General features: G+C 45.1%; 1 protein-coding gene across 4 annotated transcripts; it reads right to left on the reverse strand.

The window, feature by feature from the left end:
- Window positions 1–28,340: 28,340 nt before the first annotated feature.
- On the reverse strand, window positions 28,341–41,650 carry LOC100281116 (ATP-dependent Clp protease ATP-binding subunit clpX). 4 transcript variants are annotated; one of them, XM_020553317.2, is made up of 16 exons: window positions 41,080–41,628; window positions 40,441–40,502; window positions 40,261–40,361; window positions 39,800–39,806; window positions 39,619–39,721; window positions 38,000–38,050; window positions 37,192–37,266; window positions 37,031–37,108; window positions 35,833–35,889; window positions 34,615–34,685; window positions 34,428–34,527; window positions 34,163–34,267; window positions 33,708–33,770; window positions 33,511–33,633; window positions 30,255–30,413; window positions 28,341–28,629 (listed from the first exon to the last, which is right to left on the reverse strand). In XM_020553317.2, the coding sequence occupies exons 1-16, from the start codon at window positions 41,557–41,559 to the stop codon at window positions 28,555–28,557; spliced, it is 1,710 nt and encodes a 569-aa protein (XP_020408906.1). In that variant the 5' UTR covers window positions 41,560–41,628; the 3' UTR covers window positions 28,341–28,554.
- Window positions 41,651–72,089: the final 30,439 nt, after the last annotated feature.

The following is a 72,089-nucleotide window of genomic DNA, read 5'->3' on the forward strand; positions in this document are numbered from 1 at the left end:
CCGAAGTCTTATACTCATCAAGCATGGTTCTTGCCATGTCCAATAGAGTTCTATTCTTCCTCTCCACTACACCATTTTGTTGTGGGGTGTAGGGAGAAGAGAACTCATGCTTGATGCCCTCCTCCTTAAGGAAGCCTTCAATTTATGAGTTCTTGAACTCCGTCCCGTTGTCGCTTCTTATTTTCTTGATCCTTAAGCCGAACTCGTTTTGAGCCCGTCTCAAGAACCCCTTTAAGGTCTCTTGGGTATAAGATTTTTCCTGCAAAAAGAACACCCAAGTGAAGCGAGAATAATCATCCACAATAACTAGACAGTACTTACTCTCGCCGATGCTTATATAAGCTATCGGGCCGAATAGGTCCATGTGTAGGAGCTCTAGTGGCCTGTCAGTCGTCATGATGTTCTTATGTGGATGATGAACACCAACTTGCTTCCCTGCTTGGCATGCGCTATAAATCCTATCTTTCTCAAAATAAACATTTGTTAATCCTAAAATGTGTTCTCCCTTTAGAAGTTTGTGAAGATTCTTCATCCCAACATGTGCTAGTCGGCGATGCCAGAGCCAGCCATGTTAGTCTTAGCAATTAAGCAAGTGTCGAGTTCAGCTCTATCAAAATCTACTAAGTATAGCTGACCCTCTAACACTCCCTTAAATGCTATTGAATCATCACTCCTTCTAAAGACAGTAACACCTACATCTGTGAAAAGACAGTTGTAGCCCATTTTGCATAATTGAGATACAGAAAGCAAATTGTAATCTAAAGAATCTACAAGAAAAACATTGAAAATGGAATGGTCAGGTGAAATAGCAATTTTACCCAAACCTTTGACCAAACCTTGGTTTCCATCCCCGAATGTGATAGCTCGTTGGGGATCTTGGTTTTTCTCGTAGGAGGAGAACATTTTCTTCTCCCCTGTCATGTGGTTTGTGCACCCGCTATCGATGATCCAACTTGAGCCCCGGATGCATAAACCTACAAAACAAGTTTAGTTCTTGGTTTTAGGTACCCAAACGGTTTTGGGTCCTTTGGCATTAGATACAAGAACTTTGGGCACCCAAACACAAGTCTTTGACCCCTTGTGTTTGCCCCCAACAAACTTGGCAACTATCTTGCCGGATTTGTTAGTCAAAACATAGGATGCATCAAAAGTTTTAAATGAAAGGTTGGAATCATTTGATGCACTAGGAGTTTTCTTCTTAGGCAATTTTGCACGGGTTGATTGGCTAGTGTTAGATGTCTCACCCTTATACATAAAAGCATGATTAGGGCCAAAGTGAGACTTTCTAGAGTGAATTCTCCTAATTTTGCTTTCGGGTTAACCGGCAGGGTACAAAATGTAACCCTCATTATCCTGAGGCATGGGAGCCTTGCCCTTTACAAAATTAGACAATCTTTTAGGAGGGGCATTTAGTTTGACATTGTCTCCCTTTTGGAAGCCAATGCCATCCTTTATGCCCGGGCGTCTCCCACTATAGAGCATGCTTCTAGCAAATTTAAATTTTTCGTTTTCTAAGTCATGCTCATTAATCTTAGCATTAAGTTGAGCTATGTGATCATTTTGTTTTTTAATTAAAGCTAGGTGATCATGGATAGCATCAATATTAATGTCTCTACATCTAGCACAAATGGAAGTATGCTCAACGGTAGATGTAGAGGGTTTGCAAGATTTTAATTCTACAACCTTAGCATGCAATATATCATTTTTACTTCTAAGGTCGGAAATGGAAGCATTGCAAACATCTAATTCTTTAGCCTTAGCAAGCAATTTTTTATTTTCATCCCTAAGGCTAGCAAGAGAAATATTCAATTCTTCAATCTTAGCAAGCAAATCAACATTATCATTTCTAGGATTGGGAATTGAAACATTACAAGCATTTGAATCAACCTTAGCAATAAGTTTAGCATTGTCATTTCTAAGGTTGTCAATAGTCTCATGGCAAGTGCTTAGCTCACTAGATAGTTTTTCACATTTTTCTACTTCTAGAGCGTAAGCATTTTTAACCTTAACATGCTTCTTATTTTCTTTAATAAGGAAGTCCTCTTGGGTGTCCAAGAGATCATCCTTCTCATGAATAGTACTAATCAATTCATTTAATTTTTCTTTTCGTTGCATGTTTAGGTTGGCAAAAAGAATGCGTAAGTTATCCTCCTCATTACTAGCATTATCCTCATCGCTAGAGGTTTCATATTTGGTGGAGGATCTTGATTTTACCTTCTTCTTTTTGCCGTCCTTTGCCATGAGGCACTTGTGGCCGACGTTAGGGAAGAGGAGTCCCTTGGTGACGGCGATGTTGGCGGCGTCCTCGTCGGAGGAGGAGTCGGTGGAGCTCTCGTCGGAGTCCCACTCCCGGCAAACATGGGCATCGCCGCCCTTCTTCTTGTAGTATCTTTTCTTCTCCTTTCTTCTCCCCTTCTTGTCGTTGCCCCTGTCACTATCACTAGATAATGGACATTTTGCAATAAAATGACCGGGCTTACCACATTTGTAGCATACTTTCTTGGAGCGGGGCTTGTAATCCTTCCCCCTCCTTTGTTTGAGGATTTGGCGGAAGCTCTTGATAATGAGCGCCATTTCCTCGTTGTCGAGCTTTGAGGCGTCGATGGGTGTTCTACATGATGTAGACTCCTCTTTCTTCTCCTCCGTCGTCTTAAATGCGACCGGTTGTGCTTCGGACGTGGAGGGGCCATCAAGCTCGTTGATCTTCTTTGAGCCTTTGATCATCAATTCAAAGCTCACAAAATTCTCGATTACTTCCTCGGGAGTCATTAGTGTATATCTAGGATTGCCACGAATTAATTGAACTTGAGTAGGGTTAAGGAAAACAAGTGATCTTAGAATAACCTTAACCATTTCGTGGTCATCCTATTTTTTGCTCCCGAGGTTGCGCACTTGATTCACCAAGGTTTTGAGCCGGTTGTACATGTCTTGCGGCTCCTCCCCTTGGCGAAGTCGGAAGCGACCGAGCTCCCCCTCGATCGTCTCCCGCTTGGTAATTTTGGTCACCTCATCTCCTTCGTGTGCGGTCTTTAGCGTGTCCCAAATCTCCTTAGCACTTTTCAACCCTTGCACCTTATTATACTCCTCTCGACTTAGAGAGGCGAGGAGTATAGTTGTGGCTTGGGAGTTGAAGTGTTGAATTTGGGCCACTTCGTACTCATCATAATCTTCATCCCCTATGGATGGTACCTTTACACCAAACTCAATAACATCCCATATACTTTTGTGGAGTGAGGTTAGGTGATATCGCATCAAATCACTCCACCTAGCATAATCTTCACCATCAAAAGTTGGTGGTTTGCCTAATGGGACGGAAAGTAAAGGCGTATGTTTAGGAATGCGAGGATAGCGTAGGGGGATCTTACTGAACTTCTTGCGCTCATGGCGCTTAGAAGTTACGGACGGCTTTTCGGAGCCGGAGGTGGATGGCGATGAGGTGTCGGTCTCGTAGTAGACCACCATCCTCATCTTCTTCTTCTTGTCGCCGCTCCGACGCGACTTATGTGAAGGGGATTCCCTCTCCTTCCCCTTCCCTTTGTTGTAGGACTCTCCCGATGGAGCTTTCTCGTGGCTTGTAGCGGGCTTCTCGCCGGTCACCATCTCCTTCTTGGCGTGATCTCCCGACATCACTTCGAGCGGTTAGGCTCTAATGAAGCACCGTGCTTTGATACCAATTGAAAGTCACCTAGAGGGGGGTGAATAGGGCGAATCTGAAATTCACAAACTTAATCACAACTACAAGCCGGGTTAGCGTTAGAAATATAATCGAGTCCGAGAGAGAGGGTGCAAAACAAATCGCAAGCGAATAAAGAGTGTGACACGCGAATTTGTTTTACCGAGGTTCGGTTCTTGCAAACCTACTCCCCGTTGAGGTGGTCACAAAGACCGGGTCTCTTTCAACCCTTTCCCTCTCTCAAACGGTCCCTCGGACCGAGTGAGCTTCTCTTCTCAATCAAACGGGAACAAAACTTCCCCACAAGGACCACCACACAATTGGTGTCTCTTTCCTTGGTTACAATTGAGTTGTTCACAAGAAAGAATGAAAGAAGAAAGCAATCCAAGCGCAAGAGCTCAAAAGAACACAACAAATCTCTCTCACTAATCACTAAAGCCTTGTGTGGAATTGGGAGAGGATTTGATCACTTTGGTGTGTCTTGTATTGAATGCTTAGCTCTTGTAAGTAGTTGGAAGGTGGAAAACTCGGATAACTTGAATGTGGGGGTGGTTGGGGTATTTATAGCCCCAACCACCAAACTTGGCCGTTGGTGGAGGCTGCTGTCGTATGGCACACCGGACAGTCCGGTGCGCCACCGGACACTGTTCGGTGCGCCAGCCACGTCACCAGGTCGTTGGGTTCCGACCGTTGGGGCTCTGACATGTGGGCCCGCCTGGCTGTCCGGTGGTGCACCGGACAGGCCCTGTAGGCTGTCCGGTGTGCCACCCGCGCGTGCTCTGCTCCTCTGCGCGCGCAGGCGCGCATTTAATGCGTTGCAGTCGACTGTTGCGCGTGAACTAGTCGTTGCTCCGCTGTTACACCGGACAGTCCGGTGTGCACCGGACACTGTCTGGTGACTCACCGGACAGTCCGATGAATTATAGCGGAGCGCCTCTGAGAATTCCCGAAGGTGTTGAGTTTAGCTTGGAGTTCCCTGGTGCACCGGACACTGTCCGGTGGCACACCGGACAGTCCGGTGCGCCAGACCAGGGAGCACTTCGGTTATCCCTTGCTCTCTTTGTTTGAACCCTTTTCTTGGTCTTTTTATTGGCTTATTGTGAACCTTTGGCACTTGTAGAACTTATAGACTAGAGCAAACTAGTTAGTCCAATTATTTGTGTTGGGCAATTCAACCACCAAAATCATTTAGTAAATAGGTGTAAGTCTAATTCCCTTTCACCGGCATTCACCCGAACAGGCGCCCCCGCTACCAAAACCGAACTACGATGAGTTCTACACGAAACTAGGATGAAATAGGATATGGTCGATGGCCTTACCGGTGGTGGGGAGAAGCAAAGCACGCTGGCCACGATAGAAGGAGGATCTGCGGCGGAGCGGGCCCCCCGACGAGCAATTGCTCGATTCCTAGCCCGAATTCCTAGCAAAGGCTCGTGTACCACACACCCGGACAAAGCTCCCCCAGGTCAATAATTGAACTCCGGGCGACAACACGGACGAGACTCCCGTGGCGGACCTATGGTGGCGGCGACCCGTTTGCCTCTGCCTACAGCGACGTGGTGGCCCTAGGCACAACGACCCTAGAGGACAAGGAAGGGGGTTTCGGCCGGCCTTTTAATAGGGCAGGGGAGCGCTAAGTTTGTTGCGAGACGCACGTGCCCCCCGCGAAATCCGCGTGGCAGGTCCATGCCCGTAGGTTGAAGTGAGTGCTGATGCGACGGGCCCACATGGAAGCGTCTAGTGAAGTGGAGACCGCGCGCGACGGGAAAGGAGGCGTCTGATGGAGCGGGCTCCACCGGTCAGCGACCCAACTCGTTATCAGAGCGCGCTCTAGAGGTGGAAGGCTGACGATTGGACCCCCGGTGTCGGTGTCGAGCTGGCAGTTGGCGGCGTGGAAGGAGATGGGCCGAGAGAGGGAAAAGTGTAGCTAGGCCGAGAACTTGGAATTCGGCCCATGTCGAGATCTGGTGTTCTTCTCTTTCTCTTTTTGTTTTTAATTTCCATTTTCTTTTCTATTCTATTTTCAAATCCAATTTTGATTCAAGACTTAAACTTCAAATTTTGAATATACCTCAGACTAGGGTTTCAACATGTTTTTGGCACAAGTTTATATATTTTTTATTTGTACTATTTTTAATATTATTTACTTTCCCCCATTTTTCTCATTTTAGAAGTAACAATTTACTATTACAATTTCTGTTCATACTTTCTATTTTTCTCATTTATAAATTGAGGTCAAATTCATGTTTTCAGTAAAAAGCATCATAACCACATCATCAACAAGAGATGTGTCATTCTCTATTTGTTTATTGGTTTCTTAACTAATTAATATTCTGAATTGATTATGAAGAGAGAATGTCCTATTAAATCCCAAAAGTTTCAAAAATTCTAGAACCATTATCATAGAGATTCTTATTTCTTTATTTTATTATTTTATGATATATCTTTTTTTATCAAATTTTTGGGCTTTATAGGGATGACGCCCTCCAGATGGCTGGGTAGCGCTCGCAGCCGATCGACCAAGGGCATCTTGATTGGAGCCAAGGTCGAAAGGTGGGAGCACACCTTGCCGACGACCAGGCGAAACTCCTGGAGCTCGGCACTCCGCTCAGAGAACATAGCCACCGCTGCCTCGGCCGTCACAACAATGACACCAACACGAGCAAGCGAAAGCTCTCAAATCATGGCCTCTGTCGCTGTTTTTGCCTCCTCCGCTGTTTTTGTGGCCTCATCGGCTAGAGAAAACATCTTCTAGAGTTTTTAAAAGGAGGGATGGCTAAAATGACTACAAAAGATAGACAATAAAAGGCATAAGAATGAGGAAAGGAACCCACCTCCAGTGGTGCCGCACTCTCGTGAGAGCTCTACATCCACCCTCTCTAGGTAGACGTTGGCCTCACTAAGGGACGACTTGGCCTCCTTAGCCTGAAGAATCGCCTCTTGGAGGCCCCCCTAAAATTGGGTCTCCTCCTACCGGAGGCGGTCGGCTTTGACTTGGGCACCCTCTCCCTCAGAGCTTAGATGGTCCGCCTCGATCTCAAGCCGCTTTATCCTGGAATGGAGCTCACCAAGCTCACACTAAGCAGCTCCCACACGGGGCTACTCTACTTCCCGTTGGGCGCACAACAACACCTCTACCATGGCCATCGACCATGCGAAAAGACACTGCGAAAGGTAAACCCGGCGACAGCGTAAATGATGGTAAGAAAACAAAGAGAAAGAACAGCTACAAAGTGACATTCACCTAACTAAAAGGGATAAAATCCCATGTCATCGAAGCTCGGGCAATCGAAATCACCTCCCCAAAGCTACCGAGTGTTTCCTCAATAGTGCCTAGGCTCATATCACCTCGGGATGGGGTCGACTCAACCTGCCTTGAATCCTCTGCCCTGAGGCACCAGGGTTGATGTGGAGGATTGGAGAAGAGATGGAATAAGGATGGGAATCAAAAAACAAAAAGAAGATCCAAAGTACCAGGAGGAACGCTTCCACGTGGTCACCTTCATCGGGGCCGCAGCCGATGGAGCAGGAGGAGCCGGTGTCGATTGGAGCACCACCTGTGACACCGTCTCCTCCATGGGGTTGGAAGCCTCCATGGTCTCTTTCCATGCACGATGTATCGGCGATGCCGAGGACGCCAATGGGAGTAGCGCCACTCGCGCCCCTCCCCCACCACCACGCCCGGTTCCAGCGATCTCCGCACAAATCTCCAAAGGGCATCGTCAACGCTGCAGGATCACTAAACAACTTGTCCCTCTGATTGGGAACATTGGAGCTGGCCTACGCATCACTGTAGTGAGATAGGCCGCCCACCGATGCACCAACCTCCATACCCCTAGAAGCAGTGGAGGACACATCCTCTAAGTCAGAAGAAAGGACACTCACCCCCGATTCTATGCAAGTGGGTTGTGAGGCCTTCTTTTACTTGTTCACCCGGACATGCCTCAAACGCTCCGCCAAGGTCTCCCCCCTTGTGTCCCTCTTTTGCTTCTGCTCCACCTTGACTAAAACAACCTTAGGGAGGGGCATGAGACACAACGCGAGGGGATCGATCCCTTATAGAATCGGCATGATACCAAAAAGGGAAGGGGTTACACACCAGGGAAAAACTCACCAAGGTGCTCATGACATCTTGATAAAGGGGAGTGGGTGAATCCTCATCTATAAAGGACACCGACGATAGCATCGTAACAACCCTGATCCTGGCTTCAATCTCGGTTAGCACAAGCGGCGCGGAAGAATGGCGGTTAGGATCATTGATTCTAGAGTATAGGTACATCGGTTTCTGGCGGGCCATCAGAGGTTCGATCCAGCTATGCATGAAGGTTCGCACCAGCCGTGCGCTAGAGAGACCATGTTGCTTCGATGTCTTAACTACCGTCAATAGATTCTCCACTTCGATTTTGAGGCTCGCCTCTCCACCATGTTGCCACTCATCCGTAGACACCAGATCCCGATCGGTGAATGGTTGGGCACTCGAGGCCACACTCCTCACATAAAACCACTCACCTTTGTGTCGGACGAAGGGAGGGAGGGGGATCTTGAATGATGGCCTTTCGACTGAAGTGAAGCTAAGTGATGGTCGAACCGACGTACAATTGATTATCGTGACTCGGGGACATCTACGCACTGAAGAAGTACTGCCACAACCTCTAGTGGGGGCTGATCCCAATGAATGATTCACATTGCATGATGAAGCACGCTATGTGAAGGATGACGTTGGAGTGGAGACTCTAGATCTCTAGTTGATAATGGTGTAGGAGTCCGCGCATGAAGGCATGAAGGGGTAAACTGAACCCGCACTCATAGAATGACGCGAGCTCGACCAGTTCATCGTCCCCAGGGTGAGGCACCTCGCCCTCTCCTTCTAGCCTCCACCTCAAAAGATCTTTTGGAGGGAGGAATCCTTTTCTCTCTAGGCCACGAAGACGACTCTCACGGATCATGAAGGATGGGAATAACACCATGTGAACAGAAGGCAAGAGGACGGGCGCTAGGCTGGGAGGAGACAAAGCAATCAAGAGGGATGGCTCATGGTGCAAAATACGATAAGCATAACCATCCTCGAGCACCCTCCTAGTCTACTGGGGGGAAAGGATGGTGCCCAGAAGGCGGGGGCCACCACAAAACAACATGGGGGAATCTGCTCTTTCGACCAAGGGTCACCTTGGGAGTTAGGCAAATGTGACCGTGTGACTACCAGGATCCCGTCACCAAGGACAGAGCACCGGGAGGACGCGCCACAGAAGTTGCACCAGTAACAAGCAGGGTTGTTAGGCAGACCGACACGCCATCTAGGCATGATACGGCAAATGGGTCGTTTCGCGTCTGTGATACCCGGTTTGCAAAGAGGAGAAGTGGAGGTTATTCTTTTTGTTCTTTTTCCTCATTCGGGTGATGCGCTAAGGGAATTTGGAATTTGTGGAAAATATTCACCTGTAAGACAGTAGAATTTCTTTGGTTAGTTGTTTGCGACGGGGTCAGGAGCTGTCACATGGGCGAGTTGGGCCTTGAACCTTGATCCGGTCCATTAGTCTTCCCTAACCCTAGCTGTCCCCCCTTTCCCCTTGGGATTTTTGCAGTCGCCCCCTTCCCCTCCCCTTCCTCTTGGACGTCACCCCTCCCCCCTCTCCCATCTTCTTTCTCCTCAAACCTTTGCAGCCCTCACCACCCAAAACCCTAGCCGCCACCCCCCCCCCCCATTTCTCTTCCCCCCCCCCCCTCCAAGGTGCAGGACCTCGAAGATAAGAAAAATGAGGTTATAATTGAAGGCTTGGAAAGTAAAATCAGAGATCATGAAGTTGCTCTTGAAAAGAAAGATTTTGTTCTTCAAACAATGGAGGGTTCATTAGCAGAAGCCCAAGCCGAAATTACCAGATTAAACAGTGAACTCCTCTTGAAGTCAGAAAGCTTCGAGCAAGAAAAGAAGAATTTTGATGCGAAGCTTGAAGCCGAAGTCGAAAAAAGTTCGAATTTACAAAAATCCTTGAAAGAGCTTCAGGACAAATGCCTAAACTTCGGCAACCGATGCATGCAACAGCTGAAATAGGTTTTCAACTCAGTGGGAGCTAGTTCTAAAAAATTTGAACCTTCGGTTGAAGACCTGCCAAGCACCTTCAAACATATTGAGGGCGAAGTTGAGGCGCTTGACAAAGTTATAGCTGGGCATGACGACTTCTGTGCCCTGTTAGCTTCTCGCGGCACAGCTGTTGCTTTCATGAAGGCTGGTTGCACGCATGGGAAGATCGTAAACAGGTCGAACTTCAGCCTATCACCAGCGGATTTAACTGACATCCCCAGCTTGGCCCGAAGCATTGGTAATAGATTCATAACTCAAATTTGGATGAAGGGTGGGCGAAACTTAGCTGGTGACAAAGCTCGAAGTCATCTTAAGCTGGTATTAATTTTGTACTTGTTGCTTACCTTCTTCTAAGATTTCTATTTACCTTATACCGCTCTGCTATGTACAGGATGACGAAGTCAAAGATCAATGATCCGAAGATTGACGGATAATGATGAAGCTGCTGCAAAAAGCTCTAGAGAAATTTTGAATTAACTTTGTAAAAGATATTGTAATTTAAGAATCAAACACTGCTCTGTAAATTTATCCATACCTTGTAATATATTTTTACCTTTCCATCCGTGTATGAACTGCTTTGATGTGGACGAAACTTGTATTTTTGAGCCGAAGGCGAAAAACACCTTCCCTTCTTTTCGTACACAACGAAGCATATCTTTGCTTTTTGTACTCATCGAAGCTTTGTCATCAAAGCCGAAGCTTCTGTTTGTATTCTATGTTATGATGATGATGGTCCTACGAATGTCTAAATGAATGTGTATGAATGCAATGAATGATGTGATGTAATGTGCAAATGAATGTCCAAACAAATGCTTACGAAGCCACACCCAGACTCTGCATCCCCTTAGGAACGACTTTGGAATCTTCTTCACCGTTTATTTTTCGGTGTAAGTTCTGCATCCCCTTAGGAACAACTTTGGAGCTTCTTCGCCTTCTATTTCGGCGGTATAAGTTCTGCATCCCCTTAGGAACGACTTTTGAACTTCTTCGCCTTCTATTTCGGCGGTATTTAGCTCTGCATTCCCTTAGGAACGATTTTTTAGCAGAAAACTTACGTTGCGATCCCTTAGGAACGAATTTTTGTAGCTTCATCATGCTCTGCATCCCCTTGGGGACGCTTTTGAGCTTCTCCCTGTTTTTCTTTTTTGCACTCGATGGTGCGTGCTCAGATTTTACATTTTACATTCTTTTTGGGGGATTTGGCTCTCGTGGAGCTAAATAAGAAAGGAAAACTTACAAGCTATGGCCCCATTAAAAGCCTTTTTTCCGTTTTGGAAAGGAAAGGGTGCCATAGAAAAAATGAAAAAAGATTACATCAAATTACACATAATATTGCCGAAGCTCGTCTGCATTCCAAGATCTAGGTATGTCGTTGCCGTCCATATCCTTCAATCTATAAGAACCGGGCCTCGACGAAGATACCACCAGAAAAGGTCCTTCCCACTTCAGCTGCAATTTGCCTACTGTGTCCGGATTGGCCACTCTCCGAAGCACCAAATGCCCTGGCTTAATATTTTTCAACCGGACTTTTCTGTCACGCCATTTTATTGTTTCGGCTTGATATTTATTGATGTTCTCCACAGCCTGAAGTTTGGTCCCTTCTATAGTGTCTTTTGCTACGTGGTAATCAGCTTCGTCTTCTGTTGAAGCTGCTGTTCTTATTGACCCCGCTTTAGCTTCTTCTGGAATTATAGCTTCTTCACCAAATAATAATTTAAAAGGTGTAAAGCCTGTTGATCTTGATATGGTTGTGTTGTGGCTCCACACCACTTTAATTAACTCATCTGGCCACTTTCCTCTGGGCTGATTGAAGATTAGCTTTATTATTCCCGTCATTATAATGCCATTTGCTCTTTCTACCAGCCTGTTTGACTCCGGATGCCCGCTTTAGCTTCTTCTAGAGTTATAGCTTCGTCACCAAACAATAATTTAAAAGGTGTAAAACATGTTGATCTTGATATGGTTGTATTGTGGCTCCACACCACTTTAATTAACTCATCTAGCCACTTTCCTATAGGCTGATTGTAGATTAGCTTTATTATTCCTGTCATTATAATGCCATTTGCTCTTTCTACCAGCCCGTTTGACTCCGGATGCCTAACTGATGCAAAATGAATTTTCGTGTCGATTTGGTCAAAGAAATCCATGAATGATTCAACATCAAATTGTGTTCCATTATCCACAGTTATAGCCTTCGGCACGCCGAAGCGAAAACAATATTTTGCCAGAAAAAATTCTGTACTGTAACCGAAGTTATTGTAGCCAAAGGCTTCGCTTCAATCCACTTGGAGAAGTATTCTACATCCACCACAACATATTTCAAATTACCTTGCGCTGGTGGAAGTGGGCCTAACAAATCCAGGCCCCATCTTTGCAATGGCCAAGTAGGTTGTATTAGTTGAGTGAGAGACAAAGGTTGTTTCTGGTCTCTTGCACATTTTTGACAATTTTCATAGTTTTGAATTAGCTTTGCTGCATCCAAAGCTTCCTTCGACCAGTAAAATCCTTGTCTAAACACTTTTCCCAGCAAGGGCCTAGACCCAATATGAGATCCACACAGACCTACATGTATTTCTTTCATTAATTCAATACCTTCAGCTCTGGATAAACACTTGAGGAGTGGAGAACAGACTCCATGTTTATATAATTCCCCTTCTATTATCACATACGGTCTTGTCCTTGCTTCCATTCTCTTATTATAAGCTTTGTCATCCGAAAGACAATTACCTTGGAGGAAAGATATAATTTCAGTCCTCCAATCTTCACTATGTATTGGAGACATTGAAAGCACTGCTCTCTCCATGAGTTCGATCGAAGGTGCTTTTATTGTTTCAAAAAATACTTCCGAAGGTAGAGGGAGCCCCTGTGCTGCTGACTTGGCTAGCAGATCTACATGCTCATTTTCTCCTCTTGGAATATTCTTGACAGAAAAACCTTCGAAAGAAGCCTCCAACCTTCAAACTGTATCCAGATACTTTTCGAGCTTCAGGTCTCTTGCCTTGCTACTTTTGTCCATATGGCTAGAAATAACTTGAGAATCAGTTTTCAGGATGGCCCTTCTTATTCCCATTGCCCTTAACTTCCGAAGCCCCAACAGAAGTGCTTTGTATTCGGCAATATTATTTGTGCAACTAAAGTCAAGCCTTGCTGCATAACATGTTTTGACTTTCGAAGGCGCAACTAGGACAGCAGCCGCGCCTGCACCGAAGGTTCCCTAGGAACCATCGCAGAACACTGTCCAAGCTTTGGTGTCTTTGCTTATTTCTTCTTCCTGAGCCTCTGGCGTCCAATCAGCGATGAAGTCTGCTAACTCCCGGGACTGAATTGAAGATCTATGCACATAGTCAATAGCGAATTTGTTAAGCTCCACAACCCATTTTCCAATCCTTCCAGTAGCTTCTTTGTTCCTCATTATGTCCTTCAGAATGACGAAGGAACGATTATGTGATATGCTTGAAAATAATGCCGAAGCTTCCTGGAGGCCATTAACACAACATACAACACCTTCTCCAATTCTGTATATTTTTTCTTTGATAAACTTAAAACTTCGGAGACGAAGTACACTGGAGCTTGCTTTTTGACTTGGCCATCTAGCTTCTCCTGTACAAGCGCCGCACTCACTGCAGAGTGCGAAGCCGCCACATATAAGAGCAATGGAGTCCCTGGCACAGGTGGAGTTAGTGTTGTTAAATCAATCAAGTATTGCTTTAGCTCTTCGAAGGCTTTTTGTTGAGCCGAACCCCATTGAAAAACTTTAGCTGACTTCAGTATTTCAAAGAATGGCAGATTTCTTTCTGCTGATCTAGATATGAATCTATTTAATGACGTTGAGCCCCTTTCTTTGTGCTTGGTGGCTCCATCCGAAGGATTGCTTCAATCTTGCTTGGGTTAGCTTCAATTCCCTTCATTGATACCAAACAACTAAGGAACTTGCCCTTCTTCACCCCAAAAACACACTTTTCTGGATTTAGTTTCAGGCCAGCTTGCCTGAAATTGGCAAATGTCTCTTGCAAATCAGCAATGTGATTTTCTTGATTCATGCTTTTCACTATGATATCATCAACGTAGGTCAGTACATTCCTGCCTATTTGAGAATGAAGGACCTTAGCTGTCATTCTGTTGAAGCTTCTTCAGGCATCCAAAGATAGCAATAGGTGCCACTGGGAGTTATGAAGCTAGTCTTCGACTCATCTTCCTTCTTCATCCATATTTGATGATAGCCTGAGTAACAATCCAGTAAACTCATGAGCTCTGAAGAAGCTGCTACATCTACTAGAGAGTCTATTCTTGGCAATGGGAACTCGTCCTTTGGACAAGCCTTGTTAAGATCTGTAAAATCAATGCACATTCTCCATTTATCATTGGCCTTCTTCACCATAACAGTGTTGGCAAGCCATTTTGGGTATTTCACCTCTCTGATAACACCAGCACTAAGGAGTCTCTTCACTTCGTTCTGAGCACCTTCAGCTTTGTCTTCAGACATTTTCCGAAGCCTTTGTTTTCTTGGCCTGAAGGATGGATCCACATTGAGTGAATGTTCAATGACATCTCTGTTGACACCACAGAGATCATTGGCTGACCAAGCAAAGACATCTTTGTTGTTGAATAAGAATCTTAGCAAAGTCTTCTCTTGCTCTTCAGATAGCTGAGCAGTACTCTTTGTTCTGCTATATCTTCACATAGGAGCATAGGCTTCAGCTGATCCGCCGAAGCAGCCTTCTCTCTTTTGTATTTATACTGCTCACAGGCTTCGGTTCCATCTATATTATGAATTGCCTTTGAATCTGTCCAGTTTCCTTCAGCTCTTCTAGCAGCTTCTTGACTCCCATGGACAGCAATGGGCCCTTGTTCTGAAGGTATCTTCATGCATAGATAGGAGGATGAAGTATTGCTTCGAAAGCATTATGTGTCCCTCGACCAATGATTGCATTATAGGGGTACTCCATGTCAACAATGTCAAAGACAACCTGTTCAGTCCTTGTGTTATGGACGAAGTCGAAGGTCACTGGCATCATGATTTTGTCAAGTGCTACAATCTGCCTTCCTCCGAAGCCACAAAGAGGGTGTGTAGCATCATGAATCTTATCTTCTGGTTCTTGCATCTGTCTGAAGGCCTTAGCAAATATGATATCCACTGCACTGCCTGTATCAACCAGAACATTATAGACCAGAAATCCCTTGATGACACAAGATATGACCATAGCATCATTGTGAGGGTAATCTTTGAGCTGAAGGTCCTCCTGGGAGAAGGTGATTGGGATGTGGGACCATTTTGACTTGATGAAGGGTCCCTGCACCCCAACATGTTGCACCCTTCTCTGCGCTTCTTTCTTCTGCTTCTTGTTAGTCGGCTCTAAGCTTGAACCGCCTGTTATCGGGGGCACCAGCTTCGTAGCTGAAGGTACTTCGAGTTGGTTGTTAAACAAAGCCATCAGCTTAAAAGTGGAAGTGAGTTCACCGGAGGTGGGTGCCAATGTTGGGGACTTGTTCTCAAATGCTATGAATTAAGAACAAGGCAACATAAAAAGAGATTAATGCTTAATGTCCTTCGTCCTTCGAAGCATTATTTCCCTTAGGATATAACGATCTTCGGACGAAGGTCATGAAGGACGTACCTTCATCATCAAAGTATATGTTAATGAAAGAAGAAGCATATGAAACGCGAGAGATAACATGAATAATCATATGTTCTTTTATATATCTTTATCATATCATCACAAATGAATAAGAACATTATTGAATTACATTAATAACTTCGGCTTGACAGAAGGTGAAAATCCAAGCGTGACGCACGAGCAAATACAAGTCAGTGTGAACAGTACAGGGGTACTGTTCACCTATTTATAGGCACGGGAAGCAGCCCGGTCAAAATTACATTTATGTCCTCTACAACTAGTTACAATCATGGCACAAATTACCATGGGCCGATTGGTCTTTTCCTCTTTAAGTTGGTGTAGCCCTTTGTATCAAGGAATGTCGCTATGTCGAAGCTCCCTAGAAGGTAGCTTCGGCGTGTTCCTTCGCGCTATGTTTGCTTATGTGCTGATCATCCGAAGGTGTTTCTTCTTAAAGGACCTTCAGCGATGAAGCAGACCGCCAACAATAATTAACTCAACTTTAACCTAAGTTATTAAAAATCATCTTTTAGTTAAATTATAACCATAAGATCAGAATACTATATTGAAAAGTTAATCCAATAAACATAGATTAATCAAATTAGTTACCTAATTATAAAAGTATAGAATATCGTATAATTAATGTCTCTACTGTGCAGTAAATATTTCTATGAGGCCAACACAATTCGATTGGATCGAATCAGAGTTAAGGTGTAAAAGTTATGATTTTCTGAAGATTTTAGTGTTAGAAATAAAAAACAAATAAAGGGTATAATTTTAACCTATGGTTCATAACAAAATGAGGTTACTAGATGATAGACAACATTATTATGAATTTAATGCAATTGGAATGGATCAAAAATGAGCTAAACCAAAGAAGTTATGAATTTTGTGAAGGTTTCCATATTAAAATTCATCTTCTATTTGATTTTATTACAACAAATATCCTATTTGGCTGCGCGCAGAATTTTGAACACACCCAGGGTCTGTGTAAAAATCTAAGGTTATGCGCGCTATTCCTAGCAACAGTATGGATGGCGGGTTTATTTTGAATAAGCCGAGGGGCTCATATGCAAAAAGTCCACAACGAAGGGGTACGGGGCTCCCCGAGCCACTGGATTAGAATTGGACGACCGCAGATCGATTACTCGAAGCAATATACCTACTGTCTAATCGCGGCCGTTGGTTAGGATCCAACGGTTGTCACTATCTTCTCCAACCTTTCGCCGTATGGGCACGGCGGCGTGGCCAAGTTACGCCCAGATCCCGAAGATGAGCACCGACGTGCTCCAGTCGCTTAACCTCCCGCCACTGCCCCTGGCAATCCGAGCCGCAGCCCCTGTCACCGCCTCGCTCTTTTTCAGATCCTCTTGCACTCGAGCAGGAGAATTGGCGCCTGAAGGGCCCCGGAGGGACGAGTCTCTGCAGATATGGGCCCAGCCACGGCGCCGCAGTCCCGGCCACGACGCCATGCCCGCCCGAGCACTAGCCAATCCGTGGCCGCGCATAGAAGGAACAGAGACTATCATCACAGCAGAAAAGACACCCACCGACGATGGGCCCACCATGCTTCCACAGCGCCGCGTTCCGGTAGCGGTGGCAGTCGGCTGGCTGTTCGCTTCGGCGTGTTCTACAGCACCCCCTGGGTGAACTCCAAGGCCAGGTAGAGGCGCGCCGTCACACCGCCTGTAGCTTGCCAGAGCCACCACGCACGGACGAGCCTTCCCTACTCCCTCTTCGCTCTCTCTGTTTTCCTGTCTGCGCCTGATCCTTTACTATGGTCGAGGGCCGAGCCGATGGGACAAGTGCGTGAGGCTCATGTTTATGTACCCGGTCTATAAAATATGTTGCCGAGAAGCATGGAGTTTTTTTCCCTAACTGATAGCTACAGATCCGCGCGCGGTAATCCGGAGATCGTACAGACCACACGGACACAACGTCATCAGCCATGGGTGGATGAAGGTTCTGACCAAAGGGGACCACATGGAAGTAACCAGGTTACAGTGATGGGCTATGTGGAAGGGAAATTGCGAAGCGAGCCACCCGAGCGAGACATGCGCTGATATGGGAGATGGGAGTTTGGGCTGCGTGGGATGGAATTCGGAAATGGGCTAAGACAGGCGAAGTTTGGCCCAAGCGCAAGAAATTCTCCTTTTTCTTTTCTATTCTTTTATCTTTTCTATTTCAATTTCAGATATCAAATTCAAATCCCTGTTTAAATTTTCCGATTTCAACTCTCAAATATAATTCTAATGTAAAGATAAATCATCTTTTCATTATTATTTAGTTGTTTTAATTATAGAAGTAATAAATGACTTTATTAAGATTTCCTTTCTCATTTTTTGTTTATTTCATCTATAGGTCAAATTTAAATTATGATTCCTTATTTCAATAAAATGGACCTCAACAAATTCATAAGCATGGAGTGCCCATTTCTTTATTTATTTATTGGTTACTTGATTAATTTAATATCATTATCTAACTATGAAAAGGAAGGGAACTAATAAATCTCAAAAAGGCTTCAAAAATTCCCCAAAATACTAACATAATTATATCTATTTATTTATATCATTATTTTTCTCTGATCATATTTTTTTGGGCTTTACAAATCCTACCCCCCTTAATAGAAATCTCGTCCTCGAGATTTGTAAGAAAAAGGATGTATACCCATATTGTCTGAGAACATATGCACAAACAAAAATCTCGGCATGATGCATAACTCATTTGCAACACATAGGGTCAAATAGACCTTATTATTATTCCTAAAATAGTAAAATACTAACTACTAACTAAAGTAACATTTTGGTCTTACAAATAGTAAAACATATATATATTTATGTAGCTTGGTGGAGCTGGTGGTGGTGGAGGCAGTGGGTGTTGTTGTTGTCTTTTCAACCGTGCTTGCCTCATTTCTTGATGCATCTCCAGTCAGTCCTGACGCATTTCCTGGCATTCTTGCCTTATCTGATTTTGCATTTCGTTCACCATGTTTGTCATTTGTTGTACTACCAGCATTTGGCGGCAACCACTGGATCAGTTCCAACCGGTGGAGGATTTAGAGGATTCATTTCTGTTTGTTGTTGCCTCATAATCCTTCCTTCCTGGTATTGACCACCTGAGTTAGAAGTATATGGTAAGATAGTTTTGCAAGGGAAATTATTTGGTAGGTAGAACGAATAGGCTAATAGATGGTTATAAACTGAGGATACTTTGGCAGGACTTAATCTGTTGTTTTATGTCAAGATTGGGATAACAAGTCGTGTAGGGTGAATGTCCAAAGGTAAGATAGAATATGTCAAGGTGAGATAGATATAGGTGAGATTGACTACATGATGTAGGTCAAAAGTTTGTTTGATGTTAGGTGGGGATAGATAGATTATACAATCCATATGGCTCTATTGGTTGGGTTAGCTCTTATGCTCATGGTTGAGTTGGTTTAATGTGCTAAGTTAAATTAACACTTGGCTAGTAGGGTGTAATCTCTTCTACCAGTATCACTAATCTGTTTAAGTAGACCACATTAGATTAGATTACATTAGATTAGATCACACTAGATTAGATCACATTAGATTCTATGATCCTATTTAAGAATACCATTTAGTTGAGCATATCAAGTTGACTTTATCTTTATGAAGTTCTAGTATTTTTTTATCTAAGTGGAACTCCCAATTAGTATATTTTTATACACCTAAAATTTTCATGCCATTAGCAGGTGTAGCATAGAAAACAAGGGTACATCAGGTTTTAACTATTAGGTCAGAGAAAGTTAGGTAGGGGAGGCTTTTATTTCGGGTGGTGGATCTTGATTCATCTGAAGATCTGTTTCTACTCATATCGTTCATTGTCGAAGTTAACCTTCTTCTTGGGTCTGATGTAGGGACCATCTGTTATGGTGTTAGATGCCATTATCCGAGTTGGGATATCAATTGCGAGTACATGGGGTAGGTAGGTTAAACAGAGTTTTACTTTGCTTTTTGGGATAAATGGGTTGGGCAACCTATAACATAGGCTAGGTTGTGGTTTCACAGACGAGTTGGTATAAGACACCAATTTAGGTTTAAAACCCATTTATAGGAATATGGTCTAATATATGTTACCAGTATTAACTAACTTGTTTAAGTAATTCCCTTTAGATTGGATCATATTAGATTAGATAGGGTCCAGATTAGATTGGATATAACTAGATTAGACTAGTTTGAGTTAGATAGATCTACCAGGGTAGGATACATATTATTAGGATATGCTAGAATCTTTTAAAATAGGATGAATTATATGGTGTAGGTAGGTCAGAATCTTTGTTAGGTTAAAACAGAGGGGTTATGTGACCATCAAATGGTTAAGTTGGTTGCATGAGGCCGAGTTGGTCTATCGTTCTTAATTTAGTGTAGAGTGAATTAAGTTAAAACATATCTTATAGAAGTAGAGTCTCATTTATTTCATCAGTACTAACTCTCCTATTAAGTAATTTACATTAGATTAGCTCAACTTAAGGTTAGCCTTCGTTAGGTTAGATTAATCTATCACATTAGATCAGATCTAAGTTATATTTGTGTGACTAGATGAGACTAGATAAGGTCTAAGTAATTTGGGTTAGATCATGATCATGGTGGGATAAGTCAAGTGGTTTGGATAATATGAATCCTTCAGGATAAGATGAATCTATTAAGATAAGAGAGTCTTTTAAGGTAAGATGAATCTATTAGGCTTGATATTTTCTAGTGGAGATATTCTTAGTAAGTCTAGTTTATCTCATAAACAATTTGTGAGGATAAGATTTTTTAACATAAAATGAACCTATTAGGATAAGATAGAATTTTTTTACCTCAACTTAAAGGATTCTACCTAAAATAGATACACTTTAATGGAGGATAATCTAGGTTGTTTAGTTATCTTATGAATTTTATTTATTCATATTTGTGCCTATATGTATATGCAGATGTAATTATGGACATTACTCCACAACCCATCACACTCAATCAAAGATCCAAATCAGACAAGTATCATAAGAACAAACATGGAAGTACATAGATACCTATAAAAATAGTTTTGTTTTTGTTCCTAAGAGTAGGTCTCCTATTCCTAAAAATCACTTTAGGTATAGGATTTCAAAGTGTGAAATCCACTTTTGTCTTTAGAAAAGAAAATAAAGAGTAATCAGAGTAAAGCAGCAGTGGATGAGAAAACATTAAGAAAAGTTTAGAAAGAATCAGAGTAGCAAATGCAAGTAGATAATGGTTGTCCAGTTCTATCTAGGTTTCGTCCTACATTCAACATCGCTCTGATACCACTTCTGTCACACCTGGGTTTTAGGGGTCCAAAACCCGGGCGCGAAATAATCACAAAGTGTGCTGGGACCAAGTCTCACACATATGATGAATCATGGTATAGAAACGAATGTCACATCTTTACTATATAATAGGAGTTCTGTACAAAATAAATAAATAGTTACATCATATCATAAGGAGACAATGATCCAGCAACCCATACTTGACTAGGACACGACGGCCTAGATCTCTCACAAACTCCTCATAGCATCCTTCATGCACCTCATCTTGCGGTACCTGCTCTTGACCTGTGGGGGTGTGAGACAGCAAGAGTGAGCTCACATATGTTCATCGCTCAACAAGTTGTGGGGAATAATGTGCATGAACTCGCCAAAGGTGGGAGCTCATGTGAAGTGTAAGGCTTACCAAAGAGAATGGTTAAAGCTAAGCATTGCTTTTAAAGATGGTTAAAATTTTATTAGCAATTACTAAGTATAAGTAGATACCAACCCAATTAAGTAATAGATCAAAATTTGGTAACAACACCTATGATGCAATGCATATAACAAATTGAATTTAGTTCCATAAATTACTCATGTGAGGGTCCGAGATGCTCATGACCGTGAGCATGGCTGATATACCAGTTTTACACTCTGCAGAGGTTGCGCATCTTTACCCATAAGTCATGTTACCCATATGCCAAGGGATCGCGACTTCCCATACACCTCTACCGAGGAGAATAGGAAGGGTAACACTACGAGGCCTTTACAAAGTTCCACTAGCTTCAGAAAACCCGCTACAGTTTCTAGGAAGCTCCAATGCAGGGACCCCTCGCCTGACCGCCATCGCAGCAAAATCAACCCAAGGGCCTCCCTACACTAACCACTCCCCTACTGCCCTTGCCCCTTTCGGGTAAGGTAGTCCTCCACTATCTTTCCTAATTAGTCAGCCAAGGACATCTCATACCACCCTTGTGGTAGCACTGTTTTCCCAGGTGGTCGCTCCATGTTCCAATTAACATAATGATCTTATCATGAACAGTAAATAACAAACTAATAATAAAAGTGTAATCATGAATAATGTATATCTCTATACCCAAAACCAAACAAACCAATAGCGAGTACTACCCAAAAATACAGTGGTAAACAAGTTATAAAGATAGCCAAACTAGGGTAACCTATTTGGTCCCATCAAAATTAACCTATGTGGATCATTATGATTAATAAGAACATGATTGGATAAAAAGAAGTGATCAAGGGCACAACTTGCCTGGGACTTGAGATTCCAGGTACCAGGATGATTCTTCAGATCCTCGTGACTTCGCGCTAGTCATAGCAATACAAATAAACATGGTATATGCAAAATTAACATCACACCAAACATAAGAACAAACTGCATAATAATAATCTATGCATTGCTACGAGATCATGGGTTTGAGAATGGCTGAAATCAGAGTTATGGTTAAAGAATTATAATTTATAGAAGATATATGTGGTTTATATATTAAACTATATTATAAAGTGATTAGTATACACATATGAGAGAATATTCTATAAATAATTAACTCAACTTTAACCCAAGTTATTAAAGATCATCTTTTAGTCAAATTATAACCATAAGATCAGAATACTATATTGAAAAGTTAATCCAATAAACATAGATTAATCGAATTAGTTACCTAATTATAAAAGTATGGAATATCGTATAATTAATGTCTCTATTGTGTACTAAATATTTCTATGAGGACAACACAATTTGATTGGATCGAATCGAAGTTAAGGTGTAAAAGTTATGATTTTCTGAAGATTTCACTGTTAGAAATAAAAACAAATTAAGGGTATAATTTTAACCTATGGTTCATAACAAAATGAGGTTACTAGATGATAGACAACATTATTATGAATTTAATGCAATTGGAATGGATCAAAAAGGAGCTAAACTAAAGAAGTTATGAATTTTGTGAAGGTTTCCATATTAAAATTCATCTTCTATTTGATTTTATTACACCAAATATCCTATTTGGCTGCGCACAGAATTTTGAACACACCCAGGGTGTTCTGTGTAACAATCTAAGGTTATGCGCGCTATTCCTAGCCACAGTATGGATGGCGGGTTTATTTTGAATAAGCTGAGGAGCTCATATGCAAAATGTCCACAACGAAGGGGTACGGAGCTCCCCGAGCCGCTGGATTAGATTTGGACGGCCGCAGATCGATTACTCGAAGCAATATACCTACTGTCTAATCGCGACTATTGGTTAGGATCCAACGGTGGACACTATCTTCTCCAACCTTTTGTCGTATGGGCACGGCGGTGCGGCCAAGTTCCGCCTAGATCCCGAAGATGAGCACCGACGTGCTCCAGTCGCTTAACCTCCCACCACTGCCCCCGGCAATCCAAGTCGCGTCCCCTGTCACCGCCTCGCTCTTTTTGAGATCCTCTTGCACCCGAGCAGGAGAATCGACGCCGAAGAGCCCCGGAGGGATGAGTTTCTGCAGATATGGGCCCAGCCACGGCGCCGCAGTCCCGGCCACGACGCCATGCCCGCCCGAGCGCTAGCCAATCCGTGGACGCGCATAGAAGGAACGGAGACTATCATCACAGCAGAAAAGACACTCACCGACGATGGGCCCACCATGCTTCCACTGCGCAGCGTTCCGGTAGCGGCGGCTGTTGGCTGGCTGTTCGCTTTGGTGTGTTCTATAGCACCCTCCTGGGTGAACTCCAAGGCCGGGTAGAGGTGCGCCGTCGCACCGCCTGTAGCTTGCCAGAGCCACCACGCACGGACGAGCCTTCCCTTCTCCCTCTTCGCTCTCTCTGTTTTCCTGTCTACGCTTGATCCTTTACTGTGGTCGAGGGCCGAGCCGATGGGACAAGTGTGTGAGACTCCTGTTTATGTACCCGGTCTATAAAATATGTTGCCGAGAAGCACGGAGTTTGTTTTCCCTAAGTGATAGCTACAGATCCACGCGCGGTAATCGGGAGATCTTACAGACCACTCGGACACAACGTCATCAGCCATGGGTGGAAGAAGGTTCTGACCAAAGGGGCCCGCATGGAAGTGACCAGGTTAGAGTGATGGGCTACACGGAAGGAAAATTGCGAAGCAGGCCGCCTGAGCGAGACATGGGCTGATAGGGGAGATGGGAGTTTGGGCTGCGCGGGATGGAATCCGGAAATGGGCTAAGACAGGCGAAGTTTGGCCCAAGCGCAAGAAATTCTCCTTTTACTTTTCTATTTCAATTTCAGATATCATATTCAAATTCAAATCCCTGTTTAAATTTTCCGATTTCAACTCTCAAATATAATTCTAATGTAAAGATAAATCCTCTTTTCATTATTATTTAGTTTTTTTAATTATAGAAGTAATAAATGACTTTATTAAGATTTCCTTTCTCATTTTCCGTTTTGTATTTCATCTATAGGTCAAATTTAAATTATGATTCCTTATTTTAATAAAATGGACCCCAACAAATTCATAAGCATGGAATGCCCATTTCTTTTTTATTTATTGATTACTTGATTAATTTAATATCATTATCTAACTATGAAAAGGAAGGGAACTAATAAATCTCAAAAAGGCTTCAAAAATCCCCCAAAATACTAACATAATTATACCTATTTATTTATATCATTATTTTTCTCTGATCAAAAAAATTTGGGCTTTACAGCTTCTGACGGCCCTTTGCCGAGTGTCGCCGTTCGCCAAGTGTTTGGCACTCGGTAAAGCGGTCTTTGCCGAGTGTCTTCATGTGCCGAGCATCCTGCTCTCGGTAAATGTGGTCGTTACCGAGAGTAGTTCTTTGTCGAGTGCCCGACAAAATATACTTGGCAAAGAGCTAGATTCTAGTAGTGTAATGTTAAATTAATTTTTAATTTCGACACTCGATTTACTATATTTTAATTTTTAAGTGGCAATGAATCATGCATGCATGTTGGTGGGACGGTTGTCTAGTTTAGACCGGTGTAGGGGGTCAGGGCGGTCTATCACCCTAGATGATGGATAGCGCTTCCATGTGTTTATATATATAGGGCTACACTATTTTGTCACCTAGGTGAAGCTTTACTCGAACCAGCCCCGCCCCGACCTAGCCCCACGCGCCCACCGACCCACTAGCGGGCCCCTCTGCCCCATGTACCTGATCGCCCTAAGACCCGCACGCTGTGGATTCACGGTCCGCTCCCCCCACCCCCGCGCGCCTAATCCAGTTCGTCGATTATTTGGATTTTGTGGGTAAGTTCAATAGAATGAGATTCATTGACAAAATTACTGAAATTCTAATAAATTACTAAATGACTAAGTAATGACTGAATAATTGTTGTTTCTTTTTTAGTACTGAAGTGATAATTATTGACAGTTATGTTTAACAATTATTATGCTTGTGTTGCGTTTTTACTGAAAATGATGTCATTTTGACATCATCTGTGATTAAGATGCCTTAGTAGTTATTGAATGTTTCAAAAAATTATTGAATACAATTATTCAGGTTCCATGAGTGATTTAAATAGAATGAGATTTATTGATAAAGTTACTGAAGTTTTAATAAATAACACAACAACAACAACAAAGCCTTTTTGTCGCAAGCACGTTGGGGTAGGCTAGAGATAAAACTCCATATGAAAACCTCAGAGCTCAACCCCCAAAGAAAAGAAAAGGGAGACAAAGGCAAAGGAGAATCGAAAAACGACGAAACGGGGAAACACATAAAAAGAGATAAACCCCACAAGAACCAGCAAGATTTAAAGAGGCACAAGAAAAGGTCAAACGATTAAGGAGGAAAAGAGAAACTACAAATCAGGGTTCTGGCACGTGAATTGCACACTTCCACCCCTTCCTATCCACGGCGAGCTCTTTATCAATATTCCACACCTTCAGGTCTCTCTTCACAGCCTCTGTCCACGTCAAGGTTGGTCGACCTCTACCTCTCTTCACATTCTCGGGACGCCTAATTATTCTGATATGCACTGGTGCCTCTTCAGGTCTTCGTTGGATATGTCCAAACCATCTCAAACGATGTTGCATAAGCTTCTCCTCAATCGGCGCCACTCCTACTCTCTCTCGTATATCATCATTCCGGACTCGATCTCTCCTTGTGTGGCCACATATCCAGCGCAACATACGCATCTCTGCCACACTTAGTTGTTGGACATGTCGTCTTTTAGTGGGCCAACATTCTGCTCCATAAAACATAGCCGGCCGGATTGTTGTCCTGTAGAATTTGTCTTTTAGTTTGTGTGGCACCCGGGGGTCGCATAAGACACCCGCAGCTTGTCTCCACTTCAACCATTCAGCTTTAATTCTATGACTGACATCCTCATCGATGTCTCCCTCCTGAAGCATTGATCCTAAGTAACGAAAAGTGTCTTTCTTGGGTACCACTTGCCCATCAAGACTAACATCGGCATCCTCATACCCCATGGCACTGAAATCACACTTCATATACTTTGTTTTAGACCTACTAAGCCTAAAACCTTTTGCTTCCAGCGTCTGCCTCCACAATTCCAACTTTTGCGAAACACCACTCCTACTCTCCTCAATAAGTACCACATCATCAGCAAAAAGCATACACCATGGTATATCTCCTTGTATGTCCCTTGTGACCTCATCTATCACCAAAGCGAAAAGATAAGGGCTCAAAGCTAACCCTTGATGTAGTCCTATGTTAATTGGAAAGTCATCGGTGTCTCCATCACTTGTTCGGACACTTGTCACAACATTAGTGTACATATATTTAATAAGATTAATGTACTTTGTTGATACTTTGTGTTTTTCTAAGGCCCACCACATTACACTCCTAGGTACTTTGTCATAAGCCTTCTCCAAGTCTATGAAGACCATATGCAGGTCTTTCTTTTGTTCTCTAAATCTCTCCATAAGTTGCCTTAGTAAGAAAATGGCCTCCATAGTTTAAGCTTCCACCACTTTGTTCTAGTGACCTTGTTATGCTTATTCCGTTGTAAACGAATCTTAAAACGGAAGTCAGCTACGACAAGCTTATGTTGGGTTACCACACACTCTACAGGTATAACCTTGCAATCTAAGCAGGCATGCCTGTCCTCTTTTCTCAAGAGGACGAAATCAATCTGGCTAGTGTGTTGGCCACTACTGAAGGTCACTAGGTGGGATTTCCTCTTCCTAAAGAAAGTGTTTGCTATAAACATGTCATAGGCTAGGGCAAAGTTCAGGATTTCCTCTCCTTCTTGATTCCTAGTCCCAAAGCCGAAGCCTCCATGCACACCCTCGAAACTGGTGCTAGATGTACCCACATGGCCATTGAGATCTCCTCCTATGAAGAGCTTCTCGCCAACTGGCACACTACTAACCATGTCCTCCAGGCCTTCCCAGAACTCCCTCTTTGAGTTCTCATTAAGGCCTACTTGAGGAGCATATGCGCTGATAACATTGAGAACCAAGTCCCCAGTGACCAGTTTGACTAGGATGATTCTATCTCCTAGCCTCTTAACATCTACTACCCCATCTTTAAGGCTCTTGTCGATCAAGACGCCTACTCCATTCTTGTTTGCTGCAGTCCTCGTGTACCACAACTTGAAGCCTATACCTTCCACTTCCTTCGCCTTCTGTCATTTTCACTTGGTCTCTTGTACGCATAAAATATTTACCCGTCTCCTCACCGCAACGTCGTGTTAAGGAACCTACGTTCCAACTACCTACACGGACCCTAGTTGGCTCGACTAGCTTCCTTACCCTTCGCACCCGCCGAGGAAGATGCAAAGACCCTTGCTCATTTTCCACTACACCCGGGCGCCGATGTAGCGCGCCACTAAGGATGCGACGACCCGATCCTTGCTCACTTATCATCGGCTCCAGATCAAGAGACGGCGCATCACTTAAGGGGTGACGGCCCGGCCCTTGCTTATTTAATACCATACCCGAGTTCCGATATGGCGCGTCGCTAAGAGGGTTACGCCCCAACGATTTTCCTTGTGGTTTCATCTCCATAAGATTTGGCTGGTTTTTACGTTGGTTTGCCGGACCTAACAACCCTCCTTTACCGGGCTTGGGACCGGCTATGTTGAAACGACTCAAGGAAGTCTTCCAATCAACATAGACGGAGTTAAATAATGGAGTTTTAATAAATAATTAATTAATTAATGATTGAATAGGTGTTTCTTTCTTCACTGCGGAAGTGATAATTACTGACAATTCTGTTTAACAATTACTTGTCCTTTTACCGGAAATGTTATCACTCATCCAAGATGCCTTGTTAGTTACTGAACATTTCCAGAAATGATTAAATAATTATTTAACATTTCTAGAAAATCTATATCTATATTGCTGGGGTCCATGGAGCCAATACAATGTGCACACATTACAGACATGTTACTAGGCGCACGGCCTCGATAGTGGATTGCAAATCCAGAAGGGTTTAATGTACTGACTGACTGGTTCAGTTGGTGGAACGTTTAGCTCAGTCTAGGTGAAACTTCACCCTAGATGACGTGTGCGCACGTACAAATCTTTTTTTTTTTTTGTCATCACGCTGTTACAGTGCGTCACGAGAGAAATTGACTGGCAGGCAGTTCGCATACGCGCCAACCATTGGGGGAAAAAATACGCAGGTCAGAAAAAAAAACCTGAAACGAAACCATACGGAACAACATTGCAGGCTTCAAAAAAAAGATCTGGCTACTAGCATACCTATCCATCGCGTGAAAGATGAAACGGAAATCAGAGTTGGATGGTTCCCTGATTTGCCCAAAGACGCAAAGCGATCCTCTTTACTTTCCTTATGTAAATACTGCAAGATCAAGCTTCAGTCCCCCGAAATTCAACATGACAAATTACAACCCAGCGCCGGTCACATGATGAATTTATATGGCCCGACTTTACATTTGAATTGGTTACAGTTACAAGGCAGACAATAAGTTATTTATATACATAATTATTGTTGCCAGGAACCTCTACATGCTGGCCACTCTAGAGGGGGCTTCCGTATCGATCTCTGATTCCCCGTTTGGTCTCTCCTGGAGTTGGCCCTGCAAAAAGAGAGCAGCGTAAGATTGCAAAACAACGTACCAGAACCTCAAAAAATCATCAATGTAAAGTGGATCTCTGCCCATAAATAAAATACTACCTCCGTTATCGAATATTTGTTATCGACTAGTTCATTTTTTAACTAAAACGTGACAAATAAAAAAGAACCGAGTACCAGTTATAATTATCCTTGATCCACCCGTTAATCACCTCCACCATGGACACACCAACGTATGCAGCCAAACATGTAGCATCCTAAAAACATACGCGCCGGATCATCTCTCAGCCATTCTCTCAATCAACCAAATCCAACGGCCATCCTTCAATGTATGTGCTAACTTCTTACAAAAATCACCACGTCACTGGTTGTGAAGGTAATCGTTCGGTTTTTTTTCCCTCTTCCTTTCCCAACACGAAAGACACGCCAAATCTTATAATGTTAACTGTATCTAATTTCTTACACCTTAACTTATCCTTTTTACCATTATCCGGATTATACCCAGCATTTCTTTGGTCTGCATTTGGTACTTAATTACTTGTTATATGGTGCAAATTAGCTCATCAATTGCTGTGAGATCTAATTTCTTACTAACGAATATCTTTTCTTACAAAATATGAAAGTAGCAAATTCCATATAATACATGGGTGCAAGTATGTGAGTTGTCGTTATCTTCCAAAAAATAAGTTGTAAGTGGATTATAAATCTTTTTTCTTTTAACTTTCAGAAAGCCTGAAAGTCAAGCTCATCACATTTATAATCTTTTTCTTTCAACTTTCAGAAAGCCTGAAAGTCAAGCTCATCACATTTATAATATTTTTCTTTTATGTGCTCCTAGGCCTAGTTGGTTTACATTAGAAGCTAGGTTCTGTAAGTTTTTCATTTGTGAAATTTTAAGTAACATTAAGTGCAAAATGTGTGTGCCTGATCATCTGTCTCTGTTATGATCCTATTTTGCAGGAATTATTCGGAAGACACGGGCAGTCATGGAGTGTTTGCACCAGTTTTGTAGGGACTGTACAGATAAATCAATGTAGCTTGGGTATGGTGCCATATGTTATTTGTCTAAAAACTAATATGCCTTGTGCCAGTGTCATTTCTTAAAAAATGGAGTCAGGAGTCCTAACCTGGTCGTATTAGCAAAACACTGAACTTTCAGTGCTCAGTTCAGTGTTATGGAAACAGCTTTGGCAAAGAACAATTAGTTAAGTACTTCAAATTTGATAGAATTAACTTTGGATTTAATGTGGCCCATAACATTAGCACAGGCAACATACTAGTTTATGTTATCAAGTGCCTGGTCACTTCACTAATTGGTCAGGCACATTGACCATTTTGTACATTTGCACGTATCAATGCACAATCCCACCACTATGCATAAAATTTCATGAGTAATGAACATAGACTTGGGTATTTCTTAATATTAAGTGGTTGTGAAAATACCCTGCTTGAAAAAACCATGCCTCATACCATCATAAAAACTAACAATGACATGAACATATCTCTTAACTGCTCTGTAAAACACTTAATGTCAACCAGCCAATAGGTAAGCTGACCAGCCCGTCGTTTTGATTTAACTAGACAATGCAACCAATTTTATGTGAAAATTAAAATGAAAATGGTATGTACCGTTGATTCTTTATTGTTGTGATTGGCCAGATAGACATCCAAAGCTTTTTCTCCGCAAAGAATCTTAGCTCCAATTCCATGCTGATTTACAGATCCAACAGACTCCTCGTCAACAACCACAGCATCTATTTTATCTTTTCCAGTTCGTGTCTCTGGAATCTGTTAGAAAATTTTAATTCAGAACAGTGGAAAAATGACTCACGGAATAATGTAACAAAACACATTCTAAGCTAACTGAACATCACAATGATACATATCATCCACCAAGAATATTCAAGATAGCTAACATCAATTTTCCTTAAACAATAAAAAATGTAGTGACAATTTGATGGTTTTTAGTTCACTACAACGGCCTAGGCCTAATTGGATTGCTGCAATTTGATCCAAATCCTTAGGTTCAGTTCATACTTGAAAAGATCCTAGGGTATCCAGACCTAAAAATGTATAGCTTCAAGAAACATGAAGAGACATACCAACAATGAAATTTAAGTTGCCATGGTAAGGCTATCTCCAACAGCATACTTATCCGCATCTCTCATTTCAAACTCCACTATATAAATAGTACTCTCTAAAGTGTAAAACAGTGTTTTTCACGGCCACATACACGATCTGCTGGACATAGCCTAACATTAATGGCTACACACATTGGTTAGCTTTAGGATCATTTTCTTGAGAGGGACTTAGGTTTGTTTTAATTAAGGATTTGTATGATCCAATAAGCATAGTTAGAACAAGTACATCGCTTACTGAAAAGAAATTAGTCACACTTCAAGAAGCAGATTAGCCAAGTCCGGAACTCTTATGGAGATTTGTCGGGAAGTTCCGAAGATCTACGAAACCAGCACCAAATCTCAACAAAAAAAATAGATCGCTGAATTACCACACTTACGATTGATAGACCCCCTTTGTATCTAGGGATGAAAACGGTCGAAAAAACAGCTAAATTGTTTTTGTTTTCATATTTTTTGGTCGGGACGAAAACAAAAACCAACGGTCGAAATACGGGATCAGAATTGTCGGTTATTCGAAAACGATAACTATAATCGGAAAGATAACTATTTTGTAGTTTTATCAAAAACATAGTAAAGTGTTATTGCCTAATTTTTAAGATTTAGAAATACACAAACAACTCTTTATCATCATTCATATTAGTTAGAGTAATTATAACATTTGCTTTTCGCTTATTCATTCACTTGAACACAACAAAAGTTTATAACTTAAATAAATTACATGCTAGATCTATCTCATATTATATAAAACGGTAGAAAACGGTATTAGCACGACTCGGAAACGAAAAATACGAAAACGATCGAAAAACTAGCTAAATCGTTTTCGTACCGATTCTAATCGGTTCCTGAACAATTCGAAAACGATCGGGAAAAAACAGTATTCGAAACGGGACGGTATGGGAATTTCCCATCCCGTTTTCATCCCTATTTGTATCCTTCCCTTGACAAACGTCACTAAGATCGATTGAAAATATTAAAGATCAACGCAAGAGAGAAAGGGGAAGGTCAAACCAAACGAAACCACAACAACAAGCACATGAGACAACAATTTATCTCGAAGTTCAACCACACCACCAAGACATGCCTATGTTCTCGTTAAGGTGACCACAAAGGTCTAGAGTCTCTTTCAACTCCAATCCTCCTATCAAGAGTTCTAGGAGGTCAAGCGCAATAAATCCAATAGAAATCAAGGGTAGTACACACCTCTCAGAGTTTCACTAGCAACACCTAGCCATCTAAGGGCAAAGCCCCAAGACTAACAAATGTCTACCCAACAGGTAGGCAAAGAAACAAGTGCTCAAATGATGGGTTTCAGTTTCTCTACCACTTTCCATTCTCTTCTCAATCTTTCACAAAATGGTAGGTTTGAGTTTCTCTACCACCTTCCATTCACTTCTCAATCTTTCACCAAATCCCTCAAAAGAATCAAAGATGAGTGGTGAGAAGAGTGCTATGAATGCTCAAGAGGGCTTTTGTGACAAGGTAGGTCACAACAATGGAGTGGTTGTCATTAGAGAAGACGGGGAGAGATTTATACTTCGCACCACATTCGTCAAACTTCCAAACCCTAGCCAAACTTCCAGAGTCCATAACTTCTGGACATGCCAGAAGTAGCACTATAAGATGGCGTAAGATCTACAATATTGACCCGAGTGCATATGTTGTGCTCGTTGTATCTCTAATAGGATATGTTAGATCTTTTGAGCAATGTTTCTACCCTAAGTCATTTAGAGTCACATCCCTCTTTATAGTACAACATTTCCTAAACTCGAATAAAAAAATATAAACGAATAAATACATCATTGAGTTCCATGTCATCCTTTTCATTTTGAGGAATCGTTGAGCATCGATAGCCAACCATTTGATCTACTATGTTGTTCATAAGATTCCATTTACATGGTTAGTTCCTAAATTACTTATCATTAAGTCACCAAACCGACTAGGAGCTATGTGCACGTTCACTTACCTCTTGATTTAGGTGCAAAAGGTAGTTATCTAGTATCATCTCTCTCAGTTACCTCTATGTTATTACTTTAGCACCCCTTAATAGGTGCGCATGTGATTTAAATGTTTAGTTTTTTTACAAAAAGTAGCCTTAGCACCAGTAGCAAACCTTATCATTGGTATTGTTAAAGTGTATAAGTGGATTGCCTACCTTCTCCTAATAGCTTAAGCTTTTGGGTTGAACTGGTTAGTGCATCCACTCTAACATGGTATCAAAGCCAGAGGTCTCGAATTCGAATCATGGCAAAGGCTTTATTTGTGTTGCGCTTTATTTCCACGTTTGTACCTTTCTCTCTAGCTGCACGTGAGTGGGGGGTGTTGAAGTGTGTAGGTGGATTGGCTATCTTCTCCTAATAGCTTAAGCTTTTGGGTTGAGCTAGTTAGTACGTCCAATACCATACAGTTTAGCATTAGCATCCATACTTAGTCGCTCATGTTTCTTAGCATGGGCGCTAGCTCATTTCTCTCACATGGCTTCTCCATCGCACAAATGAATATGGATGTACATACTATTAGAGGCTATGTTTTTTGCCCCTTTTTATCCTCTACAACCTCAGATAGAAAGTTCAACAAAAGAAAAAATATAGATAGAAAGTTCAACAAAAGAAAAAATATATATATTGCTACTCGTCACACCAGCACTGCATGTATGCCAATGTGTTGCAACAAATCTCCTACTAAACGGTTTTCCTAACCCCAATTAATGAATTTCACAATGGTGCCGGTGGGAGAAGAGTGTATACCTCATACATAGCTTCTGTCAATATACTTTCTAATATGGACCTTAAACCACGAGCCCCAGTATTCTTCGATATTGCTCTTTTGGCAATAAGCCGTAAAGCCTCCTCCGTAAAATGCAATTTGACCTAAGTAACAATGCAAGTTGCAAGATAAATACATGAACATTAAGGGGACAACAAAATTCCAAACAAATTCTTACGTCATTCATTTCGAACAACTTGGTATACTGCCTGCCAAGGGCATTCTTTGGCTCTGTGAGAACCTACAGAGTGGAGCACAGCTGTGTTAGCTTTGAAGGTAATATAAGTTGCGTACCTAGGAACAAAGAGTGTTCAATAAATATATGAAGATAACATTTGCATTTTGCAAAATTTATGATATGCGGAAGCAAGGCTTGAAAGATGATGGGGCGTAATGGATAGTGATTGTACAGATTTTTTTAGATGATCTTTCCTGATAATAAGACAACCTAGCCCTAACAAATAAAGTAAAAAAAGTAAGCAATCGCTAGGACTACAGGAGACCCCTATCAGTACAGTAGTCATTTTTGGTATAATTGCTAACACCAGCCTGTAATCACCGAGGTCTGTAACCACTAAACTGAAGCTGAGCCTGTTACATGCAAGTGAAGGTGTACATGAACAATAAAGTTACCTCAACAAGCTGATCTTCGCTGAGGGAGGATAGACCAACAAGAATTGGAAATCTACCAACAAACTCTGGGATTAGTCCATACGCAATGAGATCGCCACTTTCAACCTGCAGAAATAGTCCAAATAATTAAAAAAGAAAAAAAAACTATAAAGACTCTAGCATGAAGGTGAAGCAAAGCAGAAGACAGTGATACTATTTGGAAAAGAGCCAACAGCCAACAGAGAATGCTACACATAACATAAGTCATTTTCTAATTTTTACTCACTGATTTCAGTAGCGATGATGTAATCTCAGCATTTATGACACCACCAGATCGCATATTTGAACGAACCTGCGCTCGGAAACCAATTGAAGAATCATGTCTCCTAAGAAAGAAAACAGGGCAAACCTTGGTTATTAAAAGCTTGTGATATCAGAAGTCCAAAACATAAAACACAAAGACTGTCCACAACCTTTCAGAAATAGTTTTCTCCAAGTCCACAAAAGCACCACCGCAGATGAAGAGAATGTTTTTGGTATCAATCTGCGATGCAAGACAAATGAACATCAAAATCTGCATATTTTTTCTTGTGGGTCTAGCTATTGACTGAACACTGATCAAAACATGTGCAAGTACGAATAAAGAAGCCTTCTGGCTCGCTTGTATGTTAGGATAAAAAATTGGTTCTTATTTAACATGTTACAAGTAAAAGGGATATGGAAAAAAAAACTATTCAAATACATCTCTTCTTTTCTAAAGTTGACGAGGAATCATAAGCATTGACTCCAATGTTATCACTTTTTCAAATAGCGGTGCTAGGGTAAGACCACCCGAGGTCCTTTCTTCTGCTACTGAAGGTACGATCACTAATGCGGTGATTAGCGCCACTAAATGCCATACTGGATGTTGGAGTTTAGTGCTGGTAATGGCATGGCTGATTGCAGCATGTGCGTGCTGCAGCAGCAATGTGACTGCGCTGGTAGCAAAAGCAGCTGCTGGCCAGGCCAGCAGACCATGCGAGCGTGGGTGTGGGACAGCAGTTGCATGCCGAAGTTGTATCGATGTAGTGGCCTGGGAGAAAAGCAGTAGACAACTAAGGAGTAAGGAGTAAAGAGGCTTGCTGCTACAGACCAGGTACAAATAGGCCCACGTGCATGCATGATGTGAGTTGTGACGAGTTGATTCAATTTTGTTTAATTCCACTAAATTGTTATTGCCACTATTAGCTCATGATGGGCCTTTTAGCATCTTGAGGTAGCGACCCGCTAAATGGTTTACCCCACTATTTAAAATGTCAAATGTTATAGATGAAAAAGAACACGGAAGATACAAAACAAAACCTCGGACACATGCTACTATCAATATCAAAAGATATAATAGCAGTATTACTGACAATTTCTCAAACTCTATTGTCCTCATGTGTTTAATTGTTTCCTCTGGCTTGCGTTTTTCAAATTCTGTTAATACACTAAATAACGTATTAACATTTCAAAGTTTACACATCACAGAGGGTTACAAGAACAACACCAGAAATATTTTTGCATTAGAATAACAAAACTATTGTTTTCAGTTTTTCACTGTTCAGCAAGAGAACATTAATCCTCCTAGTATGTGCAGGGAACATAAACAGTGTACTAGTACTACTATGATTTCTGATAACTATCAAAGTGCAGCTTGCATGGAAGGATACCTGGATATTGTCACCCCTTGGGTGCCTTCTGGCCCCTTTCTCAGGAACACTAACAACCTATCTTGACAGCATAAACATAACTTGTAAGAAGATAAATAAGAAAATATTTGCCATGCATCTTACATATATTGCATTACAGAACATAGAGGGCACTCACAAATTGGACCAAAAAGACACAAACTTAATTACTTAATAATTACCGAAAAGAACAAAAAGAGAATTTGAAGTTCTGAACAGCTTATTTGCTACTAAAACATGGAACTGAATAGAGCTGTTGCGTGCTAATAAGGATGCTTTCTAAGAGCAACTCCAATAGTTATGTAAATGTTAGCTCTCTAAATCATAGATTTAAGAAGTTGCTAAATGGCCATTGGAGTAAAAAAATATGAGTTCTCCAATAGTTCTCTAAATATAGGTTGTAATTTTGTTTTGTATCTATCCACATAAAAAATAAGTCACAAAAACTACATAATGCAGTCAATATTTTTGTTTAGGGAGTTGTTAAATGATTGCCAAATGTAGAGAGAAAATGAGGTTAGATGACAAGTTGTTAAATTTAGGAAGTTCATTTAGAGAACTGTTGGAGAATAATTTTTATGTTAACTACCTAAATTATTGATTTAGGAAGTCTTTTAGAGAACTACTGGAGTTGCTCTAAGATTCCTTAAATACAATACCATAATTCCATCAGTTAATATTAATAGTGACCCAGTCTATGCAGTTCATTTTGCATGCTCAGAAACAAATCGGTTGTTTGCTGCAAATAAAGTGTTGTGTACAAGTTATAAATATCTATATACCAGAACCCCTTACATGCTAGAAAATAGGATTTTAGTGCATTATCAATGGTATTTGTACTTTGTACTATACAGCTTAAACCTCAACAGAGGATTAAAAGAAAACAATTGGTTTTGGAACAGCATACTAGCACAGCCTATGCCAGATCACATATCACTGCCAAAAACAAATCAATCAAATCAAATTTGTTACAGACTATTTTTAAACTATGGCTATACCGCTATATAGTCTACAATGGCAATCCATTGTAAATTGACTCCAGACAACTATGAAAATCTCTCCAAAAAAATAAAAAGTGGAAAACTGCTAAATAATCACTAGGTTTGTTTCTTCTACAGGAGCTCCCCGAGCATAAAAATTATTAATGGAAAGTTCAAACTTCAAAGGTTGACAGACAGACCGTTCCTTCAAGCATTTTCAACAATGCTTGTTGCACACCTTCACCTGAAACATCTCTGCTAAGATTGATGCTTTCAGCCTGAAAAGCATTGCAATCAGAAATATAAAAGGAAAAAAAGGATAAAATGTATGACAGGTGCCTAAATTAACTTATGAACAAACCTTCTTTGTTATTTTATCAACTTCATCAATATAGACGATTCCCTGCTGGGCAGCAGCTACGTCGAAATCAGCAGCCTAGGGTGCAAAAGAGAAATGTATAAAGATGAGTAGAAGCATCGGTAAACTAAGCGGAGTGCGATAAACATATTTCACTTCTATTTTTGTTTGTATACTTCACTCTGCCTGGCTTGGAGACAAATCCAAAGTTTATGCTTTATATTATCTTTTACGATCTTCACATACTTCATATGCCATGTCCCATCCCATGTTCATGACAGGATAAACAACACTGGAGGATGGCTGAGCGGCAGTGGCTGCTAGGGAATGAATATAAGAGAACTAGATTATTAATGTGCTTACTTTGAGAGTTAGATATCTCTTCACATAGAGCTGTTTATACTTGACTCCTAAGGAAGGATCTAATCTACTCCATGTCCTAACAAACTATATCCAGAATATAGCAAACTCAACTCTAATCATACCTTCACATGAGGAAGGGAATTGACCATCTCAGTGCCCATTCCCCGGCAGGGCTAGTGCATAACAGCACGAGTTTGGCTTCGCAATCACAGACACTGTGCAACCTAAAATAAGTGCTTTTACTATTTTTTCCCTTGAGAACACCACCTCCAGTTTTGAAATTTTGGTACTTGCTAAAATCTTCTAGAGCCCAATTATTATCATGAAAAAAGGTCTCAAGTAAAACAGGGGGTGGGGGAGGGGAGAAGGTTCTCCAGTTCAGGTTAGAATTACAATGCAGAAATGGCTAAAATGCAAGGTCCATATAATATAGAGAGTTGAGAGGTACCGCTAGGAGCTTATACAAAATAGATTCAACATCCTCACCAACATATCCAGCCTACAAAAATGGGGGGAAATAAAGTCAGACTAAGGTGAACTTCTGAGCACCAACAGTTACACACATGAAGTCTACGTAGCTGGTGCAAGCCCAACACTCGCAAACAGAAGTATTACAGTTGTTGGTTACACAGATTGTAATCAATTCAAACATCTTATGCACAAAAAGTGTAAAAGAAGTATATGTTAGTGCCATAATATCCACTCCATGAAATGAGCAGCTGAACAAAGAGGTGCTGGACCGCTGACAGATTAGCTAAAAGAGGGCTTGATCACCCTCCGAAATGTCCTCTGTGTGATCAAGAGGAGGAAACCTTAGACCATCTTCTGGTCTCCTATGTTTTCTCAAGGATTTTCTGGTTTCAGCTGCTGAGGACTTTCGACCTTCAAAGGCTCGCCCCTCAACTTGGTTTGTCCTCCTTCATGAGCTGGTGGGAAGAAGCCTCTTCTTCGGTTAGAGGTCTGGTTAGAAAGGGGCTTAATTCTCTGATTGCTTTGGAGGCCTACATTATTTGGAACCACCGCAACAGATGTGTCTTTGATAACTGGATTCCTAATGTGTCTTTAGCCATTAGGATGGCTCTAGAGGAAAGATGGATGTGGGAAATGGCTAGGGCTAAAGGTCTTTCCTATCAGTCTGCCCCCCTTCTTGAGGTTTAGCCTAGGAGGGCGTTTACACCAGTAGTAGTTTGCTGTCTCAGATGGATTATTTTGGTTTTCTGATTTTTCGGCCTCCGTAAGGAAGTCTGTCTTATTGTACCTGGTCTTCTTAGACCTTTTTTTCCTTCTTAATATAATGAGGCGCAGTTCTCCTGCGTTTTTCGGGAAAAAAAGAGCAGCTGAACAAAAAATCATATTAAAAAATAGCAAACAATCTACTCCATGTCTCCAGTGGAATAAAGAACTGGATAAGAAATCATAAAATATGAATGGAACCGATGAAACCTTCACAAGAGCATGCACAATGGTTTTAAATATCAGGATATTAGTCTCAATGTCAGCAAAGAAGGGATCAGAAAAATGAAACTTAAAAAGATGGTAAGATTATAATCATCTGCTCTTTAATTTGTAGCAGGAGACTCCATCCTTACCCAGGATTTTTAGGTGTTTCTCGGATGAGTGCGTTTGCTGGGCAATAGCAGGAGCTAAGGAGATTGGGAGCATGGGCTTAGTTGCTGCTCTGGGCGAGGTCGGGTCAAGTTTCAGTACCAATCTGTAATTACCTTCGGGTTTATGTGGGTCTTTGGGAGATTTGCTCAGCAACATCTCCTCTTTTGTAAGGTTTCTTTTCCTCTCTAATGTATAAGATGCGCAGTTCTCCTGCGCGTTCTATATAAAAAAATTGTAGCAGGAACGAAATATCGTCTGGTACACTGGAAAAATTGTAAGAACAAAGTTCTGAATTAACAAAAACATAATTAAGTATAAGGATAGTAGCAAGCATGACACTTAAGATACTAAACTTATAATCATGTGCCTTTAAATTTGTAGCATGAACAAAATCCACAGACAAACTACGTCAGCAGGAACGGGGTTAATGAATTGATAAACAGACATAATTCAGTATACCTGAGTGAGGCTTGTCGCATCAGCTATAACGAAGGGCACGTTCACAAATCTTGCCAGTGTTTTTGCCAGCAATGTTTTCCCTGACTTCGGGAAAGATTTTAGACTAATAAGACATTCATAACATAAGGACCACAAGATTATGATTGCATAGAACAAGTTAAATGAAAGGTGGATACTCAACTGCAATACTATTGCATATTTCGTTCCATCCAGTAGAATGTACCAATTATTATAAGACAGAAAAGAAGATGAAAACTCAATTTCAAATTCAAATAAATCAGACATCATATACTATGTTCAGAAAATCTCAAATGTGTACTACTTGGATCGTTTGGAAATTCTACCAAAAATAGCATATCACTATACGATAGGTGCATGATTGTATGGCTAATAGGCAGTGTGATAATAACCACCGCAAGAGTTGCTCGTTTTAGACATACATGTCTCTGCAAAGCTAAAACAGCTTTCCAATAAAACAGAGTTAGCATAGCCACACGAACTGAACAGAGAAAAAGAGAGGAAATGATTGTGCAAAACAAAGTTTTACGTACATGATTAATTTCAAAACATTTTTTATTTATGGACAGTGTTAGATGATTGCAAAATACAACACTAACGTAGTCAAGAGATAAGAGCATGTACCCGAGCCCGTTGGTCCCATGACAAGAATATTGCTTTTCTCAAGCTCTACCATGTCGGTGTCACTCGTGCAAGAATCACTCTGACTGCAATCCGCAGCAGACCTGCAGACCGCATGTTCTGTTCGATTTACAAACTGATGCTACATAGCTCTCAGGAAACTGATGTTTACTCAAAACCTACCTGTTGATGAGTGATTCACAATAGATCCTTTTATAGTGATTATAAACTGCTACTGACAACACCTGCATTAAGAGAGAGAAAACAGGGTTATTAAATAATCTGAAAAATATAGCCTAGGGGCACTAAGGCCCTGTTTGGAACCCCTAGAGCTAATAGTTAGCCAGCTAATAAATTATTAGCTGGGTTGAGCCAGCTAATGAACTAAATGTTAGTTGTGAGGTAGCTAACAATTAGCTGCGGTATTAGCTGAGGCTGTTTGGAACCCAACAACTAATTTTTAGTAGCTAACTATTAGTTTTAGAGGTTCCAAACAGGGCCTAAAATGGTAGGAGAACAAATATGAAGTAATACAACTTGATGCATGTGTGCTGATCCGCATCAGCATAAAACCCTTACAGATTTGGTGAAACTTTAGAGACTTTGACAATCAATATGCACAGAAGTATTAACAATTGATACATGCAGATGGGTGCTAGTGGATTAACCATCAAAGATACTTACAAATGGCTATATTTTAAACAAATTTCAGAGAAATTAATGGGACAAACACATAAACTGGACCTGAGTAGATAAGACGGTAACTCCAAAGTCTAATCAGATAAAATCAGACACAAAATTTCCGAGGGGTTTAGTATTTACCTTCTTGGCTCGCTGCTGGCCGATGACAAACTTGTCCAGCCCACGGCAAATCTCCTTGGGCGTGGGAAACCGTCGTCCCAGGTTAGAGCCACCCCAACCCCCGCTTTCCCCGCCCCCGTCCTTTCCATCAAAGTCTTCCCCACCGGGGGCTGCAACCCTAACCACGTCGATCCTCCCGACGGCGCCCACACCCTCGGGAGCGACAGGGGCTTCTCCGGGCTGTCGCCAGATCTCTGGGGGCTCCGCACCGTCCGAACCGCCGGCCCTGTGATCGGCGACAGCATCCAGGACAGGAGCGGCGGCGCGGGGAACGTGGCTCCGCTCCTCCTGCTGCTGGCGCCTGAAGAGGGTCCAAGGTCGGCGAAAGGCGCCAGTGCTGTTGCTGCCCTGCTGCTTCTGCCCCGCGGCGTGGCCAGCGTGGATGCGGCGCGCGGCCGAGAGGGCGGCCGCTGCGGCGCGGGAGCGGACGGCGGCTGACATGGATGAATACTGGTGGGGGTTTCGTGCGGGGAAGGGAGGGTGGACTGGAATGAATCGAATGAAAGCAGAGGTAGGGAAATATTTGTGGACCGGTAAATGCCCGTGACACCTAGAGATGTCAATGGGACCCAATACTCGCTAACCCGTGTAGAATTCCTCTGTTAAGATATAGGTATGAGACAAAAATTGTTCATATAGATATAAATATAGGATAAAATCTTTATCCATTGGGTAAACGGTACGGATTTGGGAAGCAATAATTCGAACCAGATTACCCATGGGTATTTTATACGTGTACATTTGTCTTGTTTGTATGAATAAGTTGAGGCCGAGCCGGCCACCAAACCCAGCACGACAACGCACCAGGTCCTATGTCCTAGCCCAACAAAGCAACACGGTAAAGCAACTAGTAGACTAGTAAAAAACAAAACTCTAAAATAACCAGCCATACGCTACACCCTGTCTAGCCGGCCAACCGCCGCAGGCCTGGACAGTTGTGCTAGCACTGCACACTGGCGACTTCACTGGCGACGACGAGCATCGCCGACTGCTTGAAGCCTAGAACGACGGTGACGACCATATATTCTCAGGTGCCAACGAACTTAGATGGTGACCAAGGAATGTGAGTAGACTCCATTTCTCATTTTCTTCTATCGGTCCCGACGTACTGATTTCTTTTCTGATGGATGGATGAATGGATTATGGTTCATGGATGAGTGCTCGCCGATGTGGTAATGTCTAAAATCTGGATAGTTTGTGCTAGCTGTTAGTACCTAGTTATCCCTTAATTGGGAATGGGGACCCGAAACCCGAATGAGGACGGGTATGGGATGAGTTTTGCACCCATGATGGGTATGGGGATGGGTATGGGGATGGATCAAGCATGATGGGATGGGTATGGGATGCTATATCCCGGTGGAGAATTCCCCATTGACATCTCTAGCGACACCACACAAATTATTCGATAAAAAAGTTAGTGTATAAGGAACAACACATTATTGATCTTAATATCTCAAATTTTTTAAAGCTAATGATTATTTTAATAGTATATTTACTATTGTATGAAAGTGACACTCCACAAATCTAATTGTCGGGTACCGTAATTAGGGGTACCACCAACGCTCCTAAACACGGCTGGTAACCACCATCAGTACAAGTTGCAGAGACTGATGGGCGCAATTCAGGCCAAGGCTTCGTCTACTCAAGGGACGCGATCTCGCCTCGCCCAAGCCCAGCCTCGGGCGGGAACAGTAGTCCAGGCGAATTCACGCCTCGCTCGAGGGCCTCCTCAAGCAACGGGTGCACCCTCGACTCGCCCAAAGCCCAGCTCGGGCAGGCTTCGCTGTGAAGCAACCTTGGCCAAATCGCCTTACCAACCGACCGTATCGCAGACGCATTCAATGCGAGGATCGCCTGACGCCTTATCCTGACACACGTGCCTCAGTCGGCAAGGTCGAAGTGACCGCAGTCATTTCGCCCTTCCACTGACCGACCTGACAGGAAAACAGCGCCGCTCGCCCCTCTCCGATTGTTGTACCACCCGCCGGGGTGGGGCTAACAACAGCTAAGTCCAGCCTCAAGCGCAACAGGAAACTTCACCACGCCCGACCTTGGGCCTCGGCCTCAGGAGGAAGTCTCCGCCTCGCCCGACCCCAGGGCTCGGCCCCCGCCTCGACCTCGGAAGGTGGTCTCCGCCTCGCCCGACCCCAGGGCTCGGCCTCAACCTCGACCTCGGGAGGAATCGCGTCCTCGCCCGACCCCGGCCTCGGCCTCAGTAGGAGTCTCCGCCTCGCCCGACCTTGGGCTCGGACCGACCACGCCACGAGGGGTACATCATTACCCTACCCCTAGCCGGCTCAGGCTACGGGGAACAAGATCGGCATCCCGTCCAGGCTCGCCCCGGTAACAAGTAATGATGGCTCCCCGCGTGCGTCCATGACGACAGTGGTTCTCAGCCCCTACGGAAGCAAGGAGACGTCAGCAAGGTCCCAGCAGCCCCGACAGCTGTGCTTCTACAGGGCTCAAGCGCTCCTCCGACGGCCACGATACCGTGTGCACAGGGCTCTAGCACCTCTCCGACAGCCACGTTGGCATGTACACAGGGCTCAGGCACCTCTCTGCCGGACACGTTAGCGTATAGCTACACCCCCATTGTACACCTGGACCCTCTCCTTGTATCTATAAAAGGAAGGTCCAGGGCCCTCATGCGGGAGGGCCGTCGCGCGGGAGGACGGGCTGACGAACAGGCCCACTCTCTCTCTCTCCCTCGCGAGCGCTTGTAACCGCTACTGCAAGCGCATCCCCCTGGCACAGGATAACACAAGCCGCGTTTTGCCCCCTTGTGTTCCATCTCGTGCCAACCCATCTGGACTGGGACACGCAGCAACAATTTTTACTCGTCGGTCCAGGGACTCCCCGGGGTCGAAACGCCGACAGTTGGCGCGCCAGGTAGGGGCCTGCTGCGTGTTGACGAACAACTTCCCGTTGAGCTCCATATGGGTAGTCTCCAGCAACCTCTTCAGCCCAGGACGCTGCTCCGTTTTGGGAGTCTCGAGTTCATGTCCCTCGACGGCAGCTACGACATGGTACTCCTTCCCCCGCAGCGCGGCAGCGACAACGACGGCCATCAGCCCGCCCGGCGGCAGCGGACTCGACGACGTCTTCCCCCCGTGGCGGAAGAGCAGCATCCGGGTTTGTCCCGCCACCCTCCTCGCCGCAGGAGGAGGAGACGGGGCAATCGTGGCCAGGTAGGAGGCGGCATCTCGTCGGCTGTCGAGCGAGTCGACGACGCCGGCACCCCAGCGGGGGACATGTCGGGCGTTGACCTCGCGCCTGAGACGACGGCGAGTGTCGTTTCCCCGCAACGTGCCAACCCCAAGCGGACAGATGACGTCAGCACACTCGCGAAGGACTTGCTGGGCGTTAGCCTCGTACCTGAGATAATGGTGCAGTCCGTCCCCGACGCGACTTCGTCACCGTCCGTCAATCGAGAGGTACCATCCGTTTTCCACCGTGTACCTTTTAGATTCAGCTTCGATCCACCAAGCGACCCCGCTTCGGTGAGCGCTTTCATAAAGGCATATCCTAACCTTCCGGGGTACCATATGTGGTCAACCTGGGACCGACTGACGGCCGTCTCGACCTACGGGCCCCCGGGTTCCGAGGAAGAAGACGAGCCCGACTCTGGTTGGGATTTCTCCGGGCTCCGCGCTCCTAGTGCCATGCGAGACTTCATGACCGCATGTGACTACTGCCTCTCCGATTGCTCCGATGATGGCCACAGCCTTGACGACGAGGGTTGTGGCCCAAGTCGCGAATGTTTCCACGTCGATCTAGGGGGTCACGACGAAGGCAACCACCTTGGTATGCCGGAGGATGACGATCCCCCTGGGCCTGCGCCTCGCGTTGACATCCTGCGAGAGCTAGTTGTGGTCCCAGTCCCTGCGGGGGGTCAGGACACACAGCTCGAGCAAATCCGCGAGATGCAGGCCAAGCTCGACGAGGAAGCAGGACAACTTGTGCAGCTCCGGCAGAACATCGAGCAGGAGTGGGCAGGTCGAGCACTAGCCGGAGAAGCGCATCATCAGGCTCGGGACGACCAGCGCCGTATCGCTGACGATGCCAGGGCAAGGCTGCCCCTGGCTTCCAGTGGGGTCGGCCAGAATTTGGCTACAGCGGCAATACTGCTCTGAGCGATGCCGGAGCCATCCACCACCGAGGGGCGGCGTATCCAAGGAGAACTCAAGAATCTCCTAGAGGACGCTGCGGTCCGACGGGCCGAGAGCTCTGCCTCCCGAAGGCAAGGGTGCCCCTCGGAGCATCGCGTAGCAACTTCCCGATTCATGCGGGAAGCCTCGGTCCACACCGGGTGCACGCGGGACGCGACGCCTGCAGCCCCGGGTCGCCTCGGCAACGAACACCGCCGCCGCGACCATCGAGCCCGCCTCGACGAGAAGGTGCACCGAGGCTACCACCCCAGGCGTGGGGACGCTACGACAGTGAGGAGGATCGGAGCCCCTCGCCCGAACCACCAGGTCTGCAAGCCTTCAGCCGGGCCATACGACGGGCGCCGTTCTCGACCCAGTTCCGAGCCCCGACTACCATCACCAAGTACTCGAGGGAAACAAGGCCGGAGTTGTGGCTTGCAGACTATCGGCTGGCCTGCCAGCTGGGTGGAACGGACGATGACAACCTCATCATCCGCAACCTCCCCTTGTTCCTCTCCGACGCCGCCCGAGCCTGGCTAGAGCATCTGCCTCTTGCGCAGATCTCCAACTGGGACGATCTGGTCAAAGCCTTCGCTGGAAACTTCCAGGGCACGTACGTGCGCCCTAGGAACTCCTGGGATCTCCGAAGCTGCCGCCAGCAGCCAGGGAAATCCCTGCGGGAGTACATCCGGCGGTTTTCGAAGCAGCGCACCGAGCTGCCCAACATCACCGACTCGGATGTCATCGGGGCGTTCCTCGCCGGCACCACTTGCCACGACCTGGTGAGCAAACTGGGTCGCAAGACTCCCACCAAGGTGAGCGAGATGATGGACATCGCCACCAAGTTCGCCTCTGGTCAGGAGGCGGTCGAGGCCATCTTCCGGAAGGACAAGTAGCCTCAGGGACGCCAGCAGGAAGATGTCCCCGAGACGTCCACCCAGCACGGCACGAAGAAGAAGGACAAGAAGAAGTCGCGAGCAAAGCGCGACGCCGCCGACGCAGATCTTGTCGCTGCCACCGAGCACAGGAACCCTCGGAAGCCTCCCGGAGGGGCCAACCTGTTCGACAAGATGCTCAAGGAGTCGTGCCCCTATCACCAGGGTCCCGTCAAGCACACCCTTGAGGAATGTGTCATGCTTCGACGCTACTTCCATAAGGTCGGGCCCCCGGCGGAAGGTGGCAAAGGCCATGACAACGACAAGAAGGAGGGCAACAAGGCAGAGGGGTTCCCCGAGGTCCATGGCTGTTTCATGATCTACGGTGGGCAAGTGGCGAACGCCTCGCCTCGGCACCGCAAGCAGGAGCGCCGAGAGGTCTGCTCGGTAAAGGTGGCGGCGCCAGTCTATCTAGACTGGTCCGACAAGCCCATCACCTTCGACCAAGGCGACCACCCTGACTGCGTGCCGAGCCCAGGAAAGTACCCGCTCGTTGTCGACCCCGTCATTGGCAACACCAGGCTCACCAAGGTCCTCATGGACGGAGGCAGCAGCCTCAACATCATCTACGCTGAGACCCTCGGGCTCTTGGAGATCAATCTGTCCACTATCCGGGCCGGTGCGGCGCCCTTTCATGGGATCATCCCTAGGAAGCGCGTCCTGCCCCTTGGACAACTCGATCTGCCCGTCTGCTTCGGGACTCCCTCCAACTTCCGAAAGGAAACCCTCACGTTCGAGGTGGTCGGGTTCCGAGGAACCTACCACGCGGTGCTGGGGAGACCATGCTACGCCAAGTTCATGGATGTCCCCAACTACACCTACCTCAAGCTCAAGATGTCGGGCCCCAACGGGGTCATCACTGTCGGGTCCACGTACCGACACGCGTACGAATGCGACGTGGAGTGCGTGGAGTACGCTGAGGCCCTCGTCAAGTCCGAGGCCCTCATCGCCGACCTGGAGTGCCTCTCCAAGGAGGTGCCAGATGCGAAGCGCCACGCCAGCAATTTTGAGCCAGCAGAGGCGGTTAAGTCTGTCCCTCTCGACCCCAGCAACGACACCTGCATGCAAGTCTGGATCGGCTCCGAGCTCGACCCCAAATAGGAAGCAGTGCTCGTCGACTTTCTCCGTGCAAACGTCGAAGTTTTTGTGTGGAGTCCCTCAGACATGCCGGGCATACCGAGGGATGTAGCCGAGCACTCGCTGGATATCCGAGCTAGAGCCCGACCCGTGAAGCAGCCTCTATGCTGTTTCGACGAAGAAAAGCGCAGAGCCATAGGCGAGGAGATCCACAAGCTGATGGCTGCAGGGTTCATCAAAGAGGTATTCCATCCTGAATGGTTAGCCAACCCTGTGCTTGTGAAAAAGAGAGGTGGGAAATGGAGGATGTGTGTAGACTACACTGGTCTAAACAAAGCATGTCCGAAGGTTCCCTACCCTCTGCCTCGCATCGATCAAATCGTGGATTCCACTGCTGGGTGCGAAACCCTGTCATTCCTCGACACCAACTCAAGTTATCACCAAATCAAGATGAAAGAGTCCGACCAGCTCGCGACTTCTTTCATCACACCTTTTGGCATGTACTGCTATACTATTATGCCATTTGGCTTGAGGAATGCAGGTGCGACAAAGGTGCATGAACCACGTGTTCGGAGAGCACATCGACCGAACAGTCGAGGCTTACGTCGATGACATCGTAGTCAAGACGAGGAAAGCCTCCAACCTTCTCTCTGACCTTGAAACGACATTCAAGTGTTTGAGAGCGAAGGGCGTGAAGCTCAATCCCGAGAAGTGTGTCTTCGGAGTCCCCCGAGGCATGCTCCTGGGGTTCATCGTCTCCGAGCGGGGCATCGAGGCCAACCCAGAGAAAATCGCAGCCATCACCAACATGGGGCCTATCAAAGACTTGAAAGGAGTACAAAGGGTCATGGGATGCATTGCGGCTCTGAGCCGCTTCATCTCACGCCTCGGCGAAAAAGGCCTACCCTTGTACCGCCTCTTAAGGAAGACCGAGCGCTTCACTTGGACCCCCGAGGCCGAGGAAGCCCTCAGAAACTTAAAGGCGCTCCTTACAAACGCGCCCATCTTGGTGCCCCCCGCTGCGGAAGAAGCCCTCTTGATCTACGTAGCCGCAACCACTCAGGTGGTCAGCGCCGCGATCGTAGTCGAGAGACGAGAAGAAGGGCATGCGCTGCTCGTCCAGAGGCCGGTCTACTTCATCAGTGAAGTGCTATCCGAGACCAAGATCCGCTACCCGCAAATTCAGAAGCTACTATACGCAGTAATTCTGACGCGGCGAAAGTTGCGACACTACTTCGAGTCTCATCCGGTGACTGTGGTGTCACCCTTCCCCCTAGGGGAGATCATCCAGTGCCGAGAGGCCTCGGGTAGGATAGCAAAGTGGGCGGTGGAGATCATGGGCGAGACAATCTCGTTCGCTCCTCAGAAGGCCATAAAGTCCCAAGTCTTGGCGGACTTCGTGGCTGAATGGGTCGACACCCAGCTACCAACAGCTCCGATCCAACCGGAACTCTGGACCATGTACTTCGATGGGTCGCTGATGAAAACAGGAGCTGGTGCAGGCCTGCTCTTCATCTCACCCCTCGGGAAACATCTCCGCTACGTGTTGCGCCTCCATTTCCCGGCGTCAAACAACGTGGTCGAGTACGAGGCTCTGGTTAATGGGTTGTGCATCGCCATCGAGCTAGGGGTTCGGCACCTCGACGCTCGTGGTGACTCGCAGCTTGTCATTGACCAAGTCATGAAGAACTCCCACTGCCGCGACCGGAAGATGGAGGCCTACTGCGACGAAGTTCGGCGCCTAGAAGACAAATTCTACGGGCTCGAGCTCAACCACATCGCTCGAAGGTACAACGAGACTGCGGATGAGCTGGCTAAAATAGCCTCGGGGCGGACAACGGTTCCCCCGGACGTCTTCTCCAGAGACATACATCAACCCTCCGTCAAGACCGATGACACGTCCGAGCCCGAGGAGGCCTCGGCCCAGCCCGAGGTATCCTCGGCCGCCGAGGGTGAGGCACTGCGCGTCGAGGAAGAGCGGAATGGGGTCACGCCTAATCGAAATTGGCAGACCCCGTACCTGCGATATCTCCACCGAGGAGAGTTACCTCTCGACAAGGCCGAAGCTCGGCGGCTGGCGCGGCGCGCCAAGTCGTTCGTCTTACTGGGTGATGAAAAGGAGCTCTACCACCGCAGCCCCTCGGGCATTCTCCAACGATGCATATCCGTCGCCGAAGGACAGGAGCTATTGCAAGAGATACACTCGGGAGCTTGCGGTCACCATGCAGCACCTCGAGCCCTCGTTGGGAACGCCTTCCGACAAGGCTTCTACTGGCCGACCGCGATGGCCGACGCCACTAGGATTGTACGCTCTTGCCAAGGGTGTCAATTCTACGCGAGACAGACGCACCTGCCCGCTCAGGCCCTGCAGACAATACCCATCACCTGGTCATTTGCTGTGTGGGGTCTTGACCTCATCGGTCCCTTGCAGAAGGCACCCGGGGGCTTCTCGCACCTGCTGGTCGCCATCGACAAATTCTCCAAGTGGATCGAGGTCCGACCCCTAACCAGCATCAGGTCCGAGCAGGCGGTGGCGTTCTTCACCAACATCATCCATCGCTTTGGGGTCTCGAACTCCATCATCACCGACAATGGCACCCAGTTCACTGGGAAAAAGTTCCTGGACTTCTGCGAGGACCACCACATCTGTGTGGACTGGGCCGCCGTGGCTCACCCCATGACGAATGGGCAGGTGGAGCGTGCCAACGGTATGCTTCTGCAGGGACTTAAACCGAGGATCTACAATGACCTCAACAAGTTCGGCAAGCGATGGATGAAAGAGCTACCCTCGTTGGTCTAGAGTCTGAGGACGACGCCAAGCCGAGCCACGGGTTTCTCGCCATTCTTTCTAGTCTATGGGGCCGAGGCTATCTTGCCCACAGACTTAGAATACGGTTCCCCGAGGACAAAGGCGTACGACGACCAAAGCAACCAGACCAGCCGAGAAGACTCACTAGACCAGCTGGAAGAGGCTCGGGACGTGGCCCTACTACACTCGGCGCGGTATCAGCAGTCTCTGCGACGCTATCACGCCCGAGGGGTTCGGCCCCGAGACTTCCAGGTGGGAGACTTGGTACTTCGGTTGCGGCAGGACGCCCGAGGGCGCCACAAGCTTACTCCTCCCTGGGAAGGGCCATTTATCATCGCCAAGATTTTGAAGCCCGGAACATACAAGCTGGCCAACGATCAGGGCGAGGTCTACAGCAACGCTTGGAACATCCGACAGCAACGTCGCTTTTACCCTTAAGATGTTTTCAAGTCGTTCATATACCTCGTTTTCTATACATACAAAAATAAAGTCTAACCGTCAAGGAAGGGTCAGCCTTGCCTCGGCAAAGCCCGACCCTCCCTCTGGGGCTAGAAGGGGGGAACCCCCCTCTGCGTCAAAATTTTCCTCGAAAAAAGTCTTTCTGCGAGAACATCTTTCGCGTTTTTCGACAGTTTCGATAGCGGGATCCTGAAAACGACGAGAGTACACGTAAGCGGCAAGGCCGACCGAGCCGAGGGACTCCTACGCCTCCGGGATACGGATACCTCACTCATCACCTTCTGCGATAAGTAACTCACGCTTGGATAAGTGATTCTGCTACCGAACAAGTCTTAACGCTCGAAAACTTTTCTGCCAGAACGATTTTCGTTCCTTCTCGACTATATCGATAACAGAATCCTACGAACGGGTAAGAGTGCACGTAAGCAGCGAGGCCGACCAAGCCGAGGGACTCCTACGCATTCGGGATACAGATACCTCACTCATCACCTTCCGCGAAAAGTAACTCTCGCTCGAATAAGCGATTCTGCTACCGACGAACAAGTCCTGATACTCGAAATAAGAGGAAAGGAAACACAACTTTATAACATGACAATAATATGTTTGTGCCTCGGCGGCCGCAAAAAACATACGCATACTACAGACAAACTGTTCCTGCAGGTTCAGACATCGACAGAGGGAGCAGCAGCACCCTCGGCGTTGTTTCCACCTTCGGCGGAATCTGGCCCGGCCTCGGACGGCGACACGGGCAGAAGGATCTCCGCCTCGAAGGAGGACACCAGCACCACGCTCGGGCCATCATAGCCAAGGTCTCCGCAAGGGTCCCGGCCCGAGCAGACACCTCGACCGGCCGCTTCGTAGCCTCAGCCAGCTGTCCCCCGAGGACATCAACCCGGCTCACGGCCTCGGCAGCGTGACTCTGGGGTTGGTCCCTCTAGCGGACGACCTGGCCAAGCTCCAGCCGCCGCTGCTGCACCTCCTCGGCCTGGGAAAACACCTGCTCCTGGGCCGACGAAGCCTCTTTTTGAGCTGACTCCGCCTCTGTCCACGCTGACACCGCTGCCTCCGGCTCCGGCTCATCGCAGAGCAGTCGAGGGTTCTATAATAGAGCAAGGGAAGCCTTAAGCTGCAAGGCCGACCGAGCCGAGGGACTCCTACGCCTCCGGGATATGGATACCTCACTCGTCACCTTCCGCGCAGGGCAACTCACACTCGGTTAATCGGTTCAGCCAGCCGACAGGCGAGTCGTAGTGCTCAAAATGAGGAAGAAACATGGCTCCACGCCAAAATACCCAGATATTCAGGCCCCGACAACCGCAATGAACATACACCCACACTCAGGGTGCCATTACAAACGGAACTCCGGTTCCACTCCCGCGGGTATGAACAACCTCCACATCAGAGGGCCTGCGGGACGACAAACTCCAGTTGGCTCGCCACCGACCACTGCAGTAGCGACAACGACCCCCGTCTCGGATGGCAAGACAACTGCAGCGATAGCCTCAGGGCAAACGCTGCTGCTGGAAGGCCCTCGCTCACGTCCCCACACGAGGGGCGAGGACAAGCCGTCAAGGCTGAAGAGCCGGAGGTCCGACCGCAGGTGGCGCCGACAATCTCGTCGGTGGAGAAACCTCCTCTGGTGACCACCACCTCAGCACCGACGACAGCGGCCACCTGCGCGCCGGCGCTACGCCAACGAATGGCGGCCGCCCCAGCCTGCACCGGCAGATCCCCACTCAAGTCCTCGCGGACGGGCAGGCACCGACCTCTGCACGGAGGCGTCGTGCCGGAGTGAGGACAAGACAATCCAAGAACACGAACGCCGCCCTAGCGGCGTGCGACGTCTTGGACGGTCCCCCGGTGCGCACGGCGCAACAGCCGCCCGTACGGTGGGCGGACAGCCACGCTCCACCCCAGCGGTGGGAGGTGGCACCGGAAGCAGCGCCAAAGCCAGCTGAGCCAGCGAGCCAGACATGCTGGAGCCGACAACGCTTGCGGCCGACCGGCCCCGCGTTGTCGAAGTCCGCCCCCTCCGCTAGGCCGGTGAGCGCCCTCTCCCCTGAATGCTGAAGGAAGAGGTGGCCCGCCGGCCCATGCAGGAGGTAGAACTCCGGCTCAGCTCGCCCCCCCCTCCACAGCAAGGATGATGAAGATCCTTGAAGCTGAGGGCGAGGCAGAGGCCGCAGCCCGACTTGCTTCTCCCCACCATCGAACTGGTGGTCACCATCCTGGGTGACCATTGGTGAGGGAATGCAGCCAGGCTGCCTGATGAAAATCCTTGAAGCCGAGCAATGGCTAAAGGGTGCCAACCTCCGTGAGGTTGCGCTCCTCCAACATGGAGGCCCAGGCCCACACGTCATGTAACCGGCGCGCCGGTTAATACATGCAAGCAACCACACCGCCACTTGCGCCAATGTCACGCCCCCTCGACTGCGGAACCGGTGCCGCGACTCGAGGCAACCCTGTGCATGGCCCAACAGTGCCAATCGAGCACATCGATCATGGGTCAGTCAGCCACGGGAGGAGGCGCGACGGTTGATATGGCCAAAAGTGGACCAGCAGTAATGGCGGCAGCAGACAAGCGGAAGCGGCGGTCAAATCGTCTGCAGGCTCACGTCCCCTCCCTAGAGCAGCAGGGGAGCCTTCTCCCACGGCGTGAAGACGACGCGCCCGTGTTCCGTTCCTCGAACGGCTCACGCACGCGGCCACCCCGCGAACCACCCGTCCCGTCGCATTAACTCCGCAGTAGGGCAAGCGACACCTTTGGCAGGCGAAGCGGACGTCGTTTCACCTCCGCCATGATGACCGCGTCAAAAAAGGTGCGCCACACCGTTTAAATTCATATCCTTTTCCTCTTCCCCTTTCTCTCTCTTGCTACAGGGACCGGGAAAGGGGATATTTCGAAAGGGATCCTTCTCCGCAAAGGAAGCGGGCCCCGAGCCCTCCTACTGATCAGGGGTTCGAAGGCTGGCCCCTCGGAAGGGTTCGACGGCCGCCCTAGAGCACTCGGGCTTCAAGCTCATTACTGATCAGGGGTTCAAAGGCTGGCCCCTCGAAAGGGTTCGACAGCCGCCCCAGAGCACTCGGGCTCCACGCCCACTACTGATCAGGGGTTTGAAGGCTGGCCCCTCGGAAGGGTTCGACAGCCGCCTCAGAGCACGCAGAGCGAGGGATGACTCTGGGTACATCCGTTACATGGCCGAGGCTCGGGCTACGCTCCCGAGGTACCCTAGGACATTTCTGAGACCAACATGAGCGATTTTGTAACGAAATCCCATTAGAGGGAGGCATCGAGCCCTCGGACCCTATCGAACGGGACCAGGTCCGGCAAATCACATGCAGGTACTTTTGGAGCGCGCCTCTGGGCCACTAGCCGACCCTTATCGAACGGGGCACGGGCGTCCACTCGGATCACCCGTTAGCAACTCACCAGAGACACCATGTTCGGCGCCCTCCGAGGGCAACATGGCGCTTTCCCCCCCTTTCTCCTTGCGGAAAGGCGACGAAGGGGCGTATGATAAAAGTCGAGACAGTCCTTGATCGTCCTCTCGCTCCGTGCAGAGGCTCGGGGGCTCCTCTCGCAAACCCGGCCACGGCCAAACCGTTGACAGCGTCAACAAACCAGCCTGAAAACTCGGAACCTGACCATGCACCCGGGCTACGATCAGGTCGCATGAGGGAACAACCAGACCGGCCGAGGCACCACGAAAAGCATTAAGACCTCGGAGGAGTCAAACCACTCCTCTGAGGCCTCGGGGGCTACACCCGGCGGGTGCGCTCGCGCGCACCCACCGGAACAAAAGTGTAACCGAGAAAGACCGGTCCCCTCGCAAAAAAGTGCGGCAAAGCCTCCAAGCGAGTACCAACACTCCCTTTGAGGCTTGGGGGCTACTATCGGGTACCGTAATTAGGGGTACCCCCAACGCTCCTAAACACGACTGGTAACCACCATCAGCATAAGCTGCAGAGACTGATGGACGCAATTCAGGTCAAGGCTTCGTCTACTCAAGGGACGCGATCTCGCCTCGCCCGAGCCCAGTCTCGGGCGGGAACAGTAGTCCAGGCGAATTCACACCTCGCCCGAGGGCCTCCTCAAGCAACGGGCGCACCCTCGACTCGCCCGAAGCCCAGCTCGGGCAGGCTTCGCTGTGAAGCAACCTTGGCCAAATCGCCTCACCAACCGACCGTATCGCAGGCGCATTCAATGCGAGGATCGCCTGACGCCTTATCCTAACACACGTGCCTCAGTCGGCAAGGTCGAAGTGACCACAATCACTTCGCCCTTCCACTGACCGACCTGACAGGAAAACAGCGCCGCTCGCCCCTCTCCGACTGCTGTGCCACCTGCCAGGGTGGGGCTAACAACAGCTAAGTCCAGCCTCAAGCGCAACAGGAAGCTCCGCCTCGCCCAACCTTGGGCCTCGGCCTCAGGAGGAAGTCTCCGCCTCGCCCGACCCCAGGGCTCAGCCTCAACCTCGACCTCGGAAGGTGGTCTCCGCCTCGCCCGACCCCGGCCTCGGCCTCAGGAGGAGTCTCCGCCTCGCCCGACCTTGGGCTCGGACCGACCACGCCACGGGGGGGTACGTCATTACCCTACCCCTAGCCGGCTCAGGCTACGGGGGAACAAGATCAGTGTCCCATCCAGGCTCGCCCCGGTAACAAGTAATGATGGCTCCCCGCGTGCGTCCATGACGACGGTGGTTCTCAGCCCCCTACGGAAGCAAGGAGACGTCAGCAAGGTCCCATCAGCCCCGACAGTTGTGCTTCTACAGGGCTCAAGCGCTCCTCCGACGGCCACGATACCGCGTGCACAGGGCACTAGCACCTCTCCGACAGCCACGTTGGCATGTACATAGGGCTCAGGCACCTCTCTGCCGGACACGTTAGCGCATAGCTACACCCCCATTGTACACCTGGACCCTCTCCTTGCATCTATAAAAGGAAGGTCCAGGGCCTTCATGCGGGAGGGTCGTCGCGCGGTAGGACGGGCTGACGAACTGGCCCACTCTCTCTCTCTCTCCCTCGCGAGCGCTTGTAACCCCTACTGCAAGCGCATCCCCCTAGCGCAGGATAACACGAGCCGTGTTTGTTCCATCTCGCGCCAACCCATCTGGGCTGGGATACGCAGCGACAATTTTTACTCGTCGGTCCAGGGACCCCCCGGGGTCGAAACGCCAACACTAATGTATGTTTTTGTAATGCTGCGCCATCCGTACAACATTTAGAAACTAAAACTATAAAAAATTATCATTACCGAGTGACTGAACAAAGTTTCTGAAAACTAAACCAAACTGCAGACAAAGGCGGAATGGAACTGAAATCTGAACAATCAACAAGCAACAAGGTTGACAGCCGAACACATCAAGCCAAGAAAACTTCTCCATTGCAGCTCTCATGTTTTCAGTCAAGGATAATAATGGGCTTTTTCCAGCTTCTGGCCACCAGAAGTTGTTGTAGATTGTCAAACGCCCCCAGCTTTTCGGTTAGCTTCTATAAGAATCGCTTTGTTAAAAACCTTACAAAATTAACATGAACATAAAATCGGTCGAATCGTCACGATAATAGGAATCTGTTCCTTTCTAGATCCTGGACCCTTTGTACCACACTTCATCTCCCTCCGCACGTAATCCACACAATACTCAGATTCTTCCCACAGCCAGATTCTCTCCACAACTAGTTTCTCAGAAAAGCTGGTCAGAAAAAAGCTGAACCAAACAAGCCCAAAGAGTAAGGAGCAAATGAGAATTGCATTGTTGATAAAATAATAACTCAAGCATGCTTCTTTTTATGAAAGGGGATTCACAAAAGGGGTGAATTAATAACTGGTCACTAAGGTGATTTCCTCCAATTTTTCCATGTTCCGATCTTCTAAAAGTCCATTCTGCAAAGATTCTGCACCCATCCTTGCCTTCGTTTCGTCTCCTAGAGACCTCAGGGCATCTAACATTTTTAATGAAACTGTGTGGCACACGAGAGTAGTAAGAGGGTATTAAAAGCATAAGTTACCTACCATTTTTTGGCCTCCGCTATCTTCAAAGCCTCTTGCTACCAGTTGGGGCCACTCGTCAGGCGCTTAGCTTCACGTGCATTGGCCCTCACCGCCATGTGGGACCGTGTTGTCAGGTTCTTCTTCTCTGCCGTGTAACAGTGCCCGGTTAATTGAAATACTTTGTAACTGCCTCCATCTTCCCTGCTCGGCAGACAGGCTTCTAGCTCATTCCATCGGGATTATATAGATAACCACGCACACCGTCCCTCCCTCCGTCCATTGCTGCTCCCTGGGTCCGCGTTGTAGAGGCCCCGGTGTTGACCTCGTCAACGACCGGCGTTCGAAGACCAGCGATGGAGTCGGGAGCTTGGCGTGCCCATGAAGATGATGCTGCAATCCTCAAATCGACAGGTGAAACCACGGAATAGCGTGAAATGCTCGCTGGACTTGGATTTTGCTGTCGAATCGCATTGCACTGTGGCCAGCAAACTTCACTGATTTATCCTACGATAAGAACCCCTTATACAGTTTCACGGTATTCTCTACTTCACATAGCACCTATCGTCCTTGGAAGCGGAGCCCTAGGGCGTTAGGAGTGTCACGCACCGGTGATGCATAGCCGTGGAGGCCGGCGGTGTCACCCGTCTGTGCGCTAGGTTCAGCAGGGTAAGGTGAGCATCATAGATCTGAAAAAGAGCGGACCAGATTAGAAGATCCCATACCCCTCCGCTTCCAATTAGATATGACCATAGATCTTCGATTGCGTGGATCCGAGGAGATCTCAATTATTTGATGTCTGGGCCGTGGATCCGGGATCAGATGGTTGGGATTGGATACCATTTCATAACCAAGCCAATCTAATCTAGGCCGCCAGATCGCAATCGTGCGGCTGATGTAATGTGATACCCCTTTGGCCTTGGAATAATGCAGAAGAGCCCCTGACCTTGTTTCTATTTCACCTGCAATTCACTACTATACAAAGACCATTACACATAAGTCCGCATCTTTGCAAATGTGGACCCTAGCCTTTTTGGAACCTCAACCCACCGTCCTGGGGTAACAACTTTACACCTGATCCCTCCCATTTACACTAGTAATTACATTTAAGTCATGATTTTCTCACAAACAGATCACTAGACATAGATTTCTAATACAAAACCAATCCAAATCTAATTAGATTCATATCTTTTGTGTTGTAGCTCCGATTTGATCCATTCAAGTTGTGTTAGCTTCGTATTAGAATTGCCTACGCATTAACAACACTTGTTTTAGTGGTTTGAAAGATAATATTTGTCTAAAACAATGTTTATCAGATTTACTTTTCTAGTCGAAGTTAATATGATTAAATTGATCCATCTATAATTTGACTAAAATATTATTTCTAATCAAGTTATAATTGATAATAAAGTTAACATATTTATTTCTCTATATTTCTCATATGACTTATATTAATCAACATAGAACATAATTTTTCTGTCCAATCACCAAAATCTTCTGAGAACAATATCTTTTCAACCATAACTCCAATTTTAATGATTCTCGAACCTACAATTTCGTTTCGATGCGTAGAATATTATCACACAATATTGTTTATATGTTTGGTATAATGTTATTTTACCTATCCTATGTCTATCTATATGTATTGTTACGAATAGAAGTGAGGTGACGGGAAATTGAAGCTTAAATTGGAGAAGTACCTGGAGTTGCATAAAAAAGGCAAGTTGCGCCCTAGATCACTTTTTTTACCTAATAATGTTCATGTTAATCACTGTGACATGTTCAGGTTAATTTGATGGGACCTAATAGGTTACCCTAGTTTGTTCACCCTACACTATGCAAATAAATGAACTATTGGGTAGGCTTGCTATTGCTCTACCTAGTTTTGGGATTATTATGATATCTAAATTATGATCATGCTCCATTTTATTGTGGTTTAATTATTGTTCATGATACGATTATTGTGTTAATTGGAACATGGAGCGACCACCCGGGAAAACAGTGCTACCACAAGGGTGGAATGGGACGTCCTTGGCTGATTAATTAGGAAAACTAGTGTGACTTAATCTTTTCCCGAAAGGGGCAAGTGGAGTGAGGAGTGTAGGCATAGGGAGATCCTTGGGTCGGATTGTCTGGATAGCTTTTCGGACGAGGGATTCCTATATCACCTTCGGTCCAGAATCCGTAGCGGGTTCTCTCATCTAGTGAAATTTTGGAAAAGCCTCGTTGTGGATCCCTAGCCATTTACCTTGGGAGTGTCTAAGGGTCATGCAAACTCTGGCTAAACGGGAAACATGTCTTGTGGGTAAAGATGCTTAACCTCTACAGAGTGTAAAACTGGTATATCAGCCGTGCTCACGATCATGAGCGGCTCAGACCCTCACATGAGTAATTATAGAATTAAACTTTATATTGCATTGCATTGTGTGATTTTTTATCAATTATGATCAATTATTTAATTGGGTTGGTGTACGCTTATAATTAGTAATTGCTAATAAAATTTGACCAACTTATAAAAAGCAATGCTAAGACTTAACCATTATTTGTTGGTAAGCCTTACACTTCACATGAGTCCCCACCGTAAGTGAGCTGATGCACAATATTCCCACAACTTGTTGAATGATGAACTTATGTGAGCTCACCTTTGTTGTACTCACACCCAAGTCAAGAACAGGTACCGCAAGATGAGGAGTATGAAGGATAATGTGATGAGTTCGTGAGAGGTCTAGACCATCGTCTCCTAGTCAACTATGGTTGCGAAGGGTCGTTATCGTCATATGATGTAATTATTTAACTATTTTATACAGAACCCCTATTATATAATAAAGATGTGACATTGATTTTTGTACCATGAGTCATCATATGTGTGAGACTTGATCATAACACACATTTTATTCACATCCGAGTTTGCCCTTAAATCCGGTTGTGACACTTGAAAGTCGCCTAGAAGGGGGTGAATAGGTGAAACTTGAAAATTATAAACTTTGAACACACACTATGCCCCAGGGTCAGTGTTAGAAATAATTTGGAGTGCGGAAGATAGTTTTCCTTGCTATGAGTTGCTCAATTGATGCGGATAACTTTTGGAGCAAACTCAAATCGATATGAGCAAAGGAACTTTAGAGAGAGAGAGAGAGAGAGGAGAGGGGATAAACAAATCGAGTGGAGATCAACACAAATGAACACGGTGATTTGTTTACCGAGGTTTGGTTCTAAAGAACCTAGTCCCCATTGAGGAGGCCACAAAGGCCGGGTCGATTCCAACCCTTTCCCTCTCTCAATCGGCCACACAAATCGGTCGAGTGCTTCTTCTTAATCGCTCGGGTCACTAAGACCCCGCAAGGATCACCACACAAATAGGTGTCTCTTGCTAGCTTTACAAAGCACTTAGAAGAGTTAGAGTGAGAGGAAGAAACCAATCCAAGCAACAAGAGCAACAAAAGAAACACAAAACACCCTCTCTCAAGTCACTAAACAATTGAGTTGATTTTGAGGCTTAGAGAGGATTTGATCTTTTGATTGTGTCTTGGAGTGTATGCTTTTGCCCTTGTATTGAATGTGAAGGGCTGAAAACTTGGATGGCTTGAATGGTGGTGGTTGGGGGTATTTATAGCCCCAACCACTATTCCATTCGTTGCTGTCGATGGGCACACCAGACAGTCCGGTGCGTGCCACGTCAGGCGACCGTTGGGGTTTAGAGAAGTTGACCGTTGAAGTTCTTTGTCCTCTTGCGGCACTAGACAGTCTGGTGGCACATCGGACAGTCCGGTGCGTTCTGACTTCGCGGTTCTGACTTCTGACTTATGCGATGTCCATTGTTCACTGTTCACCGCAGTCGACCGTTGGGAGCAGTTGACCGTTGCTCCGTTGGCTCACCGGACGGTCCGGTGAATTATAGTGGAGTGACTCTGGAAAAACCCGAGAGCGGCCAGTTCGTGAGGTGCTTTGTCCTGGGCACCGTGAAAGTCACCTAGAGGGGGTGAATAGGCGAAACCTGAAATTTACAAATTTTAAACTATGTTCGGGGTTAGTGTTAGAGATAATTCAGAGTGTGGAAGATAGTTCTCCTTGCCAAGAGTTGCTCAATCAATGCGGATAACTTTGGGAGCCAACTCAAATTAATATGAACAAGGGAACTTTTAGAGAGAGGAAAGAAAGGGAAACAAATCAAGTGGAGATCAACACAAATGAACACGATGATTTGTTTACCGAGGTTCGGTTCAAAGAACCTAGTCCCCGTTGAGGAGGCCACAAAGGCCGGGTCTATTCCAACCCTTTCCCTCTCTCAAAATGGTATCACTCCTTAATCACTTGGGTCACTAAGACCCCGCAAGGATCACCACACACTTAGGTGTCTCTTGCTAGCTTTATAAAGCACTTAGAACAATTAGAATGGGAAGGAGAAAGCAATCCAAGCAACAAGAGCAACAAAAGAACACAAATGAACCTCTCTCAAGTCTCTAAGCAATTGAGTTGATTTTGGAGCTTGGAGTGGATTGAATGCTTGAATTGTGTCTTTGGAGTGTTTGCCTTTCCTCTTGTATTGAATGAGAAATGTAGGAGGCTTGGATGCTTGAATGGTGGTGGTTGGGGCATTTATAGCCCCAACCACTATTCTATCTGTTGCTATCGATGGGCACACCAGATAGTCTGGTGGTGCACCGGACATGGCACTGTTCACTGACAGGTGCCTGCCACGTCAGCAGACTGTTGGGATTTGAAGTGGTTGAGCGTTGAAGTCTTTTGTCCTCTTGCTGCACTGGACAGTCCGGTGGCACACCGGATAGTCCGATGCGTTCTGACTTCGCAGCTCTGACTTCTGACTTCTGTATTGTACACTTTTAATGTTCATCACAGTCGACCGTTGCACACAGTTGACCGTTGCTCCGTTGGCTCACCGGACAGTCCAGTGAATTATAGCGGAGCGTCTCTCGAAAAAACCCGAGAGTGGCCAGTTCGTGGAGTGCTCGGCCTGGGCACCGGACAGTGTTCGGTGCACACCGAACAATTTCCAGTGCGCCACTGGCAGCACAAATCCTTGTCTTTGCTCCAAACTTTGTTGAATTCCCAACTTAATTTCTTTGTTGGTTTATATTGAACTTTATGCACCTGAGATAAATGACAACTACTTGTTAGTCCACGTGGTGTATGATGGACGTTAAACACCAAAATCGATTATAGGAAATGTTTTAAGCCCATTTCCCTTTCACACCGGACAATGTCCGGTGCGCCACTGGCAGCACCCATACTTGTTTTTGCTCCAAACTTTGTAGAGTTCCCCAACTCATTTTCTTTGTTGGTTTATGTTGAACTTTATGCACCTGAGATAAATGAAAACTAAGCAAACTAGTTAGTCCTCGTGGTTTGTGATGGACGTCAAACACCAAAATCGATTATAGGAAATGTTTAAGCCCATTTCCCTTTCAATCTCCCCCTTTTTGGTGATTGATGCCAACACAAACCAACTCAAATATAAAGTGTAGGAATGTAACTAGTTTGCAATTTTGATGGATGTGCATAAGTTACTTTGAATTTAAACCAACTGAAAGTGTTTCTAAGTATATATGATTGCTTTCTTCTAGTTTAACATTTTGGACCACATTTGCACCACTTAGTTTGTTTTTGCAAATCTTTTGGAAAAGCCTTTTCAAATTCTTTTGCAAATAGCCAATGGTATAAGAGTATGATTTCTAAAAGCATTTTCAAGATTTTTAAAATTATCCCCCTGTTTCAAATGCTTTTTCTTTGGCTAAATAAAAGCTCCCCTGAAGAAGTTCTTCTCTTAGCTGTCAAGAGGGTTTTGTAATTTTAATAAGTTCTCCCCTTTTGTAAAACAGTGGTGGTGCGGTCCTGCTTTGGGCCTATTAATTCTCCCCCTTTGGCATTAAGCGCTAAAAACGAAGAAACTTGAGAGGCCTACTAATTCTCCCTCGTTGAATATGAATGAAAGTTTATGAGGAGGGCAAAGGAGAAATGATACCGACAGAGTTGAGTGGAAGCCTTGACTTTGCCGAATACTCTATTTCCCTTTCAATCTAAGACTAATCATATGGATACTCATGAAAGCACATTAGTCTTAGCCTTGGTACAAGAATAATAAGAAATATGCATTTGTAACAAATGAAAGAGATATGATCAAAGGTATATAAATTAGCAGTGTTTGCAAAATTTCAATCAAAGTTCCGAGAATCAAGAATACTGAGCTCATTCCTAAGTTTGCTAAAAGTCTTTTCATCTAGTGGCTTGGTAAAGATATCGGCTAATTGGTTGTGGGTGCTAACATAAGCAATTTCGATATCCCCTTTTGTTGGTGATCTCTCAAAAAGTGATACCATTTTGTTCACGGCCCTAAGGTGAATTTCCTTAGGATTTGCCTGGAACCTTGCACACATGCATACAGAAAGCATAATATCCTCTCGCGAAGCACATAAATAGACACTACTACATATATGACTAATTGAGACGCACAATTTAAGACAGATATAAGTATATTTTATAGAAGTGTCTTATATCATACGGTGTTGAGCAAGATAAGACATTTTTTTGAAAATCCGTCTCAAACAGAAAAGTTTTTTGAGACAATTATGTCATAACAAATGTCTTATATTGATTTAAGACATATTGTTATTGTAAACCGTCTCAAATAAGGATAGTATTTGAGTCATCACTACTTTAATAACTGGCTTAGATGGCAGTGAGTATTCTAGACACGTCTATGTCTGAAACCATCTCAAATAAGGATACTATTAGAGTCGTCTAGAATATAAAAACCGTCGTAGATATGAGTGAGTATACTAGACACTTGTAAATATGAAACCGTCTTCACATGATAGTTCTGGCAAGACATATGACAAACATAATAAATAATGAATTTATTTTAAATTGATGATATATATTAAATAGAATGTCAAACTTCTCTCTGTCTCTTGCTATAATGGTCAAATGGACTATTCAAACTGCCTTAGATGTTAGTGAGTATACTAGAAACTTGTAAACATAATTCCGTTTTCTTATGATATTTCTGATAAGACATATTGTGAAAAACGTAGTAAATAGTAAATTTTGCTTAAAGTGACTCCAAATAAAACTATACGTTTGAAATATGGATATTTTTATTTTCTCATTAACGATATATTCATATTTATAATATCGTTTATTTGTACGGTATAAGCAACCTAATAAGAAGTGGTTAATGTCATGGATATTTCTCTTTCTATGTGTTTTGCACATATATACAATATTTCTTAATGATATATCAAAACCAGCTTTGTATCGTAGTGGTTAAAGACTTAGACTGCTCTTAGTGAGATCTTGAGGTCGATTCCTAGAATCGCATTGAATTTACTGCGTTTTCATTCTTCTTTCAGGATAACTTAGGTACAATTAAAATATTTCATGCAGTCCTACTAGTTTATTAAATATGTGATATTTTTACATTAAATATATGTTTTAATTCCTTCAAATTATGTTAAGATCGTATGAATTTTGCCTGCATAGTAACATTAATATTTTTAATTATGACAAATGTTTTAATTATTTAATTAATTGTTTATTTGTTAGTTATTAAAATAACTTTATAACAGATGAAAATCTAACAAATTACCTAGTTTTTTTTCCCTATATCATCTCGTGTTGTTTGCGTCTAGTTTATGAGGCAATATAATATGAAACTTTAATTATTTTTTCAGATATGGACAGAGAGCAATGGATGTATGGAATTGATCGGTCTGATATCAATTATTTTCGTCATGTGCAATGGTTCCTAAAGGTGGCTGAAAAACATCGATCAGATAATAAGGCAACAGCTATCTTATGTCCTTGTGTGGACTGTAGAAACTTTTATCCAATTATTGACTCACGTGTAATCCTCGGACACTTGATAATGCGTGGTTTTACATCTGGGTACACATGCTGGACAAATCATGGCGAGTGTTCTATTGGTGATAACAATGGAAACATTGAGGGTCTTTTAGATACTAATGGCGGTCCTATGGATACTAATGAGGCGAATGACCATTATGTGCATATCCAAGATACAAAAAGTCATTTTGTGGACGCGACGATTGTTGATGTGCCCGTCGATCATCTCGAATACATGATACATGATGTTACTGTAACTCGTAATTTGAGTGAGGCTCAAGCATCACAAGTACGTGAGATACTAGTTCGAGAGCGTGAGACACCATTATATCCGGGAAGCAGTGATAATCGACTGAGTTTTACTACTGAACTTCTACGATTCAAGGTGGCTAGTGGATGGAGTGATAAGAGCTTTACAGAGTTGTTAAATTTTTTAGCAGACAAGCTGCCTAAAGGGAATATGGTGCCACGAAGCAAACTAAAGCAAAGAAGATTTTGTGTCCCATTGAGTTGAAATATGAGAAAAATACATGTTTGCCCCAATGATTGCATTATATATTGGGGAAAGCATAAGAACAACATATCATGTACAACATGTGACACATCACGCTACAAGAAGATTGATAACCTAGAGGAATTGGGCACCAATGAGAAGAAAAAGATTCCTGCAAAGGTTTTCTGGTACTTCCCTGTGATACCTCGATTAGAAAGACTTTTTGCTAATCCAGCAAGTGCAAAACTTTTGCGTTGGCATGCTGACGAACGTAAGAAGGATGGAAAGTTGAGGCACCCTGCAGATGCTTCACAATGGAGAGAAATTGATAGTAAGTATGAAATATTTGCAAAAGAATCACGGAATATCCGATTCGCTCTCATCACCGATGGTATGAATCCATTTGGCAATATGACCACTACCCATAGCACATGGCCAGTATTATTAAGCATATATAACCTGCCACCTTGGTTATGTATTAAACGGAAGTACATCATGTTGTCAGTATTGATCCCTGGACCAAAACAGCCGGGCAATGATATTGATGTGTATCTTGAGCCGTTGGTACAAGACCTGTTGAAGCTATGGGAAACTGGTGTTGAAGTTTGGGATGCTTGTAAGAAAGAATATTTTAACTTGAGGGCCTTGCTTTTTTGTACCATCCATGACTATAAAGGCCTTGGAAACATTGCAGGATTATCCACTCAGGGATACAAAGCGTGCTATATTTGTCAAGAGAATACAAAGAGTCGTTATCTAAAAAACAGTAGAAAAATTGTATACCTGGGACATCGTAGGTGGACACGCAGAAATCATCCATACCGAAAGAATGTTGATGCATTTGATGGGAGTATTGAAAATGAAAAGGCTCCATCACGTAGGTCTGGACATGTGGTTTATGAGAGTGTGAAGGACATTGAAAATAAGTTCGGGAAACACAATTTAGCATTGTCTGGAATTTGGAAGAAAAAATCCATATTTTGGAGGTTACCTTATTGGCGCGATCTAAGTGTGCGTCATTGTCTTGATCTTATGCATATTGAGAAGAATGTCTGTGAAGCTTTGATTGGTACAATTTTTAACATAAAAGGGAAAACTAAGGACAACACCAACGGCCAGTGTGACCTTGATGAGCTGAACATTGAAAAACCCCAGGAATGGTATACTCTGACCAAGGAGGAAAAAATTAAAGTTTTTAATCTGTTACATGATGTCAAAGTTCCATCTGCTTATTCAGCAAATATTAGAAGGCTCGTGTCAAAGAAAGACCTAAAACTTTCAGGTATGAAAACTCATGACTGCCATGTTTTAATGACACAGATCCTCCCCGTGGTCCTCCGTGGGTCTTTCAAGAATATCAAAATACGAGATACTATCATTAGATTATGCTATTTCTTTAATGAAATAAATTCAAAGGTGCTATATATTGAAGCCCTTGACAACTTACAAAGGGAATTGGTTCAAACTTTATGCCAACTTGAGATGTACTTCCCACCTTCATTCTTCGACATCATGGTACATTTGACCGTGCATCTAGTTGAAGAGGCTAAGATTTGTGGGCCACATTTCTTACATTACATGTATCCGATCGAAAGGTTCATGGGAATCTTGAAACGCTTTGTTCGGAATAAGGCACGCCCGGAGGGTTCTATTGCAGAAAGTTATGTAATTGAGAGTGTCATCGATTTCTGTGTGGACTACATGGATGAGGTGGCACCGATTGGCCTTCCACTGTCACGCCATGAGGGAAGACTTAAAGGGCAAGGGGGACTTGGATTGAGCACAGAGATACCAGATCAAGAATTGCTCCATAAAGCTCATTTCTTGATCCTTCAATCTGCTGAAGATGTTTCAAAGTACATTGACAAACACAAGAAACGGTTGAGAAAGAAAAACCCAGAAATGGTGGACGAAGACATTGTGAGGCTCCATAACAAAGAGTTTTGTGATTGGTTTCAAAAGCGGTGTGAAAACAAGGTACCAAAGAATGACACTGTGAGACGGTTGGCACAGGGACCCTCGTCCAGCGTAGCGACATGGCAGAGTTACGACATTAATGGATACACTTTCTACATAGTACAACAAGATGGTAAAAGCACCCGACAAAATAGTGGAGTTTGCAACGACGCGATAACTGAGGTGTTTGATCGCAATAAAAAATCGTCATATCTAAGGAAGGACACATATTATGGACAATTAGAACACATCTGGGAGTTGGACTACACACTTTTCAAGCAAGTTGTTTTTCTTTGTAAGTGGTTCAACCCTAAAGGTGTTGTCGTTGACCCAAAATATGGGGTTACCACTATAGATTTTAGACGAGAAGCTTACAAGGATGATCCATTTATTCTTGCAAAGCATGCAAATCAAGTTTTCTATATCGATGATCTTGCAAACATGCATCATCGAGTGGTGCTCAGGGGGAAAAGAAGAATTGTTGGTGTTGAAAATGTAAATGACGAAGAAGATTATGACCTCTTTAGTAATATGAGTAGTTTAGATAATATGGTCATAGATATGGAATGAGTTTGGACTTAATGTAAATTATTATTGTTCTAATTTCTATATATACGGCTGCTTAATATTCTGCATCGCTGTTTATTATAATTTCTATCTATATACATATATTCTAATATAAACAGAAAATATGACTCCACCTATCCACAATTCCCAATTCCACATTGCATCGTATTAGGCTATCTGCGTCCCTCCCCGCGTTCCTCCCCACGTCCCGCGTTCGGCAATCCTCGTCCAGGCTCCAGGATCCCGCGTCCTCCCCTCGTCGTCCCGCGCCGTCGTCCTGCACCGGCGTCCTCCCCTCATCCCGCGCCGGCGTCCTCCCCTCTTCCCGCGCCCCCATCCGCCGCTGCGTCCCTCCCTTCGTCAAAAAACTGAGGGTAAAGGAAGATGCACAAGCATTAACCGAGGGTAAATCTATTCCATTTCAAGACATGCCAGATGGTCGTCATAAGGATTGGGCAAGGGCGAGGAATCCTTCTGGCGATGTGAACATAACAGAGTCGCATCCAATCATAAAGAAAATTGTAATGTTCCTCTCCACACATGTCACACCCGGGTTTTGGGCACCAAGACCCGGGCGCGAACATAATCACCAGGTGTGCTGGGACCAAGTCTCACACATATGATGAATCATGGCACAGGATCGAATGTCACATCTTTACTATATAATAGGAGTTCTATACAAAATAAATAAATAATTACATTATAAGGAGACAACGGTCCAGCAACCCAAAGTTGACTGGGAGACGACGACCTAGACCTCTCACAAACTCGTCACAGCATCCTCCATGCGCCTCATCCTACGGTACCTGTTCTTGACCTGTGGGGGGGTGTGAGACAGCAAGAGTGAGCTCACATACGTTCATCGCTCAACAAGTTGTGGGGAATAATGTGCATGAACTCGCCAAAGGTGGGAGCTCACGTGAAGTGTAAGGCTTACCAAAGAGAATGATTAGAGCTGAGCATTGCTTTTAAAGTTGGTCAAAATTTTATTAGCAATTACTAAGTATAAGTAAATACCAACCCAATTAAGTAGTAGAACAAAAGTAACAACATCACCTGCGATGCAATGCATATGACAAATTGAATTTAGTTCCATAAGTTAATCATCAGAGAGTCCTGAGCTGCTCATGACCGTGAGCTCGGCTAGTATACCAGTTTTACACTCTGCAGAGGTGGTACCCTTTACCCACAAGTCATGTTACCCATCTGCCAAGGGATCGCGACTTCCCATACACCTCTACCGAGGAGGCGAGGCAGGGTAACACTACGAGGCCTTTACAAAGTTCCACTAGCTTCAGAAAACCCGCTACAGTTTATAGGAAGCTCCAATGCAGGGTTCTTGCCTGACCGCCATCGCAGCAAAATTAACCAAGGACCTCCCTACACTGACCACTCCCCTACTGCCCTTGCCCCTTTCGGGTAAGGTAGTCCGCCACTAGCTTTCCTAATTAATCAGCCAAGGGCGTCCATAAACCCTTGTGGTGGCACGTGTTTCCCAAGTTAAGCTCTATGTTCCAATTAACATTAATGATCTTGACATGAACATAAATAGAATAACAAAATAACTGGAACATAGATATGATAAATAATTATCCCAAATCCATGTAAAGCAATAGCAAACTACCCAAGTGATTCAGGGGTAAACAAGGTAATGAGATAAACAATCTAAGGTAACCTATTGGGTCCCATCAAAATTAACCTATGCATGAATAAATGATATTAAAGAACATTATTGGGTAAAAAGTGGTCAAGGGCACAACTTGCCTGGGACTTGAGATTCCAGGTACCAGGATGATCTTCAGGTGACACGTGTTCTCACTGCTAAACGTAGCAATATAGACAAACATGGTATATGCAAATTTAACATCACACCAAACATAAGAATAAACTGCGTAATAATAATTTGCGCGTCGCTACGAGATCGTGGGTTCGAGAATTACTAAGATCGGAGCTACGGTTAAGAAGTTACGATTTTCCAAGGATTTACGTGATGACATATTAAACTATAGTATAAATTGGTTACTATGCATCATATGAGAACTTATGCTCAAAATAATTAATTCTACTTTAATCTAGATCATAACTTGTTTTAGAAATCATATTAGAAATATAGACATGTTGACTTGACTAGATTGATTAAGCAACAAACACAAGTTAAATAATATTCAATAAAGGTATGTGATTGGACAAAATAATGTTTGTCGCTGTGTAGCATATTTTATTACAAATCTAACGCAATTTGAATGAGTTAAATCGGAGTTTAAACGTAGGTGATATGTCTAAAACAAGTTTATGAGTTTACTTTTATATCTAAAAAACATTATATACATTAATTTTATTGAATTTCTTGACCAGGTGGACTGCGGACACCAATCTTCAAAAGCTCAGGGACCAACTCGTGAAAAATAGGACTGGATTGCAAGGTTCTTTGCACTCGCGTGGACCGTGGGTTAGTTTCAAAGGAACTGAGGGTCTCTTTTGTATAATACGCTAGCCGAAGGGGTATCCAGGGTTCCTGGTCGTCGGATCACGCGCGGACGACACATAATAGATTATGCTCACGGCGAACCGGTATGTAACCAAGACCGCCGGATCCAGGATCAATGGCTCGGGTTTTATGAGTCCGGATCTAAGCGTACGCGTCCGATCCTAAACGAACGCTCCGGATTAAATCCTACCGAAGCGGTCTGCTAGTTCTGATCTGGTTCGCCCATAGCGAGATCAACGGCTCAAAACAACCCATCGAAGGGGCACTCTGGTGCTCTAATCTAAACCGTGAGCCTCACATCTAATGGCCACGAAGCTGTCATCCTCCTCCAGAACCGAGCGTACCCGCGCCATCCCGGTCGCGGCGGATGCCATCGCCGGTACCCCAGATTCCGCAACCTAGCGCACTAACCTCAACGCTACGGGGTGCTACGCAATCACTGGAGGCTACTGAATTTGGCGCAAGGGTACTCACCAGTCGCGATGGCGAAGGAGACTGCGCCCACGGTGACGCGCGAACTCTGTGACGGCGGAGACAAATTGAGCGCCCACTGGTCAGCCACCTGCCCCATAATCGCCACCGGAGCGGACCAGGGACTCGGGCGAAGCTTTCGGGCTGCACACGAGGTTCCAATTTGGTGCCGAGAACGACCGCCGACGGTGAGGGCGGCTATCCGCCCGCTCGGTTCCCACGGCCCACGGCGATCGCGCTCAACGAGGTAGGGGAAGGGCGGAATAGTGGATGGGCGAACGAGTCCACAGCCACCTAGGCTTTATACTCGCGGAGGCGGTCAACCGAGCTGGTAGGATGCGCGACAATGGCGGAGCGCCCCGCCAAGCGCGGAGGTTCGTTCGGGTTGTGTTTTCTGGTACTTCCCTGTGATACCTCGATTAGAAAGACTTTTTGCTAATCCAGCAAGTGCAAAACTTTTGCGTTGGCATGCTGACGAACGTAAGAAGGATGGAAAGTTGAGGCACCCTGCAGATGCTTCACAATGGAGAGAAATTGATAGTAAGTATGAAATATTTGCAAAAGAATCACGGAATATCCGATTCGCTCTCATCACCGATGGTATGAATCCATTTGGCAATATGACCACTACCCATAGCACATGGCCAGTATTATTAAGCATATATAACCTGCCACCTTGGTTATGTATTAAACGGAAGTACGTCATGTTGTCAGTATTGATCCCTGGACCAAAACAGCCGGGCAATGATATTGATGTGTATCTTGAGCCGTTGGTACAAGACCTGTTGAAGCTATGGGAAACTGGTGTTGAAGTTTGGGATGCTTGTAAGAAAGAATATTTTAACTTGAGGGCCTTGCTTTTTTGTACCATCCATGACTATAAAGGCCTTGGAAACATTGCAGGATTATCCACTCAGGGATACAAAGCGTGCTATATTTGTCAAGAGAATACAAAGAGTCGTTATCTAAAAACAGTAGAAAAATTGTATACCTGGGACATCGTAGGTGGACACGCAGAAATCATCCATACCGAAAGAATGTTGATGCATTTGATGGGAGTATTGAAAATGAAAAGGCTCCATCACGCAGGTCTGGACATGTGGTTTATGAGAGTGTGAAGGACATTGAAAATAAGTTCGGGAAACACAATTTAGCATTGTCTGGAATTTGGAAGAAAAAATCCATATTTTGGAGGTTACCTTATTGGCGCGATCTAAGTGTGCGTCATTGTCTTGATCTTATGCATATTGAGAAGAATGTCTGTGAAGCTTTGATTGGTACAATTTTTAACATAAAAGGGAAAACTAAGGACAACACCAACGGCCAGTGTGACCTTGATGAGCTGAACATTGAAAAACCCCAGGAATGGTATACTCTGACCAAGGAGGAAAAAATTAAAGTTTTTAATCTGTTACATGATGTCAAAGTTCCATCTGCTTATTCAGCAAATATTAGAAGGCTCGTGTCAAAGAAAGACCTAAAACTTTCAGGTATGAAAACTCATGACTGCCATGTTTTAATGACACAGATCCTCCCCGTGGTCCTCCGTGGGTCTTTCAAGAATATCAAAATACGAGATACTATCATTAGATTATGCTATTTCTTTAATGAAATAAATTCAAAGGTGCTAGATATTGAAGCCCTTGACAACTTACAAAGGGAATTGGTTGAAACTTTATGCCAACTTGAGATGTACTTCCCACCTTCATTCTTCGACATCAT

This window comes from Zea mays, chromosome 5 (genome assembly GCF_902167145.1).
Source record: "Zea mays cultivar B73 chromosome 5, Zm-B73-REFERENCE-NAM-5.0, whole genome shotgun sequence".
In the NCBI taxonomy this organism is placed as follows: domain Eukaryota; kingdom Viridiplantae; phylum Streptophyta; class Magnoliopsida; order Poales; family Poaceae; genus Zea; species Zea mays.

Excerpts from the sequence above, each read along its gene's own strand:
- LOC100281116 (XM_020553317.2), bottom strand. The coding sequence starts at position 41,559 with ATGTCAGCCGCCGTCCGCTCCCGCGCCGCAGCGGCCGCCCTCTCGGCC. Across the intron at positions 40,503-41,079 it reads GCCAGCAGCGAGCCAAGAAG|GTGTTGTCAGTAGCAGTTTA; the intron begins GTAAATACTAAA and ends CTCTTAATGCAG. Across the intron at positions 33,771-34,162 it reads GCGAAGATCAGCTTGTTGAG|GTTCTCACAGAGCCAAAGAA; the intron begins GTAACTTTATTG and ends TCCACTCTGTAG.